This window comes from Chondrus crispus, genomic scaffold (genome assembly GCF_000350225.1).
Source record: "Chondrus crispus Stackhouse genomic scaffold, scaffold_185, whole genome shotgun sequence".
Classification (NCBI taxonomy): Eukaryota; Rhodophyta; class Florideophyceae; order Gigartinales; family Gigartinaceae; genus Chondrus; species Chondrus crispus.
In genome coordinates, this window is record NW_005179064.1 from 1 (window position 1) to 64706 (window position 64706).

Here is a 64706-nt window from a genome sequence, read left to right on the forward strand (position 1 = left end):
GCGATAGTTCCAATGGGAACACAGATTCGGAAGATAATAACGCCCACTCAGTGTCGTTTGTTGATGACTCTAAAGCAGCTATCGGAATACTGGACACTGTCTCTGCATCCGCCGGGGAGGAAGCACTCCAGTGGTCGGGCAAAAACGCGCCTTTTTAAGTCGGGACTTACCTTGCCGACAGGTCCCGTACACTAGGCTGAAGAAAGCACCTGACAAACCATACAACGACGATTTTGCATCCTTTCGGCAAGCAAGTCAAGCCTTTTTTGTACCCCGCCAGAGAAGAAGTAGAGATTTTCATGTAAAGAGGGAAAGATGGAGGCGATACGCATCTGTACTCAGTATGAATGCCGAGACGAAAGGCAAGAGATACAGAAAATGGCATTTCGAGGGCGCTTGCTTAGACGGCGGTGCATCGAAGTCTGTTATCGGGAAACGCCAAGCGCAGGCATACTGCCGTATGTTCAAAAAGGAATTTCGCCTATGCCCTTGATTGGTGACTTACATTTTCGGAAATGGATCATGTGCAAGCATGGGGAAGCTTGAATTACGCCTACCACTCCCGGATGGGCAATTTCTTCCCTTGCTTATTGACGTGGTTGATGCCGACATACCCTTTCTCTTGGGACTAGACGTCCTTGACAATGAAAGGCTGGTCGCTGACAATGTCAGCAACGTACTGGAGAGCCGACGCGACAAATGGAAACTCCCAATTAAACGCAAGCACGGCCACATGTTTGTGGAATGGGGATAAGAATCCATTCGATTTACCAAAGCAGAGCTACAAAAGCTCCACCTCCACCTTTTTCATGCCAACGTCCAGAAACTGTACAACTTGCTCAAGCGTGCTCGCCCAGAGGAAGTCACGGCAGACACAAGGCGGACGTTGGAAGAGATCGCTGATGCATGCCGAAATTGCCACACCCACAAAGCCGGCCCATATCGCTTCCGTGTGTCAATCCCGGAAGAGGAAGTCAGATTCAATCATGAAGTTGCGATCGACCTCATGTGGATAAAACGGAATCCCTTATTACACATCGTGGACACTCAGACCAGATTTCAAAATGCTGTGCTTCTGAAAGGCGAATCCGCCAAAGACGTGTGGGATGCTTTTATCGAGGGCTGGGCTTCTGTGTACATCGGATATCCAAACCGTATACGTGCAGACCAGGGCTCTATTTTCACGTCAAAATTCTGGAATGGTGTCACATCACTGCATGGAATCGAACTTCAGATATCGGGCGTCGAAAGCCACAACTCTATTGGCGTCGGGGAACGATACCATGAGCCTCTCCGCCAAGTCTTTGACAAAGTGTTGACAGACCACCCCACTATCGATCCCGAAATTGGTCTCCGACTCGCTGTGAAAGCTCTCAACGACACCACAGGTCCAGATGGAATTGTACCATCACTGCTGGTTTTCGGGTCTCTACCATCTTTCCCCGCAGTCAATATGGATGTGCCAATGCAAAAGGAACGCATGGCCGCCCTTCAAACAGCAAGGAAAGAAATGGCTTCCGTCGTTGCCCGCTTACGTGTGCAAGAAGCCCTACGTTCTAAGATACCGCCTTCCACGCATTTTCTTATCAAACCTGGGGACGCGGTGCATGTCTATCGCGAGGGAAAGTCAGGCTGCAAAAGAACAGGGTCCTGGAAAGGCCCTTTCACTGTCGAGAAGGTCGCTGGCAAAATTATTACTGTAGAATGGGACGGAAAGCCGAAACAATTCAATATTTCTCAAGTCTTACCCGACTCTGAAGTTAATGGGGAGCATGAGCTACAAAAACTCGTAAAAGCTTTCGATCAGTTCCGTTCATCCCCACCGCCAGGTATCCTTGTCACTGAAACGCTGTCTTTTGGTGACCCTCGCAGTTACACATCGGAAATGCAAGAGGCCAAACGCAAGGAACTCTCTGGGTTAGCAGAGAGAGGAACATTTGAGATCGTCTGTCGCGAAGACATAGAAAAGGGTGACCAGCGACCCAACATTATGGGAGGCAGATTTGTACTTTCCATTAAGAATGTTGGCACAGGCGAGGAGACATGTAAGGCACGTTTTGTTGCCCAAGGCCACACAGATGCTGAGAAAGAATTGTTGGTGCACAACAGTACGACGTTACAAAAAAGCTCAATTCGATCACTCATCGCTATAGCAGCCATCTCCGGAATGAGACTCTGGACACAGGCTATATCGCAAGCATACTTGCAATCCGGTCGCAAACTTATGCGCGATATATATATCAGACCTTCTAAGGAGTTCAAACTTAACTCCAATCAGCTCCTTAAACTTCTGAAGCCGCTATATGGACTCTCAGAAAGTGGAGACTACTGGCATGAAACCTTTTTCAAACACTTGCACGAAGACTTTGGTATGACTCCAACGGCAGGTGATTTGTCCTTTTTCTTCAAGATTGTGCGAGGGAAACTACAAGGAATGATTGGGACGCATGTAGATGACACTATTAGCGCAGGGACAGGATTTTTTGCGGATAAATCAAGAATCACAGAGCGACAGTTCGAGTCCAAAGCTAGACAGTATGACTCCTTTATTTTTGCTGGTATCCAAGTGGAGAAGACCTGTACTGGATACCTCATGCATCAAGAGAAGTATGCAAAACGTCTCCACGAACTCTCAAAGGATTGCACATTTGCACAGTATCGCTCTATGCGCCAGAAACTTGCGTGGATGACTAACACAAGACCTGATATCTGTGCATCAGTCAACTTGGCGTCACAAGTCACAGAAGGGAAATGGACTCGAAAAGATGTGAAAGACTTAAACAAAACAATTAATCATGTGCAGTTAACGCCACGTAAGGGACTATTGCAGCAAAAACTTGACAAAGAATCATTATGCATGAAAGTATTTACCGATTCCTCCTTCGCAAATACACCATCGCTGCATTCTCAACTGGGCTTCATTGTTTTGCTTTGCGACGCAAGTGGAAGGGCCAACATAATTCATTACTGCAGCTACAAATCGAAAAGAGTTGTTCGGTCAGTGATGGGTGGTGAATGCTACGCCTTTGCCGATGCGTTTGATTTTGCCTTCAGCTTGAGACATGACATGCAGAAAATTATGTCAAAAAGAATACCACTGCAACTGTATACGGATTCAGATAGCTTGTTCAAGGTAATAATTAAGAACTCTTCAACGACGGAGCGACGCTTAATGATAGACCTTCAGGCCACAAGAGAGGCATACGGCAATAAGGAAATAGCAGATATCGGTTGGGTTCGCAGCGAAGACAACCCCGCCGACGCTTTGACGAAGAGAGGAACATGTTTGGCCATGAATCGTTTACTTGATGAAGGTAGAGTGGACCTAAAAGTCTTGCAATGGGTGATCCGTGTAGACAGAAAAATGGAGAAAAGCTCCTAGTATCTCGACTTTCCATCCTTAGAAAACCGGGAGTGTCGATATCATTCCGGTGCAATTGATCCGGAATGTTGCACAAGATTTGCTCTAAGATTCACTTCTGTATCTGCAACTAGACTACTGTATCCCCTGCCCTTTCGTTACCTTGAATCGGACAAGGTAACCCACATAGGGCGAGCGCGAAAGGGCGGAAACTGAGAATGACGAAAGATCGTGGTTTCTACAGTGCTCCCAGTCTGTGTCAGCAGACGTGGCAGTAAGTTGGAGACAAAGAACCCGGAGCGACATAAAAGAGGAGATAGGAAAGAAATAGGAGAGAGAGAGACATCAGAACCATCAAATAAACTTGTTCACGTATTGAACTACCAGCGCACGGCTCCAGCGAGCTACCTTCTGTCCTGTGACGGAAGACTTGCGACAAAACCGCATTTTGATCGACACGGTAGTAGCAATTATGGCGCTACCTTTTTAATTGCGTACAGTACCCGGCACGCACTAGGCGGCAGGTACTGTACTACTGTACTGGGACAGGTGTCCGAGGCGTCCCTCTGCGGGGTTAAGACCTGGCACCCGTCCCCACCAGTACACGGGGGCAAGCTCGCCCCCGTCCCTTTTGCGCCTACCTACCTCCGTTTTCGGTTGTCTGTCGCGCGCGCTGGCTTCTAACCCGTTACCGGTCGCTCCCGTTCACGCACCACGGGGCGACTGCGCGTAACCGGCCAGTGAGCCACTCCCTTTTCGCGAGCTCGTCCGGTCGGTTCAATTAGCGCGTCGCGTCCGCGCCGCGTTCTCTCTCGCTAAAGCCTCCGCCTCTCACCCAACCCAGGGCGGAGAGGAGTTATCCCACAGATGCGTTAATGGTGACGAAGCTTACGAGAGGTTCTTCACGTGTATCATCGCAAAAAGATGGCAATGGGATTATCCGTTCGAGCTTCTCTATGTATTTAGTTACGAGCATGCAAGCGGGAGACAATGTTGCGCTATTTGGAGTCTCGGAGGTCCGCCACGGGGAAATGGAGCTCCTTTGCGGCATAGAAATGCGAGCAATGAGGATCACCAGACGAGTAGCAGCTACCCAGTCAATAGATGGCCGCGAAGCGTTGATAAATGTGGGCGACGAAGTACTGGTCGCAAAAGGGACTGCCAGAGAAATCGTGCAGAAACGGTAAATCGCCTTGTCAAAGTTTGTCGCCTAGAAGAGTTATTCGGCCGTGCGACCCTCGTAATACTCTCGCGTCGCAGCACCAACGGTACTCCAGAAGAGATATACACACCAGAAGGTTGGTTCTCTACAAAAGACGCCCGGTGAGCATTCAGTAAGATAGATGACTACCATATGTAATCCTTGATTTGAATGAGACATATCTGGGAGATCAGCCGACCTCTCAGATGGAGCACAGGACGCGGGTGCCCTTCAAAGCAAGCGTTTTCTGGGTTATCTCGAGCCATATGCCTTTTGTTGTCTGCTTGGTCCTAGAAATACCCAGTAAAGGGGAACTGGAGAAGGTACACGGATATTGAATTGAAACCTCATCTGCGCTCCTCTCGATTCGGACTAAACGAGGCAGAAATGAAGGCAACGAAAGAATGGTGAAGGACGGGACGTCTAATCATCTCAACGGCGTTGAGATGAAGTAATGTGGGCGCCGCCGTAGCGTCAATGTGATGAGGACGAGGAAGACGAAACAAGAAAGTTAGACGACAGTAAACGTTCCAGGCCAGGAGTGTTGCCCGGTTTCTGGAAAGTCACCGGGCCTGAGTCGATATACTCGAAAATTAAAATCACGGACCCGTGGCCCAACCTGGGCAGAGAGTCGTGTGACGTTTCCCCCTACCGAGTGAAAGAAATTACAAATTTACTGAAATACTTGTAGACATTTGCTGGACTAGTTGCCCAGAGATTATAAAAGCCGTTGCTGCGGTATCTCTCTTATGGGGGACGCCAGACAGCAGACGGCAGCTAACGGCAGTTTAACAAGAAATCAACCACACCCCTTTTATACCAAATAGAAGGGACAACAGTTTATCACTCTTTGCGTCTAGAATTATGCAATGCGTATTACAGGTTGCCACTTGAACATAACCTTTGCCTCATGGCATTTTCATCTCGCGTCCATCAACTCCTTAATATATTCTTTCATGTTATACACCTCACACGTTACCTCTAACAGTCGGTCCATTGCATCGAGTGCCCCATGTGTCTGTAACACGTGCAACCAGATCTTTGTTATGCATAAAGAACATTGCGGGAGCAATTCTGAAACAGCGCCAAAATTTGTTTCGGAAGTAAAGAGGAGGGGTGGTATGATAGTCTCTAATCCAAGTACTCACGGGCGGCGGTGATTTGTGGCTCCTGAACGACGACCGCACGCCAGAACTATTTAGTGGATCTTCTACAACATCAACGGCCGTTGCGGCAACTGCAGTGATAGCGGAATGTCGATTTTAAATATAATCTGAGCAATGGAAAGCATTTTGGAGCGTCTTCGACCTTCGGAAGGACAAACCATGTTGTGGTGTATCCTAGCCGCGACGGAGTGGCTTCTACCACCTTTATTCGTCTCAGAAACAATGGTGTATCAGGGGATTTTTTATTGGGCAGAATCGGGTACGAGCTGGAGTATGAGGTACAGTTACAGTAGTTGGTTACATCGGAACTGCTGGGGCTGCCAAAGATAGTTTCTAAATCGTGGTCTATAGTATAGACGACATATTCGAAAGTATAGACTCTATACTTTCGAATATGTGGTGTATATTATACCCACTTTCTTTTTTTGAGTTTCTGCGATATGGTCAAGCGCTTGCAGGTCGCTTTTGGTGTTCGGTGGCCTGAGGGTCTCCTTTTTCAGGGTCTCCTTTTTCAGGGTCTCCTTTTTCAGGGTCTCCTTTAAGACAGCATGGACGGAGGAGGATCGGACTAAAAAGCGGCTTTTACACGTTTGACACGTACGGACGGCGGCATGACCCTATGATACGTGGCACTTTTTGGGCGTCTGGGCATGCAGTCGTGGGAGGGTGGCACAAATAGAAGCGGCACTAATGGATAGGGTATTTCTTGGATGCATCCATTGTACGCAGTTGAATGGACTGACGGGAGCATGCCGAAATACTTTCCATATTGTTTTTTTCATGGCCGGTCGTCCATTTACGAAAGCAGTCCAATCTTGATCCATCTGGGTACATTGCTACGTGCACGCAGAAGCAACAATCTGAGGTGGGCTAAGCTCCTTATACAGGGGAAGACTTGAGAAGAAGGCTGAACAGGCTGCAAGCGGAGAAGCTGGAGACACAAGAAGATCATGAATTCCTCAGTTTTGGTTTGGAGTCTATGACGGGCATCAGCTTCGTACCTGCACTGCAAAATCGGAGACTGTTCTAGGAAACTAATTCTTCAAACAGTGTTAACAGTACTGTGAATACATCAGTGCTGTTGATTAAGTCGAAACTCTGAGATTTGTGCAACTTCAAAAGGAAAAGACTAGATCTACGCACGGAACAAAACCATGAAGTTAAACGTTTTGCATATATGTCTAAAACCGTTACAGACACAGATAAATATGTGCTCATGCCCATATAAGAAAATAGGCAAAGAGAGAGTGACAAAAGCAGCACCAGCTTTTAGTAAGGCAACTGCAGAATTTATTGTAATAACGGCGGTATTGTAAGTGCGAAGAGGTGAAATTGTTCAGTTCCTCAATAAGCTACCGTGACAAACCTGATGTCAGATCAAAAAATCTTTGGAAGGACACCTACCGATATCGGTACAGAAAGCAAGGGTGATATCTTGCATGCTCATATTTAGGTCTTCAAAAGATGCTCAGACTAGTCCATTCGACTCAATTCTGTCAATCGGCTTGAGCAACGTCGGTAACTGTCGAAGCGCGGAGGTTCTTTGATTCTAAACAGAATCATAAGTTTGTTAAGCGGCACAAACGCCTGCGAACTGTATCTGCATTTTCAATTGCTGAGCGTTCCTGCGAAGTTCAGAAGTTGCGTTTCAGCAACTGGACCTAAAATAAACTTCACTGCAGAGATTTGGAAGTATACGTTTCCTTGGAAACTGTCCTCCCCAATGGCTATAGGTCTGCAAAAAATGTTGAATGCTTTTCAAACGAAAACCTACAAACATAGGCAAGACATTTTTTTGATTCATGCAGAGCCCACTGGATGTACTGCATGTATTTATCCATTTGATGATTGACAAAAGTCTGTGATCTAATGGTTAATTATATAAAGAGAGTGTGACGCGAATAGCATGCAAAGAAGAAAATAGATGAAGAATCTATGAAGCAATCCTTCGTCAGTGTGACTGGAGTGTGATTGGAAAGAATTCAGGGTAACCCCATAGCCACGTCATAAAATAATTGCGGGATACTGTGCAGTACTGTATGCCTACCGTACAATAGGAACAAAAACTGAAGCCCCAGTTATAGAAATTAGCCCATATAAGTTTCGGAAAACGACTCGTGCGCCATATTCTGTAACAAAAACAAACAAAGATGGTACAGTATTGCTGTCATGGATTGGCGAGTGACTGTGTGACTACGTCTCATCATACGTGTCCCGGTTGTGTCGTCCTCCTATGCGTCTAAGATATGTTTCCCCCCGCTAGGTATCGGTGGGGCCCGGGGGGGGGGGGGGGGGGGGGGGGATGGACACCCGAAGGAAATGTACGTGAACTCGCAGAGGGTTCAGCAACTGATCAAGGAGTTGAAAACAATTGGCGTGTATGAGAGTTGGAACGTTTTGCGCCAGACGGTAAATTACTGACAGACACGAGAATACCAAAGACTTCAGTTTCGACCTTGTTGAAAGCATCTAGGCGGCTTTCTTTAGAGTGTAAGGAGCATTACCTTGACCAATCCGCGCGAGAAGATCTCGGGGTGTGGACCTGGATATGAATAGCGGAAATAGAATAGCGGAGATACTGTATAATTTTTCCTCTCTTTGTGACCAGAAAAGCCACACTAAAAACAGTTCCGCACGACAAAGCCATGAATTGTCGCGCATCATCCTGCTGCATTTTGTGACTTGATAAAGGCGCGAATCTTGCAACATCATATAACCCCCTTTCACCATGAAGCAACTCTTGACATAAGAGTTTGCCTGAATGGAATATGAATGTGGCTGTTTCATGAGGTACAAGACGATCAAAAGAAGCGTAGAGAACCGTTGTTCACGAAGAGCTTGTCGATGAGATGGACTGCAACAAAGATGGAACTACAGTTGCGGTAAATTGAAACTTCGATACAAGAGAAACCCATGAAATGGTTCTTCCCATGTAGAGCCCGTGCCGTATGTGTAGTGGCCGGAGTGGAAGTCCGAGCACGCATTTTCAGTAGAATGGATGTACTCTTTCAACGAGTCCATTATACGGCAAGCCTCACGCGGTGGTGGAACCTTCCCAATGCGAGGGCAGACATTAATAGAGCACCCACGGAAATGTGTAATGTGTAAAGCCTGTATAGTCAAGCTGTCCACCATTCTTGATCAATATGGGGACGTAACCCCTTTTTTTCCAAAGTTCACCGCACATCCAAAAAAATGCATTATAAAAGAGAAATCCTTGTCGAGAGGCCGTATCCGAACAGGCAGTTATCTTCGATGTTTAGTCGAAGTTCTTTCACGGTCTTCCTCTGGGATGGAGCACAGCTATAATTATCTTACATCGGTGCTTTTCAAAACAGCCTGCGACAATATCAAATACGGTAGACGCAGTGCAGCACTCTTGACCAGAGGAATAAGGGCAGTCTAGCCAGAAAACTGGCAGGAAAATAGCGAGAAATCATGATCTTGGGGGCTTGGGACGGTTCCAATTTCTATTTTCAGGCGGGGTTTCCGGGCTGAAAAGCGGACGAATCAAAGTGAAGTATTTCCAGGGGCATTAGAGGGACGGGACATGTAAGCCTGGTCTTCAACAGGATACGAGGTGCTGATCCGCGAGTTACAGCAGACAGTTGGGAGGACAGGGACTATAAGGGTCGCTGTACATGCATGAGAACGGGTGTCGAGAAAGACCTATATTCTGCTGATGGGAAGCGTCTTCGATAGATAGTAGACGCCTGTCTGCCAGTATCAGCGTCGAACTTGCGGAATAATCACGGCTTGTTCAGGGCTTCATCGAGATGCGAGAGCCAAATCAAAGGCTCGCTGCGAGAGAAGAACGTGACCGTGAGAGATTAGCATTGTGTTAGCCAGCGGACGATGCGGTGATGATGTTTTCCCGTGAAGCTTGTGCAGATTGCAGCCGAAGCAGGCAAAGAGTAGGACAGAGACCAGTGTTTTGGCCAAAACCGAGAGAAGACGGAGGCTGCAGAAAGGTCGAGTGAGCGGGGACTGGGGGGTGAAGGAGAGAAGTGGTCGCGATTGCATTTGGTTAATAGAGGGGGTTTTAAAGCGACCGGATAAAAGGAGACGAGAGAGCTGCATGTCACGCAGGAGGGACACCTTACGGAGCTTATGAATTAATTAAAAATACTTGGGACCTGCAGCGCGTGTCGTGTCACACTCGACATCCCCATTCACCAGAGCCTCGAGAGCGCGCCGTTGGTGCTATTGGCAACCGTCTCCGGCTGCCTTGGTCCCCTGAAGAGGCGTGTGGAGCATGGTCTTCCTATGTGCAACCGTATGCCTCCCGCTCCCCTTTCTGAGTCTCTCTACCGCTGGAGATCGCTTTAAAGTTCCGGAACTCAGTCGCACGGCAATCCCATCCTCAACACTCGCAACCTGTGGGAAGGACGCCCTCCTTCGTCTTTACAGCCTCAGGTGTTCCATTCCACATGTTCTCCCTATAGCGCCACTTCCTTCGATTCGTTTCAAACCCTTGCCCCAGAACGGTCTTCGTCTTCAAACACAGGGACTGGACTCCATTTAAACAATAGCAACTGCACACGATGGAATTTGTGTCATAGTGCACAACAACACGGTCATGCAACACATTCAAGCCACTGCCTCAAGTCACTCCCACTACTACATAATAGGCACGCCATGTGCAAAATCTCGATCCCTATAACTGCATGCTCTCATACTTGTAAACCAGCCGAAAGCGCCCCGTCGCAGAGCACCGCTATGAGAAATATAGAACTTCTTCACCCCAACGCAATCCCATCATGCCTTGTTCCTGTCCTAACATAGCGATAAGTCGCTTGTGCTACACCTGGCATCGCCGTGGCCTCTTCTGAGAATCAGACTGACTCGGATTCCTCCTGTACGATATCTTTAACTTTGTCTTCCATCCTGAACTTTTAGTCGCTGCGGGTGTTCCTCTCTCTGTTCTGCCGGCAATAATCAAGCAACCTCTACTTCATTTAACCCATCCAATCTGCAGGCACTACTCCCTTCCATGCGCTCTTGCGACTATCGAGTCTCCTATCGCCCCTGAGAGAAGCCACGCTTCTTGTCGACGCTAACTCATCTGTGTCACTCGCAAGTATCCCAGAGAGTACGACCTACGCGTTTCTGCACCCTTTCCCTTCCCATAGTTACTCCCGTTGTTCATCGTCACATTCACCGCACTCGCACGCACTGAGAAACTCACGAGAAGGCGCACTGTCTGTCCTCTTCATAACTTTTCGAACATCTGCCTTTCACCTTTCCCTCGTCTTCGCTTTCGCGGGAAAGACCTTCGGAGATGGGTCGCACCGATGAGTCCACTCCCATGGAGGGCGTAGAGCTTCCGTCACGCTCGAGCAAGGGTTCATCTCTTCGACGAATGCAGTCAGAATACCATCCGGGAAGCATGAGAGGAGGTGGTCACCGCTCCTCGCACCCTATGACTTCATCGCGACGCGAATCTTCAAGAGGAGGCTTCTGGGACACTGTCATGGACAGAAAGGACGGAGGTAGTGCGCAGCTTGGCTCAGGCTCATCATTCCACATGTCAGGGAATTCATCGCCCCCTTCGCATATACACCCAGCGCAGTCTTTTCATGTTGGTTCCTCGGCGAGTAGTCGGGTTTCCTCAAGACATTCTGCGCCAAAGCGTTTCGCATGCACACAATGCAACTCTACGTACGGCAGTCCCAAGGAGCTTCAGATGCACATGATTCAGATGCACACGAAGAAAACCCATGAGTCTGATCGGCCGTACACCTGCGAGGTCTGCAAGAACAAGTTTTCACAAAAAAGTCACCTCAATCAACACAGGCGAACAGTCCACGAAAAAGTGCGACCACACGTCTGTGATCTTTGTCCCAAAGCGTTCGGCAAGAAATACGACCTCGCCTCCCATAGAGACGCAGTACATGCGAATGAGCGACGTCACCAATGTGATTTTTGTGACAAGAAATTCGCAAAAAGGTCAAATTTGACACGACACAAGGAGAAACTCCATAAGAATGGGACTTACTCACGAAAGTAACCAGTACACAAGAGCCCCTCTTTTCTCTCCTGTCCAGGGTTTTTACTATTGAGTGATCTTTCCAAAACCGTAGTCTTGGGCAAATCAACTTCCTTCTTGCCCGCCACTTGGACAGGTGGGCAGCCATTGCGAAAGCGAAGTGATATTTTCGGAGGCGAAACTTTCTTGTCAATACATGCGGTGAACAAGCCACCCATCTACGACTACAGTACATGCCCCCAAGTAACTGCTGAAAGATGAATGCGAAGATGACACGCAAACCGGGAAGCAACTTCAAAAAGCGATTGAGGAAACTTGGTGTAACAGAATAAACATAGAAAAGCGTAGTTGGAATAGGCATGTCTACCAGTTTTCGAATGAAAGAGCTTCCCATCCCTGCGGTGCGACAATTTCAAAGAAACTGTCAGAGGGGGGAAGATCAGGTGCCCTTGCAGTTATTATGTTGGCTGAACACTATGTATCTTGAACGGACACGAACGTTTCTGTTTTGATGGCGTAGAGTCTGCGGGTTTGTGGGTTTCCGCGGTGTCATCGAAACGCGGCAAGCTGCGTGTTGAAAATGTATGTGGAAAAAGTAACGCGAAGGAATGCCGTGACACGTGTCCTGGAGATGTGTGTTTCAATCCATTCTGCTGTTTCGGAATTTTTGGTGCGCAACTCCTGCGTACCAGTATCCTCTGTACTGTACTTTGAATGAATGGCCCTGGCATGTATCGTGAAGTTCCGTCATTGTACAACCGAACATACTCGGGCTATGGAGCACTCTTCGCCGCGTACTCTGCAATGAAGCAAAGCGATATGATATCAAAGCTTGCTCCGCTGTTGTGGAGTGTGCTGATAAGCAATGTCGTGAGACACAAAAAAATGCGCCATTTTCGTACTCTCTGACTCTTTCATGTTCGCGTTGATGGACACAGAATGCATCACTATGAAATACATGTCATACTGAATGAAAAACCTTCTCGTCCCACCTGGTGCGCAAACTTCACGGCAAATCAACAGCTCGTATTGTACTTTTGGTAAACGTTCACAGCCTCACGCGACTACACGATTCCAACTGACAACGTGTACCAATAGGGCACTCCTGCTGACAAGACTGCATTCCACTAGACCAGTGATTCTGAAACTCGGATCAAGCCTAGCAGAACAAAACCTTTCGTCCTCCGACGGAAAGTTGTTGGGCGCTGTTGATACTGCGTCGCCCTGTTCCGTTTATTTCAATTGTGCGCAGGTTGTATTTCGTCGAGACTGTCATTTCAGTAGTGGAATGAGGTGATCGAAGTTACACAGACGTGCGAGCAACCGCTCCTTTTACACGCTCAACAGCGCGCCACCCACCTCGGGGTGGATGTCAACCGTGACTGCACAATCATAGCTTCTTTGATATGATTGATGAAACTGTGGGAGAGCGAGTTGATGGGGTTAGATGGTAGCCACGCTCGTCGTGTGCAGTGGCGGGGAAGGGAATGCTGACTTACGCCAGAAGTATATTTGTTGGATATCTGCGCGTCACCTCCAACACGGCAAAGGGCTTGCATTCTTGATTTTCTCACATGGAGCAGTTTTACACTCTCACCGTCTCGTATGTCGATCAAATCTCAACACCTCGATATGTCTATTTTTGTGATGGAATGAACGAGAAACTTGTAGGGCAAATGGTTTCAATGAGAGAGGCACCAACTCTTGGCAAGCTCTCGCCTCATTGTTGCACCGCGGACCTCCTCCGCTTGACAAAGGGACCTGTCTGTGCTTCAGGTGGGCCGAGAACATACAAATGAGGCTGCTCTGCACGTGTCCCCCCATATACTACGACGCGAACTTTCAATCAGAAACATTTCATGCGCGACCAAAATGTTACACACCGGTTCGCAACGCACTTCTCTCATTTTGTGAGTGTTTGAGGTACAGTCCATCCTTGTTACATTCCGTGCCTGCTAAATCCATGAATACTGATTTGACTCACTGACCATATTTTTAGACTGTACATGAAAAGTCTTGGCTGGTATTATGAACGAGTCTATGCATCATGGAAATCATGACTATGGAGGTGTTTCTTAATATTTTCCGTGAGACGCTGCTGATCAGATAAACTGGAACGTTTGCATCATCATAAACGTTCCATGCCTCAACAAGAAGAATATCTCGAACACTACTCGACACTCAACGACCTCGATCAGTTTTTGTTGAATGCTGTAACTTGAAGGGGTAATGATTGCCTTTCGTTGAGCCAACTGCCACTTGAGACTGTGATCGACCGTACTAGCACAAATTCGTCCATTCAAAAGTGCCCCTGGCGAGTGGAAGTACGTCAGGAACCACCCCGGGATAGGCCTGGAAGTTACTTGAAGCCATTAATTTCCGCTTGACAAAGTTTCTTTGTGTAGAATATGCAAACTTAGCACTGGCGCTGCTTGCATTACGCAAGAAAATAACCCTTATCACAGAAGTAAACTCATACATGTTTAGTTTATCCTTCTGTGATGCCGTATATTCAAAAGCGCATTTACAGAGTCTCGGTAGTTGGTAGGAGCTTCTCGTTGAACGCGATGACAAATCAGGATGCTCGATGCAGATAAGTAATAACATCCCCAGGCCATGCGTGTCGACCAAGCACAATATCTACATGCCCCAGTGAACAGAAAAATGGACATGTGCGTAGGGGCGAATCAACTTGAAGTGTCTTCACTATGGCGATACAGTGGACCAAATTACAGTTCCTCCAAATCGAAGGGGCTTCACCGATGGAAAGAAATGATAAAGCGAGAGGCAAGTCTTGAGGGTGACCGACCTTTAAACTTGAACTAGGAAGAAATACTTGAGAGTGGGTGCCTTTCGTCAGTCGTCGATTTATCAATTGCGTCAATGTCTCGGTATTTGGACACTAATGCTGGAGGTTCTGTGGTGTGGACCTCGTTTTGTTCCAGAACTTCTGGTGGGTGATACGCAATTACGAGAAGGTGCGTATGCTGTCTTATATTTAAACGGCGGTTTGAGGCTCGTCTATAATTCCTCTCCCGCACATTACTTCGAGAATCCACCCTTCTCAAACTACTGCCAGCCTTCAGGTTTAGGGAAATCCAGTGCAGACTGTGTAATAATAGGAAAAAGGAGTGGCACGAGACATGACAAGAACACAGGAGATTTGATTGCGTTTTGGAAGGGCCGCGTCCAGTATCTCGAAAAGACTTACAAATGGCCTCGATTAACTTCGATTCTAGTACACCACGACACTGTACTACCATGAAGATGAACTCTGATGCAATGACAGTTGTCCCTCAACAAGATGCTTGTATTCAGAGGCTTTATCGCAGGATTAGTTTTCAACTGAACCTTGTTTCTTGTTGTCACAAAACTATTACCACTTCTGTGATGGTGGTTTGCCCTTAACGGTAGTGCAACTCAGAGGTTTCTTTAGCATCTCTGAGAGAAGGTGAGATGGCATTTTATTCTGAGTGAAATACGTCTCCCTCACATCTTCCCATCTCCTTCTCATCAACATTGACACTGTGACAGCGGGGAGATGCGACTGTTTTGGAAGCAAAAACTCTCGGCGAAACTCATATTGCGCTTGCCCAAACCTATAGACTGATGTCAGTCTATAGAATCGGGACACAACTCTACGTTGTCAACAACGATGTTGACAACGTAGAGTTGTGTCCCGATTTGCATTTTAAACTTAAAAAGAAGATAAACTTAAGTTTAAAATTAAGTATGAGCCACTTCAAACTTGAATAGGAGCTGACTGTCGTTGTAGATAGACTACCCTTCGTAGAAGACTACCCTTGTAGAAGACTACCCCTTCGTAGAAGACTACTCTTCGTAGAAGGGTAAGAGCATCCCTATCTGTTTGGCTAAATTTGATGGCTAAATGTGTAAAATTTTACGTTTGAAGATACCCAAGGGTAGTGTTTCTGTGCGCAACAATATCCGTTTGGGAGTAAATTTGAAATTGATGCTGATTGAGCATTGCGTACGAGGGGTGCAGGGCATCGAGTACGAGAGGTACTGTATTGTGTCCTCTTGTCTTTTGGCCAAGTGGGCGTTATGTAATTCGCGTCTCGGTCAAATGAGCAAATTGTCGCCATCCGGCTTCCCATACAGTATAGAGATAGATATACCCAAGAAGGGCAAAATGTTGCAGATAACCAGCCCGATAGTGTCGGCTCGAGGGCCTCAACCACCGGTGTGCGACTGTCTGTTCAATCATTGCTGAGCGATACAGCGACAGCGCTGACAGTAGTGCGGTAGTCTGCCCTCCAGGGCCCGTCGGCGCCAAGTAACGGTAGTACAGTGTGCGAAACGCAAATAAATACACCCATCGTCGAGCGGGTTTTCGCCAGATGCAGGCCGATAACATAAAGACGCCCACTCTATGACAAAGCAAAACACACGATGAGTCCGATTCTGGGCTCAGATTTGCTCAATCATAAACGCATAGACAGATATCTTCAAAAAAGTATGCGAAACGCAAATAAATACGCGAAACGCTATAGAGTACAGTAGAAGAAATGTCTTTATTCTAGTATTTTGTCGCTCGCCCTTGTCCATCCAGCACTGCAAGCATACGCCGCGGTATGCTACGATAGAGCTTCTGTAGCAATTCGCCACTAATTGTTGCCCATACATCCTCAATCACCTCCTTAAGCTGCTCTATCGTATCGAACTGACGCTGGCGAAGATAGACGCGACGAGCCATGATTCCCCAAATGTTCTCAATAATATTAAGATCAGGAGACTTTGCGGGCCAGTCCATAGTTCTCACACCCTTCTCATTGAGCCAAGAGCGCGTGAATCTCGACCTATGAATAGAAGCTCCATCTTGCTGGTAAACTCAGTTCTCCATTTCCCCATACATCTCTGCGGAAAAAGGCAGTAGGGCCTTGTCCAGGGTTTCGCAGTACTTACCCGAATTTTGATTTCCATTTAAAAACACCAAAGGGGATACCCCGTAAGGAGAAATGGCTCCCCAAACCATAACTGTAGCTCCTCCATTTTGCCTCTTAGAAAAAAACCTTTCATCTTTGCGCAAATCATGCCAATAGCAGGCATTTCCATCCGGTCCGTCGAGGTTGAACTTTTTCTCATCGCTGAAGATGACTTTGTTCCAAAAAAAGCCCCCCTTGCTTATAAAACGGCGCACCCATTTGAGCCTTTTTTCGCGGTGCAGAGAAGTCATCATTGGGGCGGTCTTCATTTTTCTATACTTTAGATGTGGCGTTGCGCTTAAAATTTGTTGAATTCTGCGGACTCCTACCGGCAAGTTGAGGTCTTGTTTTATGTCTCGAGCTGAATAGTTTCCCGTGGTTGCCTTTCGAATCATAGCCTTTTCTTCCCGGACAGTCAACTTTTGACCAGTTACATGCGCCCGAGACCGTGCAGTGCGACTGGGATTCTTTAAAAAGCGCTGCACAGCTCCTACGGACCTTCCCAATTCTTTCGATATGTCCCGTAAGGACATAAGCTGATGATGCAGGGCAAGGATCTGGCCCTTCTCGAGGTCGGTGAGCGGCGGGCCTCTTGGCATTTTTAATGCTAGTTGATAGTGGACGATGAGGTAGGAAGACGTCAAGTGCCAGTCGGTATAGTACTGTGTCCTTTATTGTTTTGAAATGAAGACTACACGCCAGTTGCCCGCACTTTTCGATACTGTATTCTATGGCGTTTCGCGTTTTTATTTGCGTTTCGCATGCGTTTTTATATATAGCGGTCGATGCGTTTATAATTGAGCCAATCTGAGCCCAGAATCGGACTCGTCGTGTGTTTTGCGTTGTCATGGAGTGGGCGTTTTTATGTTTTCCGCCTGCAAATGGCGAAAACCCACTCGACGATGGGTGTATTTATTTGCGTTTCGCACACTGTATAAGGCAGCACCCCGAGCACCTGCTCTCGAGAGAAAAAGAGAATCTTTAAGCACAAAACAGATAGAGTAAAGAAACGTGTCAAAAGACGCATTGGTCCGGGGCGGAACCCAATCCGGATACCGGTCATTCGACACTGATCAGTCTCGCTGACAAGCACACAGATCGGCAAGAACGACCCGCAGTGGCGGCAAAGGAAGGGACCGTTGACATCGTGCGTTTCTACAACGGCCTTCTTGCAGAAGCGACGCTTGAAGACAAGAAAGCCTTCGCTTCGCACTGCTTCTCAAACTACGAGGCGCAGAAATGGCGTGGTGACTCTCTTTCCGAGTTTTTCTCGGATGAGTTCCGCAATTTTAGCATTGAAGACTTCAAGGACGTGGACTGCGACACGCAACGCAACTTGCGTGACCTCCTGCGCCAACCTGGCGTATAAGTGCAGAAAAGACGTAATATATTGATCGCAGACGCGCTATACAAGGTTGTACAGGACGACCTGCCCTGGCCACCGGACGACCCTTCAAACCCTGACACACAGGATATGTCGGCTGAAGCCGACAACCGCCTTGACCCGGATCCCGCCCCCGGCCAAGCCGAACCGTCTCCAGGCGATGTACGCCCTTCACGGGACAGTCGAGTCGAAGAAGCGGCGCTCGACAACCACCAGACCAGACACTCGTCCCGTGAAGGAATCGGTGCAACATTCGCGCGACGCGGCAATATGGCCAATCTCTTCAAGGCCTACCCCCGCTACGGAGAAAAGTACAGAGGATCCACCACCGATAACTTCGACCGCAAGTTCATGCTGTTTACCGAACTCTGTGACCAAGCCGACATACCCGAAACCGACCGACGTCGGACCTTCTCCATCATGCTGACAGGAGCTGCTCGTCAGTTCTACTTCGACGATCTCAAGCAGCGCAACCTCGACCTCAAGGATCTCTCCATCGCGATCAAGTCGCGCTTTCAGACGCCCGAGCGAACCCGCGCACTCCTTCGCGAATGGGACACGCTCTCACTCAAATGCATAGTTTTGACCAATCCGACGGCGTCGAGCTCTACCTGCCTAGAGATGCTGATCAGCAAACTTTCGGATATTCAAACGTCGCTACCGCACAAGTACCGAAACGACACGATCCTTCGTAACAAGCTTCTCAACACTGTTCGCGACGTGGAGTTCTGCCGCCTAGCTTACCACAAGCCTGCCGATAATGTCTAAGGCGTTATCTCGGACCTACATTCCTCACTCGCCACTGTGGCTCGTACACAGCTACAACCAGTACAACCGTCCGCCCACTACGATGACGGGCGATACTTTCGCAATGGCCAACACAGTACTTCTCGCAAAAGCACCCCGAAGAGAAGTGTGCTACAACGACCGGCCCGCGCGTTAGTCTACAGTGCAGACGGCCGTGACGGTGTACACGGGGCAAGGTGTCCCCGTGTAGAGAGCGCGCGATTCGACCTGTCGTATCGCTGTACGCGTGTACTGTCAGGCACACGTGTAGTGTGAGGCCCCATCCGATAGCTGTAAGTACGGCGCTGGAAATTTAATCGCCTACAGTACCTGGTACACAGTAAGTGGCAGGTACTGTATTGGACAGGTGTCCTGGGCGTCCCTCCGAGGGGTTAAGACCCGACGCCCGTCCTCCGCAGTAAACAGGGGGCAAGCTCGCCCCCGTCCCTTTCGCGCCTATATACGTCCGTTTCGGGTGTCTATCGCGCGCGCTGGCTTCTAACCTGATACCGGTCGCTCCCGTTCACGCACCACGGGGCGACTGCGCGTAACCGGCCGGTGAGCCACTCCCTTTTCGCGAGCTCGTCCGATCGGTTCAATTAGCGCGAGGCGTCCGCGCCGCGTGCTCCCTCGCTATATCCTCCGCCTCTCACCCAACGCAGAGCGGAGAGGAGTTATCCCACATTTTGGTACTCTTGTGGAGGGAAGAACTCTTGAGGTTGAGCCGCACGCGTAGTCGCTCGATCGGGCGCAGAACCGTACGGACGGAAAAGGTTGAGAAATCACCGCACCGATCGCGAAGCGTACTCGACGATGAACCGACCAGATCCAGGGGGAGACTCCGCCTCCTAGCGTTTGAGCACCCGCAGTGGCAGAGGCGCACCGCGCCCCCGGGTGGACAACCTGGAAGCCCTGCTACGTCCGACACCGCAACCGGGTCGCACACGAGCGTCCGCATCGGATGTTACGCCGGCCGTGTCGGTAGGCACAGGGAATCGCGTCCAATGGATGATCGACGCGATTCAGACGCGCCTGCAGGCCTGGGTCGAGCAGTTCCTTACTACAGAACTCCGCCAGGTCGCGCGCGTGTGCCTCGACACAACAGTGCTCGCACTCGTGGACGAGCACGTGCGCGGCGCGATACCATCGCTTTTCGACGAACTACTACCCGCTCTAGTCCAACGCGAGGTGGTGACTGCGCTCGCTACTGTGGAAAAGAATCCCCGTCCGGTGCGGCTCTAAGGGGAGCGATCAGCTCCGCCGTGGCCAATCGTCTGGCCACGACCTTTCCCACCGAAGCGGGAGTCGACGAGCGCGCGCAGCGCGACTCGACCGCTCCGGATTTTACGCTACCGCACGCTGAACCGATCGGCGCCGCACCCGGGATCGGTATGATGGTACCTCACTACGAGGGTAAGACCATTTACCTCCCACCGTTAAATGGTGCTACAGGAGGGCCCACAGAAAATGGCCCTCCCACACTCGCCGATACGGATGGCCCCCGCGGGACAGAAATCTGCCTGGGGCGTTTCGCGACAGAAAAGCGACAGCCGTATCGGTGGAGCAGAAGAAGCGCCCTCGGCGCTTAAGGATATACCTCGGAGGGTACAGAAAACCCCTCCGAGGAAGAAGACACAAGACGTCGCCACAGGGCGACGCGCAAGAACCGCGACGGACGCTACGCGCGATACCGCGATGCCGGAGGTGTCGGCTACCCCTCCGATGATAACCGCGAAGGACGCTATACGCGATACCGCGATGCCGGAGGAGGTGGATACCCCTCCGATGACGAGGACACCGAGTCGGACGAATCGGGCAGAAGCGACCGCAGAGGCCGTAATGCTCGAGACCGACGTCGGTTCCGGCGAGAAGACTCCGACCTGGACGGCCACAGTAGCCCCGGCGGAGAAGGAGACCGCCATCGCAGGGGCAGAGACCGCTAGTCTGCCCCGAGGCGGGATCCGAAACGGTTGCCGGTGATCACGCCGCAGAACGACCTGTTCACCAAGGCCGTCGACCACCGCACGTATAGGCTGGAAAATCGCAGCGCGCGCTACGACGCGAGTACCGCACGGCGAGTTGACCGTTGTCTGAAGTAGTTGGACGTCCAGCTGAAAACCCATACATTCGGTGGTCAAGATCCAATCACGGTGCTAGGATTTCTCGCGCGCTTCAAGATGGCCTGCGACCACAATGGGGTCAGCGAAGGTGCGGCCGTATGGTGTTTCCAGTTCTATTTCACTGGGCAGGCTCACGCCTTGCTTCAGTCTAGGCTACACGGGAACACCATGGCAGTCGATGCGGAGCAGCGCGAGATGCTCGAAACCTACGCGGAAGTCGTTAACTTTTTATTACGCACGTACGCGACGGACGAAGTTATTTCCGAAGCGGTCGGTGATGTCACGTCCTTCCGTCAGAGCTCAAATATGACGGAGGAGGTGTACAGTATCCAGTTTTGGGACAAGGCGTTGCGCTGCGGAACCGTATTTTCGGACAGGCGCTTGAAGTCCCTTTTCGTTGAGGGACTTCTGCTAGCGACTTGCGTGCAGGTGCGGAATTATCTCGCGACGCATTCGGGCGTGGACTACCAAGCGGTGGCACGCTACGCGCAAGCGATAGGCGAGACGCACCGCTGGGCCCGAGGACAGGCGACCTCGCTCGCGTCGCCTCAACCACCGTCCGATTCGGTAAGAAGATTCACGCGCACCACGCGGACAAGACCCGTGCTATCGGTCGAGTCCCTATCTGAACTCCCGACAGCGCGCGGAACCGAAACAGAGAAGATACTGGCGGTGACGGACCAGTCGGTGACGCCGAGCTCGCTTAGCTCGCCGCCGACTAGCTACCATCCGTCACCTGCCTCGTCCCCGGCAGGCGGACCGATGGCGCCTGCCCAACAAGGTGACACGCGCATATCTGTACGGAAGGCCAGTACAGAGCCAGCGGGTCCGGTTCTTCAACCAAGGATTACCTGGACCCCCGCCGTGTCGGTTCTGTCTAGACCTGACCCACCGCCAGGAGCAATGTCTTGTGGTGGCGGATAGCGCGCTGTGGTCGAAGTTTTTGCAGGCCCGCGAGGCCATTTATCAAAAGCTTCAGATCCGCCAAGGTCTCCGTCCGGATTCGCCGTTCGAGCGTCAACCGCCGTCCGCCTGGCGAAATTCGCGTGCGCAGGCTCCCACGGGCATTAACGTGGTCGAGCCGCGCGAGACCGTCCAATCGGAAGAATCCGCGCTACCGCTGACGGATGAGGGGCCCGAGGACCTTGGGTTGACGGAGGAAGCCGGGGAGGACGCTTAGAGGCATCGACGATCCTCCCCGTGCCAAGCCTCAATAAACAAGGCACGCCGTCGACCGCTTCGGCACGCGCGCAATCGCGGAGCCGAACGGACGAAGCGGCAATTTGCTTCTTCAAGAAGCAAAATTATAAGGTCACCGCAACGATCGGACAACGACGCGCGATGATGCGCACCATCACGCCGGTTCTAGATTCGGGCGCCGCCCCGAATCTCATCTACCTACGCTGTGTGGCAGAACCGTGGCGCACTGCCATCCAGTCCGCGCGGAGCCAGCCGCTCATCGACGCTTCGAATAGGTCGATGAAGGCCCTCGGCGATCTCAAACTGTACGTCCGGATTGGTGCGTTCGTCGCGCGCGTACCGTTCTCGGTCGTCACCAACCTTGCAGTGGACTGTATCCTCGGAACCACGTTCCTGGATCTCCACGTGAAGGCGATCATACCACCGCAGAGGAAGGTGCTGTTCTATCATGCGCCGTCCGTAGCGCTGACGGGAGTCACGCTCTCGAGGCACGACGGCAAGATGGCCTCGAGGGGACCTTCGCTGCAGCTCCCGCAGGAGGAAAATTCGGCCGACCGGAAGCGCGCGTAGTTCCCGACGAACGTACCGTCCTGGAAAATTCGCGTGGTCAAGGGGGTCACGATACCCCCGATGACCCACTGGGTCATCGGGGGTATCGTCACCATCGCTTGGCAAGCGATTGTCGCGTCGCAACACCGGTTGGGGGCTTTGCTTCCTGGAAAACCACCCCAAAACGGCGCATAAGAATTTCTGCCTGATGGCCCAGGGGGTCATGGGCCTCTTCCCGAGCGAGCCGTTTACGGTGCTCATTAGCAACTTCGGAAACCGCGCGGTCCACGTCCCCAAGCATACCGTTGTCGGTCTCGCGTTTCCATCCCCCACACACATCCTAACACTTGGCGTGTCGGCCCCCGGAGAGGCCGACGCTAAGGAAGGGGGAGGAAACAAAACTAATTCCTCGACCGCTACGGAGGAACAGGCGCGACGCGAACAACCAGTTACGGACGATGGCAGAAGAAAATCCTCCACCGCTACGGAAAGATACACGCGTCGCAAAGAATCCGCTACGGACGAAGGCAGGATAAATTCCTCACCCGCGGGGGAATGTGCGCGACGAGAAGAACCGGAGATGGACGACGCCAACAGTGAAAACCCCGCTAACGCGGATGAGCGGACCGATACGGACGCGGAGAAGACCCGCTCGTGGGAAGAAGACGTCCACATTGCCGCAGAAGACAGTACCGTCCGGTCGGAAATTGTTGACATGCTGTCCGAGTTCAAGGACATGTGGTCCGGCCACATGGGTAAGATTGATGCTACGAAGCATCGCATCCAGCTGAAGCCCGGTGCGAAGCCGATCTACCAAGCACCCTACCGAGCCGGACCCATCGCGCGCGAGAAGGAGAAGAAGGAAATCGACCGCATGCTGCGCGCGGGAGTCATCGAACCGACATCGGCCGAGTGGGCGAGCCCCGTGGTCTTCGTCCCTAAGAAAGGATGGGACCATGCGGTTCTGCGTGGACTATCGCAAGCTAAACGCCGTTACGGTTCGCGACTCCTACCCACTACCGCGCATGGACGAATGCATCGACTCCGTCGGCGATGCCACTGTCTTTACCACGCTAGACTGTAATAGCGGGTATTGGCAGGTAGTGATCTCCGAGGAGGACCGCGATAAAACTATGTTCGCGTCGCATTGGGGCCTCTAACGCTTTCTACGCATGCCGTTCGGTCTCAAAAACGCACCCGCGACATTTCAAGGAGCGGTCGACATCATCCTGTCCCGTGTGAAATGGGAGACCGCGCTGGTCTACCTCGATGACGTCATCGTCTACTCGCGAACCGTTACGGAACATATGGCACACGTGCGCGAGGTACTACGGCTTCTACATACCGCGGGCGTGTCGCTAAAATTGGCGAAGTGCGCGTTTTTCGACACCTCGGTAACCTATCTCGGGCACGTCATCCGTCCGGGACGGTTGGAAGTGGAGCGACGCAACATCCTCGCGATCGAACGCGCACGCGCGCCTACGAACCAAACGTAACTGCGATCCTTTCTCGGGATGTGCAACGTTTACCGACGGTTTGTTCAAGGATTCGCGAAGATCACCGCGCCGCTGAACAAGAAGACCGGCAAGAATCAGCCCTACGAGTTCGAGATCTTAACTGATGCGGAATACGCGGCGTTTGAGGAATTGCAGCGGCGCCTCGTGTCGCCGCCAATCCTCGCGCTGCCCCGCTACGGACGGAAATATACGCTGGACACCGACGCGTGCGGACACCAAGTGGGTTGCGCCCTTCTACAGGAGCAACCCGATGGAGGTACTCGACCGATCGGATATTGGAGCCGCGCGTTGACCGATGCGGAGCGCAATTATACGACTACCGAAAAGGAATGCTTGGCCGTAGTGTGGAGCATCCCCACCCTACGGCCCTACGTATACGGAAGCGCGTTCAACCTCTGCACGGTTCACGAGGCCCTACGCTGGGTCCTCAATCTGGCGCACAGCTCCGGGCGGCTCGCACGCTGGCGCCTACGCTTGGCGGAGTACGATTACGACGTACAGTATCGCCCGGGCGTCAAGCACCAACTCGCGGATGGCGTCTCGTGCCTACGCATCGGCGGCGGAGACACCGCTTCGGTCGATGACAAGGTCCCGTGCTTTGTTGTCCAGTCGCAGGAAGGCAGCGAGCCCCTCCTGGACAAGGTGCACTGGGACCCGACCTAAGACGTCCGGACGGATTTTACGCGCTCGCGGTTGCTCCCGAGGAACGCGACGTCATGTTCATCTCGGTCGAGGATTTCCTACGCGAGCAGGCCGACGACGCCTTCTGTCGCGCCGCAGCCGATACGGTTGGAGAGCCGAACTCGAAGTTTGACGTCGACCGCTACGGTTTCCTCGTAAGGAAGTCCCCGCTGGATGGAACCCTACAGCGCGTAGTACCAAATCGGTTGCGCCCCTGGGTACTGTACCTGGCACACCACCCGAGGCTGTCCGGTCACCCGAGCGGGACGCGTATGTACTACACCCTGCGAAGGGAGTACTACTGGCCGCACATGGCCAGTGACGCGTTTGCGACCGTACGGGACTGCACGTCCTGCGCTGCTACCAGCGGGACGCTTGTCAAGAACCAGAAGGATCTCAAGCTGTTCCCCGCGGCGGACCCCATGGAGTTTGTCGCGATGGACCTCCTGGGCCCTGCCCTGCCCAAGACCGCGCACGGACATCAGCAAGTACTGGTTATTACGGATTGGTTTTCTAAGCTAACGCGCAGCATACCACTACGGACCACCACCGCTTCGGTCGTCGCAAGTGCGTTCCTAGACAACTGGGTCTACGTCTACGGAGCGCCGCGCTACGTGTTAACCGACAATGGCCCGCAGTTCGCCGCGAAATTCTTCGACGCCGTATGCACACTCCCGGGGGTGAGGCATTAACTCACGACAGCCTACCACCCCCAGACGAATGGGCAAACCGAAAGGTTCAATCGCACGCTGGTGCAACGTCTCCGATACTACGTGGAGGAGCACCAGCGGGATTGGGATGACTACGTGCAACCGCTGACCTTGGCGTACAACACGCAAGTCCACCGGTCGACGGAGACCACTCCGTTCGACCTGGTGTTGACGCGACCACCAACCGGTTTGATCGTTCCCTGTACTGTACCGCAGGACACGGGGACCCATATGAAGGACCCGCGGACTCCGGTGCAGTACAAGAGGGCCATGCTGCGCAAGCTCCGCGACGCTCTCGACCGCGCACGGACGAAACTGACCGTATTGCAAAAGCGGTACAAGGATAATTTCGACAGGAAGGTCCGCTTCCGTCCGGTCGTGAGGGCGGGCGATTTCGTCTACGTGGATCGCCTGCCTCGTCCGCTGACAAGCGTCGAGCGTCGTACGTGTGCGCAAAGTCAGACCGATACGGAGGACCTCTCCGTCAAGCTGTTGCCCAAGACGGAGGGTCCATTTCGCGTGCGCTCCGCTACGGACACCACGGCCCTGATCGAGCAAGACGGCGTGGAGAACCGCGTGAGCATCGAACGCGTGACGAAGATGCCACGCGGGCCGGGGGATATCGTCACCCCCGCAGCGTCGACCGAATCGGAAGTTCCCGCAGCCGCCCCGAGTGCAGAGTACGTCGTTGACCGCATCGCCGGACACCGTACGGCGCGGGGCGGGACCCAGTACAAGGTGCGTTGGTACGGATATACCGCTTCGGACGACACCTATGAGCCCGCCGATGGGCTCCCACAGCTGTTCATAGACCGATATTGGCGCACGCGCCAACGAGAAGGACCTACTCAAGCGTAACGCGGCGCTTAGCAGCACCGCTTCGCGCCGTTCGGACGCTCGCGCTCGCACGTGAATCGCAGCGCGACTCAACCGATGGGGAGGCGCTACGTTCGCGCATTTTCGCCCCAAACCGTCCTATTTGCGGTTTTCCAGTATCGGTACCATCGGCTCCGTCTCGTTCGCGCGCGTATGATGCCGTTCGCGGAACTGGGCTACGATTTTTATTCACTATAGGAGGGGAAGAAACGTAGCCCAAAGTACGATTTAAGTGCGCAAGTTGGCGAAGAAGAAGAGCACCGACAACCGGTTTCGTTTAATCTGGGCGATGCCCTTACTGTACTACGTAAGGAGGGGAAGCCCGGCAAGCCGGGGTCTAGAAGTGGCGCGAGCGCTTCGCCGAGGGCGCCGCTTCGACGTCGTCGGGGGCGGGGCGCGAGGCCCCGACCGTCGACGAAGACATCGGAGGCTCCGCCAGGCCTTGGCTCACCACTGCAAGGACTTCCTGTACGGAGCGCAATTTCGCGTCATGCTCGGCGCGCTCGCGCGTCGCCGCGGCGGAGGATTCCTGCAACACCGCGACGGTCTTCTCGAGCTACCGAACCCGGAGCATCCAATCGCGTGCCTGCAGTAACGCCGCCTCGACCGATGAGGGAGCGTCCGCCCCTTCAAAGGAACAAGCGTACTGCAGCGCCGTGAGCGCGGCCTCCTCCTGGAGGCGCTCCAGGGAAGCTCGACCGAGCGGTTGACTTCCAGAAGGCTTCGCCATCGTTGTTGGTTGCGATACGGTTTCCGCACCGGTCACCGCCCTTATGTGCTGAGTGACCGGGGGTGGGTCCGAAAATCCCGCCACGCCGACCGGACGTCTTAAGTCGTGCCGCTCCTGAGCGACCCCCTTTGGAGAGTCGCTCTGGATGGAACCCACACGGATGGACCCTCCAGGAGCGGGTAGCGCGGGCGTAGCGACGGGCGCCATCGTATCGGCAGCGATCGCGAGCGAAGGCCCGCCACCGTCATCGGCCGGTGCCTCGTATACGACGTCCGCGTCAACGTATCCGTATGCCGCGTCGTACCCTCCCGCGCCCGCGTCGGCGCTGCCCCAAGGCGGCATGTCCAACGCGCAGCCACGCTCCCAGCTGAACCATACGAAGTCCGGCCGGCCGGTCCAGTCCAGACTTGTCGAGAAGGTCAGCAGCTGGTCTGCGTGCGCCGCGTCGTACGCAGATCCTTCGAGGATTTCCTTGACGCCGACCGAACGGATGAGGGCAATTAGCCCCACCAAAAGGCGGAAAAGCACGCCGCGCTCACCGATCGGCTCTTCCCGCCTCGCGGACAACCGGGGGTCGGAGCACTTCGTGAAGAACGGTAACCCCTCGCGAGCGGCTCGAAGGAAGCACAGCAGCGCGAGCACCGCCCATTCGGACAAGACGATCGCGCACACAAGCTTGCGCGTACGTTCCGTTTCGGCTGACTGCGCTCGACCGCGCGGCAACCAATGCGCGGCGACGTAGGCCATCGCACTCGGCGTCGGCACGCAAAGGTGCTCCGGCGCCTCGAGGTCCAGCCAGTCCGGGGGGAGCGTTGGATACGATCCTCGTCGCGCTGCGCTGGGCACCGAGAAAAACTCGCTGTTATGCCACATGTGGAAGAAGTCATCCGCACAGCGCCAGCGCAGCCGACTCTCGCGCGCGGCATCCTCGCCCCACCGTCCACGGTCCGCGAGGCTGTACCAGTGGTTGAATGGCCGCGGGAAGGCCACCAAGCGGATATCCGGCACGACGCCATCGTAGCGACTGTACCGACCGAATAGGTTGAGGAGCGTGACGTGGTACCGCTTCTCGCCACCGCACCGGATGTCGAGCAAGTCGCTGCCAGTCGCGGCGGGTGTACGGCACGCCACGTGGCGCCATCGGGCCTGCTAAGCGCCTGCCCGATTCTGCTGCGCCTCGCTACCTCGCCCGGACGGAGTCCCGATGGCATGGTTCGCAGGGACCGTTTTGAACCGCGCCGAGTCCAGGAGGCGACGCCGCACGTATTCGTCGACCGTCATCGGAGGCTTGCGACTCGAAGCGAGTCGCCGAGCTCGCCGCCGCCGGTGGTCCATCGAGGACCCGGGCAGCAACGACCGGACGGACTTGACGCCACTTCTCAGCCAATTCAGCGCGCTGGGGGTCGTGAAGGCCCGCCCGAGCGATAGCGTCGCCCCCCGCTCGGCTCGCAGCGAGGGCGAGACAGCCAGCGGTGCCAGCGTCTCGCGCACGGTCCCGGAATCGGCTCTTGGCGACGCCGTGCCCGCGGCAGGCAACGGCGACATGGGAGGCGGGGTCAGTACCGCGGGGTACGCCGGACCCGCCTCAACCGTTCTTGGAGCCGCGCCCTCGGAGGGCATCGGCAAGGGCCATGTCGGTCGTTCTTCTATAGGTCCCGCAGCGACCGGATCGGACGCATCAGCCCGCAAGCGCGTCGCGGGCTCGGCCAAATTGGTGGTCGACTCTGTCTCGCCGCGGCGAGCGCGCTGCGTTTGAGGCCCGGGTAACGCCGGAGCCTTTCCGGGGCTCGACGGCGCACCGATCAGAGGCGCGTCTACGGTGGTGTCGCGATGGTCCATGGTTGGTCGGCGGAAGAGATGGGATAAGGGAATGTTTTCGTCGGGGGAAGAATTGAAGGAGTGTTGGTGAGGTGTGGGGGAGTGTTGTGTGGAAGTTGGTGGTTCTGAGGGATTCGCGTGGGAGGAAGCAGAAGACGCACTCTCCGAATCGGACGACATATCTGACTTATATACCGTCAGGTCGGTGAAGAGCCACGAGGCGTGGTCGTCCGCGCGGAGAGGCTTCCGGCCGGTCATCGCGGGCGCGGGTTAGGGAAAAGATGGAAGAGACCGCTGGGAAGGAAGGTCGCCACGAGGACGTGGCGACGGATAAGGAAGGGGGTCTGTGATACAACGACCGGCCCGCGCGTTGGTCTACAGTGCAGACGGCCGTGACGGTGTACGCGTGTACTGTCAGGCACACGTGTAGTGTGAGGCCCCATCCGATAGCTGTAAGTACGGCGCTAGAAATTTAATCGCGTACAGTACCTGGTACACAGTAAGCGGCAGGTACTGTATTGGACAGGTGTCCTGGGCGTCCCTCTGAGGCGTTAAGACCCGAGGCCCGTCCTCCGCAGTAACCAGGGGCAAGCTCTCCCCCGTCCCTTTCGCGCCTATATACGTCCGTTTCGGTTGTCTATCGCGCGCGCTGGCTTCTAACCCGATACCGGTCGCTCCCGTTCACGCACCACGGGGCGACTGCGCGTAACCGGCCAGTGAGCCACTCCCTTTTCGCGAGCTCGTCCGATCGGTTCAATTAGCGCGTCGCGTCCGCGCCGCGTGCTCCCTCGCTATATCCTCCGCCTCTCACCCAACCCAGAGCGGAGAGAAGTTATCCTACAGGAAGCGGCTCAGGCCAGACGAAAAAATGTTTCGTGTGCAACCGCCCCGGCTGTCGGTCTACCAACCATCCCACGAAGGAGCGCCTGCAAGAATTCCGGGGCAACAAAGTCCTACGGCAATTCGTCGCGTCCCTCGCCGACGACGAATCGGATGCCGATGAACAAGACCTGGCAGACGCCCTAGAGAACGTGACCGCCCACATAATCGAAATCAACGGCGACACCAACGACACTTCACGCGACGAAAACGTGTCATTTTCGCACATTGCGAATACCGAAGATACGGACTACCCCACATCATTCGCTGCACTGTAGTATAACCCCCCCTGGGGCTTTTAGTTAGATTAGATCAAAAACGAGATCCAATACTGTAGAGCCCGATGCTCTACAGTACTACCGCGCGTGGTCACGTGTACCCCTCGGGTACAGGGCGCACGCGTGCACACGTGTACCGCGCGGGACGGAAGCGCGCGCACACACGTGTACTGTCAGCCACGATGGCTGACAGTATTACAGTACGGTCCGATCTGTGCGACAGTAGTCCACTACAGTACTTCGGTACTGTAGTACTTCGGTACTGTAGTGCTATAGATTGTTTTGTATATTAAATATGGAACGGGCCGGCGGCGGGGGAGGAGGACAAGCACGGACTTGTCACCCACCGACCGTCAAGGTCCGACTTCTCGCTTATTCTAAGGTAACGCTCGCTAATAACCTTAGAGCGGCACCGAGCGCGGGTTGAAGACGCGCGCGGCACGCCCACGAGCCGGCTCCGGCTCCGCCCGTCACTGGAAGGGCACTAAATGCAGGAACAATAATACTCAGTGTTCGAGGGATTTAATTTTTCCGAATTGATAAATATATACATAACAGCAATGCAACCAGTCATGTTAGCCGAAAATTTTCGTAAAAGTTATTAAACGCATAAATAAAAAGTGGCAGGATCGCTCATGTTTGTGAAACGTCTTTGGCATGCTATTGTAGACATCACAATATTTCTAAAGTGATGGGCTGGACCACTGGCGCGGGTCACGAATGGACGAAAACGATACACATGCCCCCGCACCCCCCTTCGCCCTCACTTGCGTTTATTAAGGCTGTCATCTACGAGGTAGTAGGGAAGTCTTTGCGAAGTGCGCACTGTGCTTTTGTTGCGGCAATAACAGCATTTCGGGACCTATCTGAATTTCTTCAGCGCTGGGCCCTCGTTATCAAGCTAACAATTGAAGTCGGGAAACACTCTTTGTTAGATGTTTTGGAAGAGGCGCGGTGTGTCGTTGTAGAATGTCACCGAGCTACGACTAATCCGCTTCACGTATTGAAGACAAGAGCGTATGCCTTAACGCTTACCGGACTGAAGCTTTATCAATACAACCAGTACCTCCTAAGGTGTGTTCATCGTTTCACTCGTGGGGGACATTCAACAGATTCTGAGAACGTGAACGACGTTATTCGACCGATATACGACGATGCACTGGTGTACGTGTCAAGGTATACTATGGACGATCATGCTGGTTCTCGGAGGATTTGTCAGCGTGGCTGGACTATGTCGCTCCTGTCTGTTCCACCTGTTCAGTTTCGATACCAAGCCAACACCAACTGTGTTCCCAAAAATAATACCGGCATTGAAGAAACACTCTGACGAAGTCGGTATTCGAGAAAGCTGCGAGCTGCAGTACTTTTTTAAGCATGATCTTTACGCACACGATTCCCTGATCACGACCGAGAACGACGCGAGTTTTTGTGAAACAGTTCTCAGAACTATGGAAGAACTTGTGGAGAATGAACCACCCAATGTTCTACGTCGGTCACATGTTTACGCGATTTTGTTGGCACACCCAGGTTGTCTTTTTGATTTCAGTTTACTACCTACCTTCACCGCGACGTTCGATGTCGGATATTTGTGAAACGAGGGTGGGACGAAGTTTGAGCGTCTCACTCATACGCACGCACCGCATGGCGAAAGGTGCTCTCGGAATAAGCAGAAGGATGCAAGGTAGATCACGCCTCACTGCATGCACGTTGAAGATTCGTACAAAGCACACACCAGCAAACGCAGCCCGTCGCATGTGATAGGAAGTTTTCGAAGTATGATTTTTCCAAATGTGATCATTTGCGTGCTGCAAGGCCCGGGCCACGTGCAGCATGGAATGACGCCATTGTTGGAACAGCAAATTAAAATTCGTAACACACTTTCGTTCTACTCTCCACGGGCGGAAGATCACATTTCCGAACGCCCTAGACAATATCGCACCATCGCTCGTAACTTGCACCCAGCGGCACCCGATCTCCATGCACCGCGCGCGAAACGGTTTCTGTCGCAACTTCGTTGTGCCACCGTTATACACACCGATCCGGTCAGTTCGCATTTACCGGACGTTATCATGGCTAACTTCTGTCCCGCGCATTATTACTACGTCGCGCACTAACGCAGGACCAAATGACGTCGTGCAATCGTGCATAATGTGCGTCGGGGGCATGGTGCAGCATTCGGGGGGCTGGTAGAACAGCCTCGCGGGGGTCATTGCGCCGATGAGCGCGAAGGAAGCAGCGGCGGGGTAGGTAGAGTTGGAGAGAGGTATGCAGATTGCAGACATGCTCTGTTGAGCGCCTTCTTCTTACAATCTTGCCTCTCTACCTCGGCATCCGGGTAATCGGACAGCCGCCCTTACACACCTATAGTTCGACTCCCTCAGAAGCTGTACCACCGATTTTTTTCAGTTTTCATTGACTCCTTCCTCTTCATGATGAAGGAGATGTTCAAAATCAAATCCGTCATCAGAGTAATCTTCCAAATCATCATCATTTTCAGCTATTGCATGAACCCCGATCCTGTCATGACGATCAAGGGCGTTTCCGGCATTGTTCTCCATTTCAGTTCTCCTGGGTGAGTCCGAGCAGAGCCGATTAAATTGCGCTGGAGACATTCTCAAAATGTAAGCATCCAATATATCTTTCTGCTTCGACTGCCCCGGGATGAAGTCCCTTACCTTTAACGGAATCATGGTGCTCCCTTGCTGCGAATCATCGCTTTGTTCGCGTTCACTCAGATCTTCATCATCTATCTGAACCTCGGATAACTACCCTTTGCGACCTTTCGGCGGACCTCCACTTTCCTCTAGCTCACCACAAAACTGTATGCTCTCATCCTCTTCCTCAAAAAGTTTATCCTCATTGTCTCGATCGTTTCTATGGTAGTGTTCAACATGTCCAACACCTTTCCCCTTCTCTTGTTGCAGGCATATCTCGGTCTCCCCTGCCAACGTAGAAGGCATATCGATATGGCGATTGCCATTTATAATGTCACGGACGAACCATCTAAAAAGCAAAGCAGTCATGTAAACTGCTCTTAACGACCCAGGGTGCTCCCAAGGAACTCTTTAATTCCTCTCCCTTGCGTTAGGGCCGCGAAAAAGTTAGCAGCAACACGTACAAGATTGATTGTACGGTACATCTGCTTGCGTTCCGCAGGCTTAAACCCTCTCTTTTGTATCCCGTTCTTCAGCATGCCATCACCCACGATCACATGGAAATCGACCAGAACGTCAAGTTCCAGTCGAGATGACATCATTTCTTGCAGAGCCTGCAAGTTTAACACATTTGCATCAGGGGCTTCTGATGTCACCGCAGATGACACATGGTCACGAAAATTGAACGGGTGCTGCGGATACTTGAAGGTCAAATGAGGCTGCCCGAACTCCTGCAGTATTCCTCTACTCGCCTCCCATGGTCTAAGCGCAAACCCCAGATCTTGGAAGAAGCGTTTCCTGGCCTCCACACGTGACTCTCTCAAGAAGTCCGTCGACTTGAGTATACGGTGTGCGCAATGTACAGGCTTTCACGTCCCTTCTTCGTGTCTACATCCTTCTTATCAGGCGTTGCTTTAGTCTCCACTAACTGTCGGGTTTCTTTAACGAATGTCTTCCGACGTACTTAGAATCCAGCCAGTACGGGGTTTTTCGCAAAGGAAACACAACATTGGATAAGCCTGGCCTATGTTCCACTCGTGCGAGGGATCTTTCATGACCGTCTGATGGAACGCTTGTTTTCAACGATCTTCTAGACTCGTTTTCACGCATGCAATCCCTCTGTACCTGCTTTCCGCCCTCAGTGAATAATGTTCGGACGAATCGAGATTTGAAATCACAATGCACGCGAGTGGGGCCTGACTTAAAGTCTTTTTTGTGGCGTGTTTTTGATGCCCGTAGAGAAATGCTGCCATCGCAAGGTGGGTATGGGCAAGGGTGGACCCCATGGACCACGCGTACTCCATGAAATAGCAAGAAGAATCTGCCATAACCTGCGACATGAGAGAAATACGAAAAACGTTTTCCACTTGCGACTTCACAGTTGAGTTTTACATATCGGCGATGTCTTTGAACGTCCATTTCGAAGACGTGCTTGCAGTTCGCTTTAAGTTGACTTTCAATAAAGTGTTGTTTCTTGCTCCAATATCTGCGTTAATGATTGTTAGGGCGTTTTTGACACTTTCGAGATCTCTCTGAACACCCTTCATGCTCCGTTCCGTTGTATGAAAGCGAGCAAGTACTGACTTTGCATGTTATCCAGAAAGAGGCGAAACGAGCTCAATGCTCCCCCTGTGTTGGGTCTGGCAGATACTGCTCGAATTTCACTAAGGCTTGGCCGTACTTTACTTGCACTTTGATTGCCCGAGAAGCGCACTTTTGGCGCTGCCACGTCTCCCGAGCTACTACAAGCAAGCTCATCAGGGCATTCGTCCTTTTTGTTTCTCTCTTGATTCCTGACGTGTTCCTTTCGTGGTAAATTGGCTCTTGCAGAGCCCCTCCGTCGCCCGGATCCCGCATTGTCGAGATCAGAACGCGGATGAGATTGGCTTCTGGAATGGGGTCGATGCTGAGCAAGGACAGTCCTCTTTTCTGTTTCTTCGGTTGGAGGTGGCTGCGTTTCCATGTCCGAGAGTCTCGTGACCGGTGGAATGCCGGGCTCGTCATTTTCTCCATCCAGAGAGTTACCATCACGGGGAAATATGGTTTTGAGAACGTTTTTGTTTCCCCTTCTCTTGATGTGCCGGTTCTGCGCTCCGACAACGGTTGATGAGCTCTTCCGCTTAATCAACCGCCTGAGCGATGGCTGATCAGAATATGGAGGCTGCATGACGAGAGGCAGGGTGTACTTCAGGACAAGTACTATTCCACCCTGTCATTACGTAATGACAGGCTGGAATAGTGCGGGAAAAGGTAACCAGCAAAATTTGTCAAGTTTCTCGCCGTTCGTGACACAAAAATGCGGTGCGGCGTTTCTCGAGATTTACACGTGTTTTCGATATCGAACATTTCAGGTTCATCTCCCTCGATCCAATACTTTTCATATATCCGCGGCTTCAGTAATGTCCTAATGGATAGTTGTGATGCACCGAATCAGAGCTCGCCGTCTTCTGGAAGGAAAAGACCCCGCCCGCCCCCGAGAAGAGATAGGCGTCGACGCAATAACAGGTTCGACTGGGAAGAGGCGTATGTGGGTGTGTCTGCGGAGGGCCCTTACCACTCTTTTGCTCCAAGTCCTGTGAAGAGGAGGCTGTTTTATAATAGTGATACGGAACCGTCTCATCAGGGTTCATTTGATGAACTCCCAACCCAGGATCCGCATAGAGGATGTGAGGTAAAAGTATCGGAAGACCAATTGACCAAGCATATACATATATCCGATGAGGGTCTGGAAGTTGATTTTCGAGGGGAAGATAGCTTTCTATCTCAGACGTGTAGTGAAACTGAAGATTCCGAAGATTCTTCGGGGATTTTGGCCGCAGAACTACGCGCATCGAGGTATGCACAGGATTACAGCCGGCGCTCGTGGCCAAAGTCTATAAATACTTGGCAGAAGCTCATCGCCATACTGGCGACGTCTGGCACTAACCGGTTGACAGTTGCCCAGTACTCCTTCTTCCGGAACACTGTTATCTGGGTTATTGAGCAGTACGCTCCACACGAGAGCTTGTTGCCGTCATATTCTACAGTACAGATAACTCTGCTTCCCAACCTTCGTGCAACAACTTTCCCACGGTCGGAGAAGCACCTCTTGCCAGTGGATTTGCAGAAGGCTGGTGCGAAGCGCACTACACATGAGGGCAGTATACCAAATGCTGAAGTAGAAGTAATACTTCCAAGCACTTGGGCCGTGCAGGATGTTTCGTTTAAGCCTACATGGGACATCATGCGATCTGGGTGCCTGAGCTACAGCGCTGGTGGTTTGAGTAATCCGGTTTTTTCCAGCGCTTCGAGCGCTTCCATTGTTTGCAATAGAAAGACATTCCTCGGCAAGCCTCATCATGCCGTTTTCTCCCAATCTACTGACGCGGGTCTCGCAGCTTGTTTTCTTTCTCGAGGAGAAACGGTCAGCATTGTTCTTGAAAGTGAACTGGTACGTAAGGATTGGGCTGGAATTGGCACAACAGAGCTGCAAGAGTATGTGCAAAGTATATCGAACACGTGATGCAGCAATTCAGAGTTTCATTTGACGGCTGTTCTAGGGAAAACGAAGCTTTCAACAACAGAAATGATTCTTTCACTGCACTCAGAAAATGGCGTTGATAGAGCAGGAGAAATACTGACCACTCTATCCGTCAGCGAAAGCACTCTTTATGAATGTTTGCTCATTCATAGAGGCGGCGGTTACTGCAGATCAGGCAATATGATTGAGGTCGCATGGGTCCCTAATTTCGCACCCTCGGATTGCAACAGAGAACTCCCCCATGGGAGAGTTCTCTGTTGCAATCCAAGTTGTACGAATGCTTCAGCGTGCACGCTGAAGCATTCGTACAACCAGTGACAGATATTTTTGTCAAAGGTGAGAAACTGAGTCAACAGACAGAGTACAATCTCGACCTAGGTTGCCCTTGCAGAGAGTCCGAGGGACTTTTACTTGAAAACGGTTTGCGTTACTTTGTTTCTAGAGTAATTCTTTATTCCGACGGTTTTTCGCAATACAAAGATGCTCAAAGTTCTGCAGGTGGTGTTTACATGCTACCTCTTAACCTTCTTCCGCAAGACAGGACGTCACGTAAAGCCGTTCGGCTTTTGAGTCTCACACTGCCGGGCGCTAGTACTAGTCGGGCGCTTCAGATTGTATGTGATGACATCGCCGGGTTAGGAACAACCGGGATAGACACATTGGACGGAGATGGAGTCCCTATTAAGGTTTTTGTTCAGGCTGTGGCTTACATTGGTGACTTTCTCGAGATTGCGCACATACCTGATTTATTGGGTCACAACGCAGACTCTGCATGTCATTTATGCTTTTTTCGCAAGCAAAAACTGGATCCATATCGCCCTGCTCATGGATATACGACAGAACGCAATAGTACGGATACATCCAGCTTTAGATCGGAGCCTCGTATGAAAGCTATACGTGATGCGAAAGGCACTGACAAAAATAGGAACCGTCTTCTCAACCATCTAGGCATGGAATCAACGTCTTCTCGTATGACATGTCATAGTCCCCTTCGTATGCTTAACGAAATGCTTAATGATGCCAGATCAAGCCAGCAAGTGCCATTTGCGACGTGTGGGCACCCCATTTTCGAGGCGTCCTTCGATCCTTATCGCTCCGTGCTGGTTGCACCAGACCACCTGCTCTCCAGGAACGCTATCAACATCCTAAACACATGCTTTCTGATGCTCCCTTCAAGGGAAAAAAGATTTCAAATCGATGCCAGAATATGTGACGGGCTTCGGAGGAATTCCTTGATCACGCAGAGAAATGTTCGACGTGAAAAACAAGAAGCTCTATTCGACCACAATCAGTGGTACGTTCTGTACGCTACTTGTTGCTCGATTTGTGTTTGAGGACGAGTGCGCTGCGCTTCCGGAGAACGAAAATAGACAGAAGCACGCGTTGTTGAAAACGGTGCGTGCTTTGACACTGTTTTCAGACCTAGTCGCGACGACCTATTGGTATCCTAAACTGCATGTAGATGGATACAGATCTGTGCAGCGTTTTAATAATGCCGCAGGCATGGCATTCTTATCCGAACAACAGGCTTCTGCACGTCTGTACGTCCAAAGTTGCGATTCACTTTGTGGGATTTCTGAAATTGCGAGGGGTCAGCTCGATAAGCCGAACCTGCACGTGCAGGTTCGGTGATTCTGTACAGAATCATCGAGCTCTACAAACATTCAGTTCCAGCAATGGGGCACACGCATCACTTTTCTGAGCTGGTTTTTGAGTTCGCACATCAGCTTTTGAAGAGAGGCGTGGCGATGTCGAACCATCGCAAACCAAACATTCAAGCAGTGAACATACATTGCCTGACGACTGGGAAGGACGGGTGGCATCCCTGGCAGGATCACGGAAAGGAAATAATGTTGGTGGTATATTTGAATCGCAGCTGAGAACCTGTTGTAGCATAAACTCCCGGTCGGCTGGGGGTTTAGCTATAGTTACGTAGACCTGCGCACGCGAGAAAAACAAGACAAAACAAAGCAATGTAGGAACGAACGCGGGTTAGTGGTAGCGTGGTAGAGCAGGGGAGCGGTTTTAGTGCAATGTGCCTGGCAGGCCGCGAACACAGTCCGACGGTCAAACAAAAAGAAGAAAAACAACAACAGCAACAACCACTGCCGATGGCACGCGCTACGGAGCGTTCGAGACCCCCTTTCCCCTTGTGTGGGCTTGCGACCCACGGTAGCTCAACTCCGACGGGGGGGTTAAGGAAAGATGCCCGGCCCGGAAGGATAATGGTGGTAGAGACTTGTGAAGACTTGAGCGCTCGACGAGTGCAGGTTGGGCTTGTCTACGAGGATGTAACCGCGGTTCGCTGGGTTGTAAGGCCAATGCTCGACGAGCGTCTTCAGCACCTTGGGTATAATTCAAGGTCTTCGACGGGGGCTTGTTCAGCACTACCCGACGGGATCGTAACCGTGTAGCAACGCTACTACCGACGTGTTGCCCGATGGCTAAAAACACCCTCACCAGCGCTATCGCAATCGCGGTAGGTGGTACCAACTCTGTCTTATACAGTAAGACCTTCGACGGAGGCGTCGTTGCAACAGCCTTCCGACGGAACTTGAAACAGTAGCAGCGCTACACAACGTGTTGCCCGATGGCTAAAACACGTACACCGGATCGGTCGCAACCAACTCCAGTGGAACCAACATAATTAAGGGAAATATAGAGGTAGAGGTAGAAAAGAATAGGGAAATAAAGGAAAAAGAAAAGGGAACCCCCGAGCGCAAAGGATAACGTAATCTGTGGTAAAAGGGAGCGTCTTGGGAAAGACGGACTTCGACCAAGGCGATATTCAACTCTGGCAACTCGGGTTACCTTTACTGACTTGGTGGTCAGAGGGCTAAGGTATATATCGCCGCGCCGGAGTCACTACAGTAGCTCGCGGCGCTAGATCCTAGATCTAATCTAGTGTCAGCAAAATTAATGCCAACTAATTAACTAAATAAAATAAAATAATTAAAAATTAAAACTGTGCAGTTATTCACACGTGTGTCCCCCAACCCGGACTACTTTTCATATCCAAATATATTCCTTTCTTTTCACCCCCCTTTTCAGGTGCGTATTGCACTACAGCGGTCGCGATCACAGTACGCGTTAGGGCGGATCGACGCGCTCGACGCCCGAGGGCGGCGCTAGTTGACGTTCTAGCGACGGCAGGCGGAGGCGGATCCAGCTCGCACGCGTGCGTTCGCGCCCGTTCCCCGCGTAGTTCCTAGCTTAGACGCGCGAGTGAAGAGGTTGCGTCAAGAATAAGCGTCGGGTAGCCGGCGGTGAGGTTCTGGCCAAGCCCGTGCTTGCCCGTCCCCTCCGCCGTCGGCTCACAGTGATTTTATATACAAGTTAGTAGTACAGTATAATCTAGTATGATACAGTGTCTACCCCGTGGCTTAAACGGTAAGCCCTTGCGCATCGCTCCACATTGCCCCGCTGTACACGTACACAGCCATCCTCGCGGGCGTACTTACAGGCGGGCGTGTGCGCGCTGTAAAGCTAGTTGCGGGTGTACAGTAGTCACCCCCCGAAGTAAATAATCACCTCTGTGATTATGCTACACCTGTATGGGAGAAAACGTGACTTTAGAAGGGGCGGCGGTATCACTGTCAAAAGGCATGCCAAGCTTGGAAAATGTACTGATCAAGCCTGTTATCCAAAAAATATGCGGTGCACCACCATCTCAAACTGCGAATAGCAAAATGAACTGTATGTGGTGTTTGCACCATCGGAAAAGTACGAGGGAATCTCATGCCGCTCTGGTTGCCCTGGTGGAAAGCCTGATCTTGAATCAGTTCCAAGGGGCACGATGATTGCAATTATATACCGGAGCGAAGCGGAAAAAACAAGTTTTAAGCAGAGTAAATCATTCCATCAGGTCGCCATCTCACGACTGTGTTCAAAAGGGTGATGCCGTGCAAGCTATTGTTCATCGTCAAACGACCAATTTGGAGTTTCCGCACCAACCATCTACTGAAGAGATGAGACAAAGCCCTGATAAGTATGAGATGTGTGTTTTCGCAGTTGATGAGCTGCTGCAGTGGACACATTTTTCATGTGACAGAATCGCCCACGAGAGCGGGCCATTTGCTTTTGCTCGAAAATGTACCAGATATGGCGACAGTACTCTAAAAGTGGCCCGCTACTCGCCGTTGGTACTGCTAAAACTCAGTGAATCTGTGAGAAAAGTAGGGTTAGTTCATGCTTGTAAAGCTGTGTGTAACGGTAGATCATATGAGATACGCGATATTGAAGGATACGTGGAACACGATGAGGATCTGCTTTCCGGAGGCCGATTATATTATGCAACGAAAGAGAGCGGTTACCCCCCGCGAATGGGATAAGCCGGAGTGCGCGGGTATGTATTGTGGCTGAAATGCGGAGCAATGCTATTTTCTGGAGAATGCGAAAGCAACCTGCTGCATGCGTTTCACTCGTCCATTTTTCGGCATCCTTGGATTCTTACATATGTATGTGTCCCTATTCATCCTTAAGGCTACAAGTTTGACTTAATGCCCTTACTTCTGATGAAGATGGTGGGGACACTGCAATACTTCACGGTATTGTTCTCATTGTAAATTGCACTGATTGCGTCCCTAGAGAGATTCTATGCTTCTCTTCAACATGTCTTGTGTTATGGGTTTCTGAAATTCAGATGCTACTTTCTTGTTGCGTACGACCAGAGCAGGCCAAACCATCTCCAAGGTACCCAGGACGTCGTCGCTTTGCTGCAGTGACTTCGAAAATGTTCGACCTTTAGATTTGGAGAGAGGAGCCCAGCTCAATGTAAAACGTGCGTGTGTGGTCTGCTGTGTATGGTTCTTTTTCACCAATCATTCCCAAACGTGGTTCTCTTATGGCATCCATAATGTGCATATTCTTCTTGCAAAGCCTGTTTACGTATCTACAGTTCCGTGTATCGAAATGCCTCGTCTCCCTCCAAAGCAACTCACAAGTCTCATTGGGAAGTGAGTGGTGCAGGCAATAAGTCTGAATGCACAATCTTCCCGCAGTTGTGCTGGGTCAGGTGCGTTCATTTTTCTACCCTTTAAAAGAAGAGAAAGTAGATCGGAGTACCCCGAAATGCCAGTACATGATGCCAATTCATACAGAGTGTTAAAACCACCCGTGCATGTTCCAAACTTTACAGTTGTGATTGCGTTTCTACGAAAGCCGGTTGGAACACTGCATTAATACACCTCGATCTGATTACTCTGGCAATCCGCTTAAAATCTTCTAGGCTACAGTCCGCTTCCGCCTTGATTAAAGAAGTGTAACACATTCCAACAAAACGTCCCTTTCCGTGATGTACATCAGATATAGCTGAGCGAGTACGTGGGAAAACGATAGGCTTGTGAGAGCTAACAACAATTCTGTGTCTTAAAAAACTGAAGATTCGATCAGAAACCTTGTCGATCTCACTCCATGAGCCTACAATACGAGAGCACATTGCACCCTGATCTCCCACAATCCTCTGAAGCTCCTCAATCTTGACCTCTAAAGTTCTATTTTTTTTCCTATGCTTCGCCCTTCTCTGGATCAATTGATAGAACCATCGATCTCATTCTCCTGCCCGATTATTTCATCTGTCCTGTGCATGGCTTGTACTCCGAAATAGATGACTGATTTGAAAACGTCTGAACGGAATCGGCTTCAGCATTATTTCCTGATTCCAAAAAGCCGATGGACACATCCGCCACGGCTGCGTCACCGATTCGTTTCGCCCACTGCCCTCGTGGCACAAAAAAAATCCCATGAGTCGAGCGTCCATGAAAGCAGCTTCCATCCCATATGCTTGCTCATAGTGAACACCTGCTCTTGTAACACCCCCATTCAAATCGACCTTCTTCAGGACAGCCTTCCACCAGACCTCTTTTTCGACAGTTTTTTTCGTTTTCGACCATCCCGCCGAGGCATCTCGAGGGTCCAAAGTACCTCAATTGCATCTCCCTCCCGTACAGTTTCCATATGCGGCGGACGGATGAACCGACTTCAATGGGCGGTATTTTGAATGCGGATTCTGAGCAGAGGGAGGGCACAAGCTGCTGCTTGCCAACGGCACCAATTGACATTTTCGGAATCTGGTGATTTGGGACATTCAATCATTGCTCATCCTTCAATAGTTACCAATAATAATCATTTAGCGGCAATATGCGTATTTCTTCAAAAGGGCGATCACAACCCAATCGTCATGTAATACCCTACATGCGTATCTGAAAGCACCACGGCGGTGCATCGGGCCTTCACGATTGAAATCCCATTTTTGTAGGACTGAAGAGAACGCATCTCCCTCAGATCGCCTTTTTCATATCAACCTCTCCCAACTCTGACGAACCCATGCGGTTTCTCGGTAGCACGAACCTCTCCCCCAACCCGCCTTCCATTAAAATTACAAGTTTAGCAAGAAAGAGAGCTTCTCACAGACCCAAGGAGCATATCAACCTCTCGTATAGCCTGAACGCGTGCCTCTTCGAGTATAGCCTGCTCGAAAAGAACCGCGACTTCGAGGTCCACACACATGGTGGACGCAACCGGGAAGTGATTGGCTATAGCCAATCACTTTTTTTGTTCCCGATTCATCACGCCGTATACGGCGTGATGAATTGGGAACTTTCGTGGCCGTATTTTGGTGGTTGAGGTATTGGGAATGCAATCTAGGGAAATGAGAAGGGTTGTGAGGTGGTGTGTGTTGCATGAATTGGGAAGAAATGGCGAAGTAAGTAGACGTTTTTGCGACAGTTCCACAGTTCCTGATCGGTAAGGCAGCAAGCAAGCGAGGAGAATTTTATCCAAGACGTTAGAGGGAGCATAATGTAAGTTCAATCATGTTTCGAAAGCGGCTTGAGACGATAAGAAATCTAACCATCGGCTTCGAACGCATGATATTATTTAAGGACGGGAACCGTATTGCTGCTAATTGGCTATGTCTCGAGATCAATAGTGGTCGTCTCCTTGTCTCATTGTGATGAGATTTAATATTAGTGTAGCTTGCGGAAAATAAGAAAGTCGGACAGAAGTGAGGTAACCCTTTTTGAGGGAGGGGATGACGATGATTTCAGGATCGTTCTTTCGGTTGGAACTGAGAAGAATACGGAAGAGAAAGTGGTGGAAAGATGCGGATCAGCTGTGGATGATCTTACAACTTGGGGTCAGTTGTCGTTTAGCGCAACTAGGGCGCTCGTTTCATCGACACGATATATGATTTATTCATGCCGACGCGAGGATCACAGCAGGGTGTTCGTAGATGTGGTGCAACGGTCGTCGTCCATGGAAGACTCGTCAAGTGCAATGCGGTTGCAAAAAGGGGAACGGAACGCCGCCTGAGAACATCAATCAAGCAGTATCGCTTGAAGACCCCTGTGCTGCGCTCGACGGTTTGAATTTGCGGAACGGGAGGTGAATGAGCGGTAGTTAATTTCCGGAGGAAAATCGTGCTGTGGTTGTGGTTAGCGGAGGAGAGATCGGGGAGGGTGGGACTGATATTGCTGCATACCAGGGATGATGAAAGGATGATGTGTTCAAGAAATGGTAGGCAGAGTTCAGAACAAGTTTCCATTTTGAAGAGAACCTAGAACAACGTAACAGTGCTCTGAAAACCGAACTTTTACAGATATAACTCTATTAATAAATACGAACTCATATTAAATGGTGGGATTAGGATTGGTGTTACCAATGCCCAGCCTCAACTAATATTTCGTAAGCAATAGTACGATATGTCGTTCCAGTGGATTATAGTTGCGCAATACTAGATGATTATATTTGTGGTCATACCAAGTGTTAAGCGATATCCCAAGAAAACCACATGAATGTAATAATTTCTCTTTCTATCTGGAACTCGGTGCTTTTTTGACCGGCCTGGTACATTTGGACAATGAATGATCTTGATAAGAGACGGCTCACTCAAAAAGAGTGCAAAAAGTGCTGGCATCAGAATAATGTTTTCAGTCAATATCAGCATGTTATCGCGCAGTTGTGTTTATAATTAGAAAACCCAAATTCAGTGTGTTTCTACTGTACTATCTGAGCTTTCCTACGCAGTACGTGTCAAGATTCCGTTTCGGATACAGTAATGTCACAATAGCGCACCAAGCAGCGCGAAAACAGCAATGGCTGTTCTTGATCTCCCAATTACAACAGCATTCTTCGAAAAAATAAGATGTCAAAATGAGAGTTGTCACGTGCTACATCATTAATAATTGAACACAATATAGCGCAGTTTACATCATTAAATTAAACATAATTACTACAGAATGACTTTGTCGGTACTGGATCGTTACCCAGTACCGCGCCAGGGGCGTCGAGGGGTCGAACCGCTCGCGCGTGCCCGCGTCCTCCCCGTCCCGCTCTACCAAGCTACCCGGGCCCGGTGCCCGGTGCCGTTAGCTGGTGTCCCGCTTCACCCCCGTCTTCCCGATCGAAAAGGGTCTCGGTTGAACTGCGCATACACCCCTATCGCTGGGGGTGTTTATGCTACATGCACATCTGCAGAATTTCACCGTGAGTCATGCTCTGACGGCAAAGGTGCCCAAACCGCGCTACGGAGGCGCTTTCAAAGGCGCCATGGTCGACTGTCGACCATGGCGCCTTTGAAAGCGCCTCACTGGGTGTGCGCGCGGCAGCAGTGGAGGTCAGGCTGAATACTTGGCCTACTGCGAACACACAGGCCGTAACCCAAATATCGATCCAACTCGCGCTGCGCGATGCCACTTCGGAATCGGGTCGGAAAAATCGCAAGGTACCGCACAAATGGCATTTCATGTCAGTGATCTCTGGCTGTCATTCGACATTCACGTCGTTTCAGCAGACGTTCCTATCCTGCTTTAGATCGACGACATGGATCTTTTAGGCCTGTACCTCAACGACCTGGACGACAGGCTCATTCACCCAGCATCCGGCCAACACGCAGTAGTCGTCCGCTGACATGGGCACCCGTTTGTTCTCTGGGACCCACACGTGTCGTGTATGCTCACTGACGTCGAACTACGACATCTCCATCGACAATTCGGACACCCGTCCACCGACAAGCTGATGAAGCTCCTCGAGAAGTCTGATATCAATACCATCGACACCGACACCCACCGCGCACTTTCGGAGATCGAACGCTCATGCGGCCCCTGCCATACCTCTGCCCAGAAGCCCCGCCGGTTCAAATTCACCCTCAGGATGACAAAGATTTCAAACACACTGTGTACACCGATGTATTCTTCATTGACAAAGCCGATACTTCATGCCGTCGATGAAGCCACTCACTTCCAATCCGCCCGCTGGTTACCATCTATGTCTGCCGAGACGCTATAGAACGACCTTCGCATGTGCTGAATCGACGTGTATCTAGGCCCGCCTGATGTGATAGCACATGACGCTGGCAAGAACTTCATGGCCTCCGCCTTCCAGGCCAATGCCGACATGCTCCACATCCGGACAAAGTCCATCCCCGTCGAGTCCGCGAACTCAATGACAATAGTCGAGCGGTACCACTCGCCACTCCGGCGATCATTCAATATCATTCGCCAAGAGACTCCAGACCTAGACCAGCATGCAGCTCTGCAAATGGCCGTCAAAGCCGTCAACGACTCTGTCGGCACGAACGGCCTCGTGCCGACTCTGCTCGTCTTCGGCGCCCTGCCCCGTCTCGGTTTACCGACCGACAAGCCGACTCCGTCAACGTACCAACGCGCAATTGCACTGCGCAAAGCAACGACAGCCATGTCCCGACACTTTGCCTCCCGACCAGTCCGCGACGCGATGAGGGCAAGAAACGGGCCGGTAGTCACCGACATCCACAACACTCCCATCTGTGCACACGTACTTGTGTATCGCCCATACAAGGACAAATGGGAGGGTCCACACTCGCTACTGGACGTCAGCGGTGAGGAAGTCACGGTCCTGCTGCCGTCGGAGCCGACCAAGTTTCGCAGTACTGTTGTGAAACCATTTCCTACTGCACCGAACGCGCAGGAACAAAACCCAACACCGTCGGATAATCCAAGTATGGATACCTCAGCAAACAGTACAACTGTCCAGGATACTCACGTCCACACCGACCAAATAGAGATACCAGACGCCGCCCTTATATTCACGCACCATGCGCAGCAGCAATCTTCAGACAACACTCGCTTCGCATAGTCACGTACCATGGAATTCAACGGCCTCGTCGAACGATGCGTATTAAATCTCGTACCCGCCTCCGACACGGAGGGCCACCGCATCTACGGAGCACGCTTCTGCGACCATGCCAAGAACGAAGGCAAGCCAACCGCGTACGAAAAATCTCGTCTCGTCGTGCAAGCATACAACGACAAGAATCACGGCCTCCTGACCCACGCACCGACTGTGCAGCGCTCCTCAGAGGAGCGCTGCACAGTGGATGTTGAGAGTCTAAGCGCCTGCTGCTGGCACTCTGTTCCATGGACTCAGACCTGCAGTTCTTCACCCGAGATATCTCCCAGGCCTACGTACAATCAGAGACTCGAACCCAACGCGCGATCTTCGTGCGACCACCCTCAATCCTCAATCTCCCCCCTGGCACGCTCCTACGCGTCGATCGCCCGCTCTACGACATCCCGGAAGCCGGAATCCATTGGTTTCGCACCTATCACGCGCATCACCGCGATAAGCTGCACCTCACCCCGTCACTTCATGACCCATGCTTCCTGTATACCCCATGTGGTATTTCTGGCGATCACCAGTCCGCCAAAGTAGCCCGAGGGTTTACCTGCCTACAAACCGACGACACAGCAACCGCCGGAAACCCCGCCTACGTCAAGCTCGAAGCCTCCTCATCTACACGTTTTGATGGCAAGAAACCGCAAATGTTGAGAGAAGGCGGCACAGTTTCCTTCAACGGCGACGAAATAAGCTTGCGCGACGGCATCTACACGCTTGCGCAACCATACCACCTACAAAAGCTGGAAAGTATCACAGAAGATACTGTGGACATGTCCGAATTCGTCGCCCAACGCGCCCGCGGCGCTTACGTCGCAGCAGTGTGCCGCCCCGACCTAGCCTTCGCATTCGCGTACTGTTCCCACCTCGTCAACCCTGATACGAACGCAGCCAAGTCGCTGAACAAGGCCATCCTTCGTGCAAAACAAGAAGTTCCGTTCGGCTTGACGTTCGTCAAGATTGACATTCCTTCGGCAAGATTGGCCGTCTTCGCAGACGCAAGCTGGAAATCCGGACCTGAAATCCTAACTGGGATACGTGATGGCGATGATGGACGACGAAGGAAACGCCAACGTCGTACACTACACCAGCGTGAAGTCCAAACGGGTTACCCGAAGCGTGCTCGCAGCAGAACTGTTCGCGGCCGTGCACGCCTTCGATTACGCGAGCACCTTGCGCACGGCGTTGAACAAGATGTTCGGTAGGACCATCCCTCTGGTCCTGTACACCGACTCCAAGTCGGTGTACGACAGCCTCGTCGGAATGAACGCCACTACGGAGAAACGGCTGCTGATCGACCTGTGCATGCGGCGTCAATCATACGAAATACGAGAGCTGAGCGAAGTACTGTGGATACCGTCTGCAGAAAACCCGGCTGACGCCATGACGAAGGAAAACGCGTCTGGCGCGCTGATGTCGCTCATGCGAACGTACCGCATTCGGCTCTCGCCCAAGTCTTGGGTGGAACGCCCGGTGTTCAAGCTCGCGTCCAGCAAGACCGACCCCACCGCAGACTCTGCCGATCACAGAGAGCCCTGAGTGTCGTCTCAACCACCGGTGTGCGACTGTCTGTTCAATCATTGCTGAGCGATACAGCGACAGCGCTGACAGTAGCGCGGTAGTCTGCCCTCCAGGGCCCGTCGGCGCCAAGTAGCGGTAGTATAAGGCAGCACCCCAAGCACCTGCTCTCGAGAGAAAAAGAGAATCTTTAAGCACAAAACAGATAGAGTAAAGAAACTTGTCAAAAAACGCATTGGTCCGGGGCGGAGCCCAATCCGGATACCGGTCATTCGACAGATAGGAATGAAAGGGGGTAATACGCCTATACCCTGTTTCATTCCTATCGGACTGGTCCAGATACATATTTCTGTATCCAGATACATATTGCATTATGTATCTGGATAATATGTACAGTATCTGGTTATGTAAAAAATTTACATATACACAGCACCGATAGATAGGGGTGCTCTAAAAAAAGCCACAACTCGGAGGCCAAGTCTCATTTCAGACAACCCTACGTCTCGGGGTGTCTATCCCTTCATAAGAAGTGATGTACAGCACGCCTTGTTGAAGGCATACCCTGCATCAGGTTTAGAGATGGCGTCGCACCTTGGGCTCTAATTCAAACAAGTGCGCATCAGCTGGTCGTCAGCTGTGAAGAAAAGGATATATGGCCATAGCTTGAGCTTGTCTCCGAAGAGCATGTATGCTGAACAATACAATTTCCTATGGAACGACCACTGCATACAACAATGGGGACAGTAAGCCTTGCGCATTGATCATGTCAGAGAGGGAAGCAAAAACTAAAATTACACAAACATCCCAAGCTGCCTACGGAGATGCCATCTCAGAACTGGATTAGGGCTTGTGGTTCATTTGAGGACTTCCATGAGTCACCGGCTAGCTTCATCATCCCTCTGTTGCATACCGTTTTGGCTGTCCCCAAGGGACCTGTCGAAGACATTGCGCAGGAGAGTCTACATTTACAACGACGAAATAATAGTACAGATATGTCAGGAAAACTTAAAACTGAAACTCTTTGCTTTATGTACATCACGAGTTGAAATGAAATTGATTGGCGTTCTCGACTTCAGGCTGTGAAAAGGGAAATTGCCGTTTTAAGGCAGAGCCTGCTGCTGGTGGCACATCCGCCATACCCGGTCCCACAGCTCTGGCGACGCTCAGATGTGTTGGTCGCTTTTGATGCGGGGATTCGACTTGCATAGCATCGGGCTTGCATGTGGGGTGCATATCGTCTTCTTCCGTTATCTTTTTTTCCTTCCCAGTGTCAACATCTCCAGCCACAAGCTTTCGTAACAGTGATTTCCAGGCATCCACACGACCAGGGCCAAACGCAGGAAAGTCCCGTATCTTGTGGCCATCGAACCATGCGGTTGCGAGTGGTATCTCATCCCCAACACCAGAACCTGTCGGCCATACTTTTGCCTTTAATGTATGGCCATTTGTCGGGGCATACACAATGACCGTGAAACATTGTCGATCGACGTCGAAAAATTCTTCCTGTCCAGCTCGCGCCTCCGTTTCAAGAGCATCCAGCAGGCGACCGCAAAGAAGAAGACTCAAAACGGAAAGAATCTCTGGTCCGACAGGACACACGTACGAACGAGGTATGTCGTCCAGCGCGTAAGGAGGCAGATTCGGGCTGTTAGGATTAGAGTTAGGGTTTGATGCCTGGTGTGACGACGGAGGGGGAACCGCCGCGACCATTCGTCCTCTCGCGCCGGGGTCATCGGGGGCCGGAATGACGACGCCAAATGCGGGGAGGATGCGAACGTGTGCGTTATGCGCGTCAATGCCGCTGTTATTCATCCTGGAAATGGGCTCCACTGTGATTAAGGCACGGTCCGGACCGTCTCCGTCCGGGCTTGCCGAAAAGACGCGAACGCGAGACTCCTCGACGCGTGAAGTGCCTCTGGTCCACTCCAATCGAACGCGAAGCATATTGACAGGTCGAGGATCTTTTCAGTTTCTTGCATGACGCCGCGAATGATGGCAGCGTCAATCACGCGTTCCATAATGGTGTGAGGGGGATAGGAAAATACGGTGATGGTTTGAGAAAGGCATGAGCGGATGGCGATGATTTGCAACAGGCTCGCTGTTTGCATATCTCCAAAATCATCGAGTACCGGGGAGTGGGGGTCTGTGTTGGTGTCTAGGGAGGGCGCTGTGCCGCCCAGGCGGGTCTTCTCGATTCGCAAAAAATCGCGAGGGCCACTTTGTAAGCACATAGTATTAGTTGTGCGCTCCGTGAGCAACGGTAGGGAGGGGGCCTCTTTCGCCATTTGGTCAAATGTCCTTCTTCGAAAAGCGGAAACTCTTGCGAGGCGTACGCGACGGATCACAGCTCGAATAGACTGATCATCCGCTGAGCGCTCATTCTCCTGGACGACAGGGGCAGGGGTGACGGGGCGCTCCTCGTCCAGACCACTGACGGCAAACTTGAGATAGGTCGCGGCAGGAAACTCAACACGAAGCACTGGAGCAACCTTGTCCTCTTCCACAGGAAGGGGGCCGGGCGGGTTTCGAAGTTGGGTTGAGGAGGGAGATTGGAGATCTGGTGGGCGCAGGACGGGAACGTAGTCTCCATCACCGACGTCGATTAGAGGGGTACTGTTAGAACGGCGTCTGACGCCATTGCAGAGTTTCCTTAGCGACAGAAAGGCTTCGCAAAACGCATTATCCTTTTCGATCCACTTCTCCAAGGCGTTAACCCTATCGAGCAGAAAGTCTGCACTTCGATTTGCAAGCCTCTTCTTGGCTTCCATCATACCGTGGCCCTCGCGTTCAGCGACAGTGGCTGCCTTGCGCGCGACCTTCGGCACGGTTCTCTTCAGTTCGAGCAGAGGCGTCTGCGCTCTAAGTGCTTCGATGGCAGCGAGAAACTGACGGAGCTCGTAGATGGAGCCGTCGACGGAAACAAAAGCTTTTTGGGCCCATTGCGCTTGTGTGTCGTGCGAGTCTGTGGCATTGGTCTCTGCGGATGCGGAAGCAGGGGCGCCCGAGGCGAGGGAGCGGTACACGAAAGCGGAGGCGGCGGCGGAGGTGCGGTCGAAGTGGCTGTCGGAGGCCGGGAGATATGTACCGTCGGAGAAGACCTGGTGGACGGGGGGTTTCCCGTCCGCTCCCGCTTCGACGGAGACTTGGAGTCCCAGGCGGCGCCGCTTTTGGGGGGTGGTGGGAGTGGGCGTGGTGGGGGCGGTAGGGGTAGTGGACATGGCGCAATGAAGCGGTGAAGGGTGAATGGCTAATGGTAAAGGGTAAAGGGTAAAGGGTGAAGGGCGAAGGGCGAAGGGCGAAGGGCGAAGGGCGAAGGGCGAAGGGCGAATGGTCAATGGTGAAGGGTGAAGGTGGGGGGGCCGAGTGGCATTGGAACAAAGAGGATTCAGAAGAGGAGGGAAGAGAAGAGGCTGAAAGGCGAAAGAGACAGAAAGTGGTATTTTGTGACGTGTGAGGGCGGAAGAGGAGACTTGAAAACGGCCGCGTTTTTTGATCCTACAGAAATTACTTTTCTGAAAATTAAGTTGCGCGTCGTCAGGCCGCTCCTCATCTTGGGATCAAATCTCCTCTCCCATGTGACATTTGTTTCTTCTTCCCCCTCCAACTCACAGTTATCTTCCTTGCGCTTTTCGGCTTCGTTTATTCCTGCCATCTGCAATTATGACTGCCTTCCTTCCGGCCCCTGCCCTCCTCTCACCCCCCCGTCGGTCACGTTACTTTTACACCCCATTATCTTGTGCAAAAACGGCTCCCCAGCCGTCCCAGTCTTCCCAAACTTCCCAGCCATCCCCCGTCGCCTCTCCCTCTCTCGCTGACACCCCCATCAACACCTTTTGCGGGTTCGCCGCCCTCGTCGGCCCTTCTAACTCTGGGAAATCTACGCTCCTCAACCGTCTTCTTGGCCAAAAGCTCGCCATTGTTACCCCAAAAGTGCAGACCACGCGCTGCCGCATCGCCGGCCTCGCTACGTCCGACGCTACCCAAGTCGTTTATCTTGACACCCCAGGAATTTTCCCAGCCTCTTCACGTTTGGCCCGCGCTATGGTCAAGTCCGCCTGGAAGTCCGCCGCCTCTGCAGACGCCATCGCCATCGTCTTGGACGTTGCAGTCATGTTTCATGAAGGCCGCCGCCAGGACATTCGCAAGCTCGTCGTGCCGAAGGATACAGAGACTGTTATGGCCCGCGTAGCGGAGAAGAGGATTAAGGGACATCAAGCAGAGATTAAGTTGTGTGCCAATAAGATTGACGCCGTGCCGGAGGAGGAACGCCCGTTCGTTGAGGAGAGAATGCACGCTGTCATGGAGAAGACGGGGTTGGAAGAGGCAGGTGCACAACTGCATATGATGTCGGCCCGATATGGCAACGGTGTGGATGAGTTTGCGACTTGGGTGAAGGAGAGAATGCCGATGGGACCGTGGTTGTATCCAGAGGATGACTTGACGGATATGCCATCGAGATTGCTTGCGGCAGAGGTGTCGAGGGAGAAGGCCTTTATGGTATTGAAACAAGAGCTGCCGTATGAGATTGCTATCGAGACGACCAGTTATAAAGACTTGGCGGATGGATCGATTCGCATTACGCAAGATGTGCTTGTTGCCAGGAAGAGCCAGAAGATGATTGTCACAGGCAGAGGGGGTGCGGTCATTAAGGAGATCAGTATGAGGGCGAGACACGAACTCGCAGAGGTGCTTGGGAGCACCGTCCATTTGATCTTGACAGTCAAAGTGAGGGGGAAATGGAAGGAGGACAGGAGGCAGTACGAACAATGGGGACTGGATTTCAATGCATGATGCGGTTGTGGAGAACGACATGTCCGATTACAGTCCTTCCTGAGACCGGGCAGATAGTAAGTAGGCTTGAGCATTTTTGTTTACATAGATGATACTTTTGGTGAGCGCGAAAGTTCTCTGCACCCGCAGTTTATTCTTTACTTTTATCGCGTGGGGTCGCCATCGTTTATGCGACGACCATGATCTCTTACTTCTCAGGCATTGGGATGCTAAATATGTTTCCTCTGTACCTGGAAACCCGACGCAAATTTGACATTTAATTTGCGAGCTCAGATGTGCTCCACCCCTTCAAGCAACCACGAACGCACGGAGAGACGCATAATAGGATAGGATTACTCACAGTCATGGCTTTCTGGAATATCCTTGAGAGTGAGCCGTGTCTTTCTGCGGCTTTTCTTACTGCCCCACAGTTCCCCCAATCTGCTTTCATTCCAGATGTGCCCCATCATTCGCTCTGCCCGGCGACTGCAACATCCAGCCGGAACAACGGTGCAACTTTCCTTTCTCCACGGATGAGATGGCTCTGCTGTGCCTCCTCTGCCAACAAACGCCGCGCCGTTCTAGGAATCGACGTAGGCACTTCAGCGACAAAAGCGGCGCTTTGCTTCATCGATCAGAACGGAAGGCTCGGCCCAATATCTCGCGTTGCTCATGAAACACTCTCCTACGGCAACCAGCAGGTCACACAGCGAGTGAGTGATTGGTTCGGAGCAGCCCTGCGGACGGGCAGGGAGGCGCTCGCCAACGCCCAGGAAGACGAACACATCGTCGCCATTTCTGTCACAGGTACGAGCGCGGCCAGATTTCTGTGCACATTGCTAGCAGGGCGCGAGCCTCTAACGGTACGCTTCCATGGTGATCTTGTGTGCTTACGGCTCCTCAGGACAGATGCAGGACTTGATCGCCGTAGGTCCTTCCCCTCCTGCTCTTCTTCGGACAGAAGCTGTTCTCTACTCTGACGCACGCGCACAGGCCGCGGCCGCCTCTCTTTCGGCACAGCTTGGCGAGCGGGTCGACGCAACGGGCATCCTCCCTAAGCTCACGCTGCTCCCCCCACCCACACAGCAAGCTATGGCCTCGTACAAACTGCTACTGGGCGCTGCGGACTATGTTGTGCATAAGTTTTGTAAGGAAAAACCGACGGTGACTGACGCGACGACCGTCTCCACGACAGGGCTGACGCGTGGGGCGCATCGCGAGTATGATAGCGAGATGCTGCGCCTGGCCGGTCTAGGGCACTTCGAGACGTTGCTACCGGACATATTGGCGCGGCCGCAAGTGGTGGGACGCGTGAGTAAGTTGGTAGCAGAGGAGTTGGGGAGAGGGGAGATGGAGGGGATTCCGGTGGTGCACGCGGGAGGCGACGCGTTTAGCGCGACGGTTGGGGCAGGGAGAGAGGGGCGTGGGGGGGGGTTGTATGTGTATTGTGGGAGCAGCGGGTGGGTGGGAGGGAGCGTGGAGCGGAAGGGGTTGAAGGAGGTCGAGGACGGGGTGTTCAGGCTTGGACACGCGGGTGATGAGAGGTTAGAGGTGAGGGTGGGGAGCGTGGGAGCAGCAGGGGTGAACGTGAGCTTTGCGGGGGCAACGCTGCTGGGGGGAGTAGACGCGGGGGAGGTATGCCGACTGGCGAGGGGGGCTGCAGTGGGGGCGGGGGGGCTGAGTTATGTCCCATACTTGGAGGGGAGAAGGTGTCCGAGGCCCAGCGTGGGGATGAGGGGGGGCTTGGTGGGGATGACGGGCGGGGTGGGACGGGAGGAAGTGGCGCGAGCAGTGGTGGAGGGAGTTGTGTTCGCGCTGGCGGAGGCGGGGGGCGGTGGTGCGGGAAGGGGCGTGCGCATGGTTGGGGGAGGTGTCGAGTGTGAGGTGCTTGTGAGGGGAATTGCAGCTTTGGTTGGTGGGGGGGAAGTGGAGGTCGGAAGCGAGGCGAAGGGTGTAGGGATTGTGGGAGCCGGGCGAACGGCAAAGGAGGTTGTCGATGGGGAGGCGGGAGAGGAGTGGTGGAGTACGGAGAAAGTCGTGCGGGTTGGCGAGGAAGAGATGGGAAGGTGGGTCGAGGCGTTTGCGCAGTGGAGGAGGTCTGTGCAGGTGATGGAGGGACTCCTGTGACAGGCCGGCACTAGCACTGCTGTCCGCAAAGCATGAATTCGAAGCGTGCTCGGTTGCATTCTAGCCATGCATTGATTTTTCTATTTCTTCGAAACCCTTTCATCTCCGACCCTGCTGCTCCGCTTCCACTTGAACATCTCCCTTCGACATGCTCCAACTACGAGTTTGCCTCGCCGCGACGGAGACTTCACTCCCCGTCGCTGTACCCGACGCCGCCACTGTCGCCGACTTACGCGCCGCTATTTTTGCCGCCGCGCCCGCGCGGCTAGACCCAGCGAAGCACCGTCTGCGTCTCATCGCCGCGGGGAAGCTGTTACATCCCGCGGCGACGCTGGCGAGTGCCTCCGTGCATGACGGCGACTTCATCCACTGCGCCGTGTCGGAACTGGACGCCGCGCACGCCCCCGACCCCAAGACTGACCATGCCGACGCCGCGTCGCAGCACGGACCGCGCCCGATTCTCGTCACCGAGGACGCCACAGGCGAGACTCGCATCCTGCTACCGGCCGCCACGCAGACTATTGCCACCCTGCGCGCTGCGGGGCTGTCGGACGAGCAAATCATCGCCGTGCGCTTTTCCTTCTTGCTTGACGAGGAGGAGGAGGCCGGCGGGGAGCCCCTGCGGCTCGACTTGGACGAGCTTGAGGCGAATGAGCGCCTCGCCCTTGCGGCGCAGAATCCGGGTGGGGTGCAGATGGAAATGCCGGAAGCGGAAGATGGCGCGTGGACAGACTATTTGTTCGGGTTCACGTTAGGGGCTCTGTTGGGACTAATCATGCTCATTTTGTCGCTCGATCGCAGCATTGCGCTGAGCAGGAGATGGAAGAGGGGGATTGCTATGGGGGCATTGTTGAACGTTGTGTTTGGAGTGGCGCTGCTGGTTAACGACGGTAGCCCACGGTGAGCGGGCGGGCGGTCGGGGAAGAGATTGCGCCGCACCTCGACACGTCACTGCGTTTCTTGCTTTTACCGTTTTTGCTAATCCTCTCCCATTTTCGTCCTTCCGTAGCTATTGGCTGCTACTCTCCACGTCGGTGAGTGAAACCTGGATTGGTGTTTTACGACGCAGAGTTCTACTGTATTATTCGCTAACTTGTCCGTCAAGAAAAGATAGAACAGGAGACGCTTTTGCTTCTTTCTGTTTCGAATACAGCATTATGCAAGTGATAAGCATCACTTCAACTGAAACTTACACAGGCAAACAGAAATCCACTCTTCAGCAGTCTTACCTTCTACCTGTCGAACGCTATTTTGATTTCACGCGTAGTGTTCGTTCGTGATAATAAATTAAACCTGGAATCCCGAAGTTTTAATTGCTGCGCCTGAATCCTGAAGACGACAGAGGCGCAACAAATACCAACGCATTGGCAAGACTGAGTTGCTAGCCGTACGAAGCCCTTTCTACTGCCTGACCCACAAGGCTCTCTCTTTGCATCCTATGCAACGACTTCCGCAGCAGCCATGTTTCTAGCAGCGTCACAAAACACACCGACAGCGTCCTCCGGCGTCTCCTTGATGACCCCGTGGCCCAAGTTCAAAATAAGCGGCCCATCGGCTTGCGAAACCGTGTCGCGCACGGCTTTTCGAATCGCGTCCTCGCTCCCCGTCGCCAAAATGCTAGGATCCACATTGCCCTGTAATACGACGTCCTTACCCAGTCTCCTCCGCGCGTCACTCATGCTCACCGACCAGTCAATACCGACAACATCTACGACATGCCCGAGTTGATCCTGGATCATCTCCAGCTTCCCGCCAGCACCGTTGGCAAAGAAAATGAGTGGGATCTTCGGACATTGCGCCTTGAAGGACTCTGCAGCCTTACGGGCAGCGGGGAGAGCGTAGGTGGAGTACTGATCAGGGCTGAGATGGTGTGCCCACGAGTCGAAAAACTGTATCACCTGGGCGCCTTGACGCACCTGGAAGACGGCATAATCGGCTACGACGGAGCCTAGCTTATCAAGGACGGTAGACAAGACTTGCTCTTCTTCTGTGGAAGAATACATGAGCCGCTTGGTGGCGACGATGTTCTTGGCAGCGGCTCCCTCGATGGCGTAGGCTGCCAACGTAAACGGGGCTCCAACAAATCCAACAAGGGCAGCTGGTTCTGACGCAAGCTCGTCCCGTAATCTTTTCAGAAGCTCGGCAACGAAAGGGAGGGAGGACGCGGGATCGAAAGAGGCGGAGGCGAAGCGACGCGCTTGGTCTATGGTGCGAATCGGGTCGGGGATTCGGGGACCTTTGCCGGACACAATGTCAAAATCGATGCCGAGAGCTGGAAGAGGGGTGAGGATGTCGGAAAACATGATTACGGCGTCGGTAGCGAACGCGCGATACGGCTGCATGGATAGCTCAAACGCAATGTCGGGGGTCTCAGAGCGATGGCGAAACGGGTGATGGTCGGAGAAGGCACGGAAATCAGCCATATAGCGGCCGGCCTGACGCATGAGCCACACTGGGGGACGGGGGACTGGTTCGCCACGAGCGGCGCGGACAAGAAGTGGCGTAGCACCATTGCTGGAAGACGCGGTTGTGCCAGCCGTAGCCACGGGACATTGCCGAGCGAGACGTCGATGCGTACATGCGGCGGAAGGGCGGGATTGGGAAAGCGGGAGAGCGGCAACAAAAGCAGGAAGCGGAGGCATGGTGAGGGGGAGGGAGAGGCTGCCGTGTGTTGGAGACGGGAATGGTGGGAGGGGTAGGTGCACGCGGGGAGATGAAGACGCGTGTCTGGGAGGTTCGAGCAAAGGAATCATGAAAATGGGAAAATTCTTTCATTTTGGTCGGCATTCAGCGCACTCTTCCAACGTCCAAAAAGAGGTTGCCCTCTTGCGTCACCGAAGTCCTTCTACCTTCGCGAGGCGCCAGCCGCGCCCCTGCCTTCGTATGGTTTTCCGTCTCCCCGGGCGCCCGCCCTCCTCGCAACGCGCAGCAGAGTCCCAACCCGTCATATCAGACACCACGCACTTGGTCTCCTCGTCTCGCCCGGCCCGTTCGGCCGACTTCGACCGCGCCCACCTCAGATGGTCACGCCTCGCCCAGCAACCCCGCGCAGGCCTCGGCCTCGCGCTTGCTGAAGGAAGTACAGCCGCCCCTCCGCATGGAAGCACCTCTTCCACAGGGATCTTCGCCGTCAAGCAAGATGACAAGGACTATGATCATCAGCAACATCATGATTGTAGTGCACAGGTTCCCCAGTGTTGGGTTCGCACGACGAGCACGTTTACAAACTCTGATAGTGCTGGCAGCATCCAAAGCGGAAATCCAAGCCCTCCTTTTCCTACCCTTCCCAGCGGCAAACCGGTTTCAACAGCATCCACACCACTCGGGGGCCCAGTTCCTTTCCAATCTCCGCCGAGTCCGGCGCAGAGCCGACCTTCCCTGAGTGATTATGGAAGCAGTCCGAACACCAGACTGAGCTCGCATCGCTGGGACTACACTGAGTTGACCGCTCTCAAGCAACGCTTCAACTTGCTCGATGCCGAGGGCAAGGGTTGGTTATCGCGCGCACAGTTTTTCGACCTTTTTTCGTCTATAGTCGATGATACTGTCGATGATAGTACCGACCATTCCTCGCTATTCAACTTTGCCTACTCTCTTTTCTACTCGTCTGGCGAGATGCTCAATCTTAAGGAGTTTGTTGCCGGCATGACTATTCTCAGCAAGGGGAGCGAGGAGGAGCGCTTGAGATATCTCTTCCTTATGTATGACGCTGACGGTTCAGGCTACCTAAATCGTGAGGAGATTAGACAAGTTTTTCGCATCATGAGCAGCTTTGCAAAGAGCCAAGATTTCAAGGCTTCCGACTCTATGGAGGGGAAATCCCTCGCCCGTCTACGACGTGGTAACAAAGAGATTGTTGAGGAAATGGCTAATAAAGCCCTTGCTCAACACGATCAAGACGGTGATGGCCAAATCGGGTTTACAGACTTTTCAAAGTGGTGCTCGCAAGATCCTGTTGTGAAGACATGGCTTGACATGCTTTGCCATGGAACAGCTCGTGGTGTTGCTCGATTACGGAACGAGCGTGAGCAGGCTCTTCTCGCTCAAGAACTAAGCCTTTTGGGATTTGCTGACAAGGCCTTTTGGAGAGACAGCTTCGCTCTCAACGCTTCTTCGCAAGCTAGTTCTTCAGTTCTACCTCCGACCATCTCCAGTGACCTCTTCAATATCCCGAGCAGCAGCGCGAAGTCGGACAATGAATCCGGAGAGATCGATTCCGTGCCGTCCAATAATCTCAATATCTCGCAGTCGTCCGAGGACAGTGACACGTCGTCTTCTTGCGACGGCTCATCTATACGAACACCAAGACACAGTCGCTCACTGACGCTCAACGCGATTGGAACTTTTGAAATTGACTTTCGTCATCTAGATTTTGAGAAGGAAATCGGCAGTGGCTCGTTTGCGACGGTTTGGAAATGCAGATGGCTAGATTCTCCAGTTGCTGTTAAGGTTTTCCGGTGGGGTCCAAAGCTGCTGTTGGATTCTTCGGGTAAGCCGGTAGATATGAAGGAAATCGCCGGTGATTCTAGTGTAGATAGGATGTCCCGTTATCAGGTAGATGGCGAGAGTTTTGAACCGGAGTTTGACAGTGTGATGGGCCATAGTCAATACCATGAAGGTGAAGATGATGCTATCGCTGAGATGGCAAACCACCGCGCACGTTTTCTACAAGAGGTATCTCTTTTGAAATCAATACGGCATCCAAACTTGTTGTTGTACATGGGTGCCTGTGTTGATCCACGGTATCCTCTCTGCATTGTAAGCGAGTTGATCGAAGGTGGGAGTCTGTTTGACTGTCTACATGGTCCTGAGAAGATTTCCTTGAATCTTAGACAAAAAGTGATGCTCATTCAGAACATTGCACGGGGTATGTTGTATCTTCATGGGAGAGTTCCAGTGGTACTGCATCGAGATTTGAAGTCTGCAAACATTTTGATATCAATGCAAAATGACGGCAACTACAAGGCAACGATTATCGACTTTGGGCTGTCCAAGTTAAACACTACGCAAGCTTCGCTAGTTCCGGGGCAGGAGCGCGGTATGACAGGATCACTGGTGACGATGGCGCCCGAGGTAATGAACGCACAAAAGTATCAGATGGGGTCGGACGTGTACAGTTTCGCTATTGTGAGCTGGGAAATTTGCTGCGGACGAATACCATTTGGGCGAATGCCACACGTGACGCAGTTGTTGATGAAGGTGGCTGTGCGCGGAGAACGACCACGGTTTCTGAAAGAGGACAACATTCCCAGTGCAGTGCAGGCACTGATACGAGAATGCTGGGACCAGGACGTTTCGAATCGACCCGATTTCCTGGCGATCGCCAATTCTCTAAATCTCATCAAGCGGGACCTCGGCATGAGCGACGGTGAGTAGGTGTGAACAAGTGTTAGGATTGGAAAATAGGCCTCCAGAATGATAGCTGCGTTAGATGGAACTGCGGTCGGGTTTGGTGATGTCCAGTAGCGAGATGGTACTGCTTGCTTAATTTGTATAGGTAGAAACGCAAGCACCATGGGAAGGTATGTATTGTATTGTTATGCAGTGTTAATGGTGAAGGGATCAGTGCAAATATGCAATGTTGACTTCGCATGTGATCCTTGTAATCATCGTCGAAATTGATTATGATCAGACAACGCGAAGAGTCGTTTAAGGAGAAACGGATGTCAGTATTTTTAGTTTCTTATCGTTTTTTATCTGCTGTGCTACACGTACGATACGGGTAGCGTGCGGTTTAGTGTGCCTCTCCAATCGAACAGCTGGAGGCAGCGAGATACGGAGGCTGATGAGCGGGCCGAGTAGCAGATTAGGTGCTCTTTAGATCGACTGGTGCTTGAGCATTCCACAAGCCACATAACACAGTAAATGGCAGGCAAATAAGTACAAGGCTTGATTGAGTCGTGTGGAGTATTTCGTAGAGCATAATTGCAAGATTCACGTGTAGCAACCCCTCGCCTTTTGCTACTCAGGCTGGCAGAAGTGCCACAAAAATAGAATGGGGCTCGCAGTTTCATAGACTCCACAGACCTCTTGGCATGAAGGTGTGACGAACATAAAGCGGCGTAGAACAGAAGCGAATTGCTAGGAGCATGAGCGTGGCATGCACTAGATGCACTGTAAACAACGAGCACTGTGAATAGTGCCCCTTCGCAGGATGTCGAATTGTAGCTACAGGGGGGTACCCGATTTAGTGCCTCTATATATAGTGTATGTCCCGGTTTAGTGCTACTCTAACGGCTCTACACCAAAAGGTATGATAAACAAGTGCCCTTGGTCACAAAATACAAGAACGTGTTCCCGAAGGACGCCATGGAATCTGTTTTAAAAGATATGTCGGGCCTATCTCTCCAGGCAAAAAATGCAAATGTGAGCAATGTTAATGACCAAAGGGATGCTGCTGATATTGCTACGTTAAATGAAAGTAATATTAATGGTTGGGTTATGGTAGAGGATTCAAGTGAAGTCAGAGAGGCCATGGAAACAGAAGCTCTAGAAGAGGTGGAGAGAATTATGGAGGAAATGGATGGGTCTAGATGTGTTTCATCTGGGCGAACTGAAGCAGAGCATACAGATACAGTGATGGAGGAGATTTCTAATGCTAGTCAGGCTCGTTCTCTCTCTTTGATCGAAGCAGCGAATGAGTTCTCAAAATTAGAGGCGGCAGCGGTAGCTCTCTCGCTACCTGATGCGTCTTCACATTTGCGCAAGGCTAGACGCATCATATTTGAGGCTCTCAAGCCACAGAAGAAGCAGAAACAGACGACCTTGACGGGTTTCCTTAGTTAAATACTATATTCAGTCTTCTTGTTAAGTTACCGTTCTTGTGCCAAACCCGATTTAGTGCCTATTTTATCACGCTACACGGGGTAGCACTAAATAGGGTACCCCCCTGTATCCTGTTCGCGTTGTGAAAGCGGCCGCTGCCATGAATTGAGAGGCATACTCAGCACTACATGTCGAGGCGCACGGAAAAAAACTGCAAGCGTTGCGTCGTGGGAAGATCTCTCCCCTGAGTAGCAAACAAGAGTGATTTGCGGACCTATTGTACTGTACTGCGCTTCATTTCTGGGAGGTGTGTTGATAAGATTACGATTGAGAAAACGGCACACTCGCGATGAAACCCACCTCACGGGATGTCCCAGCGGACACCAGACATACAACATACGGCAGCTGCTGACGGTGAGACCCGGCGTGTAACCTTAACCCCTGTCATAGATGTCTGCATGTGCTCCCATGCCATCAAGTCCTGCGACCGTGTAAAGTTAATTGCCGACACAGACAAGAAGGACCTCCCGCGCAATTTTGGCGCCAAAAAATTCAAATGCACTGCCAAGCGCCAAAAGCTTGGTCCTAACTCCCTCATTAACCTCCTCTCGCACCTGTCTACACCGGCGTCTATCCCCGCCACCGCCCCTCCCCCCTTCGTCGTCAAAACGAACCCGCAACTCATGACTACCCCCCTCGCCCGCTTGGGCACTTTCCTCTTCCCCTCGCAAGGCCGCCGCGTCTCCGCCCCTCCCCCGCAATCCCCGCACGAGCCGTCGAAGCGTCGCTCCGCCATCGCCACGTGCGACTCGCCCCCGCGATGCAGACGCCGCCTGTCCTTCGCCGACGTCGATGTCGTCATCGAGTACCCACCCTCCCCCGTTGATGTTACCCCCGCACTCAGGCAACGGGCAAACGCAATCGTCGAGGCCCCGCTGTGTGAGCGAACCCAGAAATGGCTCGAGATCGCTGCTATTGCGAAGCAACCGGCCACACATGATGGCCTACATGAGGCCGCATTAAGAAGAGCGTTTGAGACTGTCTTTCGGGAAAGCGGCTCCCCAGAGGAGATTCTAGCCGCTGTTAGTGCGTTGGACGCCGTAGCGGAGGCACCCGTGCCGCTAGCACCTGGCGATGCCAGTGTCGTGCAGAAAGTGCTACAAACTGCCACGGTTCATGTCCAGGACGCGCCTTTAGTGGAGGCCGTTGCCGCGACTGTGTTGCGAAACGACTGGGGTCGCGTCTTTGCCGCTGCCCTTAGCGACGTATCTTTACCATTAGTGCTCGCTCTGCTATCGAATCTGGAAGCGCCTGACATGAAGGCGCAGACATGGGAGGCTTCGTTGCAGTTATTGGCGGTGTGCTCGGAGGCATGTCAGCGAGCGTCCCAGCAGGACGACAGTGTGAAACGGAGTTTGCAACTGACGCAAGCAGAGGCGGGCGTGGTTCTTCGCAGCTTTGAGCGCCTTGCGGATCGCAACGATGCGTGCACGGAGAGTGCGCTGCGTGCGCTCAGGATACTGCTCGCTGATCGACGGGTAGCAGCCGCGTTTTTGCAAGCCGATGGGAGTGCAGTTTTGTCAGAAGTTTCGTCCATGCATGCCAACAAGCTAGCAGTTCAACATGCGTGCATCGATGTGCTGGTCGTCTTGTCGGCTCCAAAGGTTTTGCAATATGCGAAGTAGTCAGGAGTGGGGAACACGCATTGCTCAGTTTTTTTTTTTTTTTGCTGAAGCGCTCATGAATGAGATTCAACTAGAAAACGCACGCTTGCGATCTTTGCCTTCAGATTTGCCTCGTGACCGATGCGCAAATAGAGATAATAATATCAAGCTTGGAGATACAACTTGGCTACATGGGAAGAAAAATTCTAAGACACCGATATTTCCGTAACGACCTATCACTACCTTGAATGACACTTTCGGTGGGTGTCCGGCGCAACGGACGTGCCCTGATCTTCCACGCTACTCACTCGGAGCATTCAGCTCAATTCCGAACATGGGCCCGAAAATGGCCACGAGGCACGCGAAGAGAAAGAAGGCTGAGCCGAACCAGATGATGGTCGAAGCCGTGATGTTGGACATAAACAGGGAGCTGCCCTCGTCCTCCTCCGGCACGCAATCCCGATTATTATCCAGACAACTCGAAGAAGTCCCGTGCCCCATCTCCGCCTCGTCGTCGTCCTCTCTTCCAACAAGTGTGACCACCTTCCTACTGTTGTACAGCATCAAAAACAGGACGGCGCCCGCCTGCAGGTTGACATTAAACGACACAAACCTGGTCAGCACTGCAATAAACCCTTCCGGGTTTGTCACGACCACCGCCAGCACGGTGCCGAACGAGAGCACGTACGCAAGCACATAAGGCACCGCATTCAGCCCCGCCCTCCGAAACACCGGAAACCTCTCCGGCACGACCGCAGCCGCGCCGTCCACAAAACTTTTCAGCCCAGCCGCAGTGACAAAAAAGCTCACCCCCGTCGACACGAAAATAAACAACTCCACGATCACCTCCACCGCCTTCAGCACGAGCCCCGTCACCGCGCGACCATTATGCAACGCGTCAATCAAAGGCACCGTCGAAATCTGCCCCTCCTCATACGCCACTGTGAGAGACGGCTCCCCCGGCCCCGCCTCGCGCGGGACGACCTGCAGCACCGCCAGCACCCAGGCGACGTTGAGCAAGTAGCACAAGAGCACCGCGACGAGGATGGCGACGCGGTAGCGCGCAACTTGCTTGGCCGTGGCGTTGCGCGGCAGCAAGTTGAACGTAACCGGGGTGGTGTTCGCCAGCCCGCCGAGCGCGACGCAGCTGAGGAGGAACGGGGCGCCGGCGGTGTGCCAGTCGGACGCGTCCTCCAGCAGGGCGGGGAGCGAGGCGACGCGGGCGGCGTCCGGCAGCGCGGCGATGATGAAGACGACGACGACGAAGAGGGCGCCCTTGAGGACGGTGAACGAGCCGAAGACGCCGAGCAAGTGGTCGACAAAGAAGACGACGGCGGCCGTGCCC

General features: G+C 52.5%; 13 protein-coding genes; 7 read left to right on the forward strand and 6 right to left on the reverse strand.

The window, feature by feature from the left end:
* The first annotated feature begins 8726 nt into the window (after positions 1-8726).
* On the forward strand, positions 8727-9134 carry CHC_T00003298001 (hypothetical protein). Its single transcript, XM_005714728.1, has one exon. The coding sequence runs from the start codon at positions 8727-8729 to the stop codon at positions 9132-9134; it is 408 nt and encodes a 135-aa protein (XP_005714785.1).
* A 1831-nt stretch (positions 9135-10965) lies between these two features.
* CHC_T00003299001 (hypothetical protein) lies at positions 10966-11079 on the reverse strand. Its single transcript, XM_005714729.1, has one exon. It carries the CDS (start codon positions 11077-11079, stop codon positions 10966-10968), a length of 114 nt encoding a protein of 37 aa, XP_005714786.1.
* Positions 11080-11090: 11 nt separating this feature from the next.
* On the forward strand, positions 11091-11738 carry CHC_T00003300001 (hypothetical protein). The gene has a single exon (XM_005714730.1). It carries the CDS (start codon positions 11091-11093, stop codon positions 11736-11738), a length of 648 nt encoding a protein of 215 aa, XP_005714787.1.
* A 708-nt stretch (positions 11739-12446) lies between these two features.
* CHC_T00003301001 (hypothetical protein) lies at positions 12447-12626 on the forward strand. The gene has a single exon (XM_005714731.1). It carries the CDS (start codon positions 12447-12449, stop codon positions 12624-12626), a length of 180 nt encoding a protein of 59 aa, XP_005714788.1.
* Positions 12627-16569: 3943 nt separating this feature from the next.
* Positions 16570-17262, reverse strand: CHC_T00003302001 (hypothetical protein). Its single transcript, XM_005714732.1, has one exon. The coding sequence runs from the start codon at positions 17260-17262 to the stop codon at positions 16570-16572; it is 693 nt and encodes a 230-aa protein (XP_005714789.1).
* Positions 17263-49070: 31808 nt separating this feature from the next.
* Positions 49071-49847, reverse strand: CHC_T00003303001 (hypothetical protein). Its single transcript, XM_005714733.1, has one exon. The coding sequence runs from the start codon at positions 49845-49847 to the stop codon at positions 49071-49073; it is 777 nt and encodes a 258-aa protein (XP_005714790.1).
* A 23-nt stretch (positions 49848-49870) lies between these two features.
* CHC_T00003304001 (hypothetical protein) lies at positions 49871-51253 on the reverse strand. Its single transcript, XM_005714734.1, has one exon. The coding sequence runs from the start codon at positions 51251-51253 to the stop codon at positions 49871-49873; it is 1383 nt and encodes a 460-aa protein (XP_005714791.1).
* Positions 51254-51695: 442 nt separating this feature from the next.
* On the forward strand, positions 51696-53058 carry CHC_T00003305001 (hypothetical protein). XM_005714735.1 is given in 2 exon segments: positions 51696-52826; positions 52827-53058. 1 exon segment carries the CDS (start codon positions 51696-51698, stop codon positions 52824-52826), a length of 1131 nt encoding a protein of 376 aa, XP_005714792.1. The 3' UTR covers positions 52827-53058.
* Positions 53059-53343: 285 nt separating this feature from the next.
* On the forward strand, positions 53344-53481 carry CHC_T00003306001 (hypothetical protein). The gene has a single exon (XM_005714736.1). The coding sequence runs from the start codon at positions 53344-53346 to the stop codon at positions 53479-53481; it is 138 nt and encodes a 45-aa protein (XP_005714793.1).
* A 9-nt stretch (positions 53482-53490) lies between these two features.
* Positions 53491-53601, reverse strand: CHC_T00003307001 (hypothetical protein). Its single transcript, XM_005714737.1, has one exon. The coding sequence runs from the start codon at positions 53599-53601 to the stop codon at positions 53491-53493; it is 111 nt and encodes a 36-aa protein (XP_005714794.1).
* Positions 53602-53678: 77 nt separating this feature from the next.
* Positions 53679-56245, forward strand: CHC_T00003308001 (hypothetical protein). XM_005714738.1 is given in 2 exon segments: positions 53679-54932; positions 54933-56245. The coding sequence occupies 1 exon segment, from the start codon at positions 53679-53681 to the stop codon at positions 54930-54932; it is 1254 nt and encodes a 417-aa protein (XP_005714795.1). The 3' UTR covers positions 54933-56245.
* A 123-nt stretch (positions 56246-56368) lies between these two features.
* Positions 56369-57574, reverse strand: CHC_T00003309001 (hypothetical protein). Its single transcript, XM_005714739.1, has one exon. The coding sequence runs from the start codon at positions 57572-57574 to the stop codon at positions 56369-56371; it is 1206 nt and encodes a 401-aa protein (XP_005714796.1).
* A 241-nt stretch (positions 57575-57815) lies between these two features.
* Positions 57816-60620, forward strand: CHC_T00009573001 (Calcium-dependent Serine/threonine protein kinase). XM_005714740.1 is given in 2 exon segments: positions 57816-60308; positions 60309-60620. The coding sequence occupies 1 exon segment, from the start codon at positions 57816-57818 to the stop codon at positions 60306-60308; it is 2493 nt and encodes an 830-aa protein (XP_005714797.1). The 3' UTR covers positions 60309-60620.
* The last annotated feature ends 4086 nt before the right edge of the window (positions 60621-64706 follow it).

What these genes read in the sequence shown, in the direction of transcription:
- CHC_T00003298001 (XM_005714728.1), top strand. Translation starts at nt 8,727, where the DNA reads ATGTACTCTTTCAACGAGTCCATTATACGGCAAGCCTCACGCGGTGGT.
- CHC_T00003299001 (XM_005714729.1), bottom strand. Translation starts at nt 11,079, where the DNA reads ATGAACCCTTGCTCGAGCGTGACGGAAGCTCTACGCCCTCCATGGGAG.
- CHC_T00003300001 (XM_005714730.1), top strand. Translation starts at nt 11,091, where the DNA reads ATGCAGTCAGAATACCATCCGGGAAGCATGAGAGGAGGTGGTCACCGC.
- CHC_T00003301001 (XM_005714731.1), top strand. Translation starts at nt 12,447, where the DNA reads ATGTATCGTGAAGTTCCGTCATTGTACAACCGAACATACTCGGGCTAT.
- CHC_T00003302001 (XM_005714732.1), bottom strand. Translation starts at nt 17,262, where the DNA reads ATGCCAAGAGGCCCGCCGCTCACCGACCTCGAGAAGGGCCAGATCCTT.
- CHC_T00003303001 (XM_005714733.1), bottom strand. Translation starts at nt 49,847, where the DNA reads ATGAATAACAGCGGCATTGACGCGCATAACGCACACGTTCGCATCCTC.
- CHC_T00003304001 (XM_005714734.1), bottom strand. Translation starts at nt 51,253, where the DNA reads ATGTCCACTACCCCTACCGCCCCCACCACGCCCACTCCCACCACCCCC.
- CHC_T00003305001 (XM_005714735.1), top strand. Translation starts at nt 51,696, where the DNA reads ATGACTGCCTTCCTTCCGGCCCCTGCCCTCCTCTCACCCCCCCGTCGG.
- CHC_T00003306001 (XM_005714736.1), top strand. Translation starts at nt 53,344, where the DNA reads ATGGCTCTGCTGTGCCTCCTCTGCCAACAAACGCCGCGCCGTTCTAGG.
- CHC_T00003307001 (XM_005714737.1), bottom strand. Translation starts at nt 53,601, where the DNA reads ATGGCGACGATGTGTTCGTCTTCCTGGGCGTTGGCGAGCGCCTCCCTG.
- CHC_T00003308001 (XM_005714738.1), top strand. Translation starts at nt 53,679, where the DNA reads ATGGTGATCTTGTGTGCTTACGGCTCCTCAGGACAGATGCAGGACTTG.
- CHC_T00003309001 (XM_005714739.1), bottom strand. Translation starts at nt 57,574, where the DNA reads ATGCCTCCGCTTCCTGCTTTTGTTGCCGCTCTCCCGCTTTCCCAATCC.
- CHC_T00009573001 (XM_005714740.1), top strand. Translation starts at nt 57,816, where the DNA reads ATGGTTTTCCGTCTCCCCGGGCGCCCGCCCTCCTCGCAACGCGCAGCA.